Consider the following 72,089-nt stretch of genomic DNA (forward strand, 5'->3'; position numbering starts at 1 on the left):
TTTCCAATACTCCTAATAATTCACCATCTATTCCTTTTCTGATTTCCTCTGACCATAATCCTCCTTGCAACTCTCCTCATAATGCCGTGTCTGCCCGTCTCATTTTCTTTTTCTTTTTCTCTCTCTGTCTCATTTCCCTACTTCCCTACTCCATTTCTTCCTTCCCTCTTTTCTTATAATGTTCTTCCTAATTTTTTCACTTGCCTCTGTGCCCTCCACTGCTCCATCCAATTCTCTCTACTCTTCTCATTTCTCCTCTACCTGTTCCTCTTTTCTCTCCAGTTCCTCCAGAATCTGTCAAAATCATCTTTTTGAGTGACCAATCAGTCAGTCAGTCACTAGGTCTTTATTTCGATTATCATATCATTAAAGACATCGTACATCAGCTAAAAATCTATAAATTCATAATATAAACCATTCAATACTATCATACATGTTTTTTTTGTAAAAACTGTAGCAAACCGAATCACAAACATTAAACACTTCACATAAGTTGATTTACATTAATCCACTAAAATAACTCGTGGGAAATATTTCACAATTTAACACAGGACAACACCTGCTCTGTAAGGGGAGATGACATTTGTGTGCATAGACAGGAATTAAAAACAACAAAAAACTTCATGGGTACTAAAATTGTTAATAAAAATTGTCGCAGCTAAAGTGTCCTAGTCGTTTTTGCTCGAATGGCCCACATCCATCCCAGAAATTTAGCGACAGCAATCGCTATGGGCTTACATGTATCAGACTTTAAGATCCTTAGTGCCTCAGTGCCCGACCTTGTACCGAGATTTATACAGACTGGTTTAAGCCATCTGTTTCTGGGGGGCTTGTAAGTGGGGCAAACAAACAGAACATTTGCTATAGTTTCCTTCTGAGTTGGGCAAACAACACATTTATCATCGTTCAGGGGGTGCCATTTGAAAGTAAAGGATTTGATAGGGAGAGAACCCACTCTAAACTGGTGGTACAGTTTCCTATCGATGGGTACTGTAATAAAATCCCAATAGCGCTCATACAAGTACTCATGTCTATTCTCCAGAAAATCCCTTGTGAGGGTAGGCCTCTTTAAGGATACAAATCGCTTAGTCATAATCATGTTCCAGTATGCTACCTTGAACTCTTTTTTTGAGGGAAAGTGGTTACCTGCGGGATTCTCCCATAGACTACACATCCCCATATCACTCAAGGTTTGTTTTATCCTTCTTAACCAGGAGATCTTGCAAGAGCTGTCAGCCCGCCTGGTTTCAAGACGAGCTTGGGTGTACAGAGACAGTTCGGGGTGACCCAAAGCCTTCTCCAGTATGCCACCGGTCTGAATTGGGCTATTTCATCGATTTCTTTTTACAGCCCAGATCTAGATATAGAGACGTTAGTGGAGTTGATTGTGGGAGGCATGATAGGGCTCTCACAAATTTGTTTTGGGCTGCAATCAAGGGTTCTAAATCTTGAAAGCCCCATAGCTCCACCCCATATAACACTGAGGTATTGATTTTAGTATTATAAATCTTTATGACAGGAGCCACTGGGTTTGTATGGTAAAGTCTCTGTTCCTTCATAAGGACTCCTGTCAATTGAGCGTGTTTGAGAGCCAGCATATCGATCTGGGGTTTCCAGTTTAGTTTCCTTCCCAAGGTAATTCCCAGAAATGTAAAAACGTAGGTCTGCTCAAGTTGCACACGGTTCATAAAAACACTCCCTTTGATGTCCTTGCGGTTAAGGAGAACCACAAACTTAGTCTTATCCACATTTACCACAAGGTCGTGATGGTGGCAGAACTCTTCGAACCTGGTGAGGGCGGTCTGCAACCCTTTCTGGGTTTTGGATATTATCAGAGTATCGGTCGCGAACATTAGCAGGGGTAGCTTCATGCCTGCTAAGGTGGGGGCATCTGTGGGGTGGTCAGAGAAGTACCGCATGACTCCGTTGATAAATAGGGAGAACAGGGTTGGTGCGAGAACGCATCCCTGGCGAACCCCCTTAGAAATCGTAAACTTGTTTGTGACTTCCCCATTTATGCCCCAGCGGACCAGGGCAAAATTGGAATTGTGTAACGAAATTAAAATTGCTAGTATTTCAAGAGGCATCCCCATATCCATGAAAGCTCTCCACATTTTAATGCGGGGCACGAGACCAAAAGCCGATTTTAGATCGATAAAGGCTGCAAATAAAGTACCCCCTCACAAAATAACCACCCTCCAGTATATGATCATGAATCTAAAAACTGAGGTATTAATTTTAGTATTATAAATCTTTATGACAGGAGCCACTGGCTTTGTATGGGAAAGTCTCTGTTCCTTCATAAGGACTCCTGTCAATTGAGCGTGTTTGAGAGCCAGCATATCGATCTGGGGTTTCCAGTTTAGTTTCCTTCCCAAGGTAATTCCCAGAAATGTAAAAACGTAGGTCTGCTCAAGTTGCACACTGTTCATAAAAACACTCCCTTTGATGGCCTTGCGGTTAAGGAGAACCATAAACTTAGTCTTATCCACATTTACCACAAGGTCGTGATGGCGGCAGAACTCTTCAAACCTGGTGAGGGCGGTCTGCAGCCCTTTCTGGGTTTTGGATATTATCAGAGTATCGTTCGCGAACATTAGCAGGGGTAGCTTCATGCCTGCTAAGGTGGGGGCATCTGTGGGGTGGTCAGAGAAGTACCGCATGGCTCTGTTGATAAATAGGGAGAACAGGGTTGGTGCGAGAACGCATCCCTGGCGAACCCCCTTAGAAATCGTAAACTTGTTTGTGACTTCCCCATTTATGCCCCAGCGGACCTGGGCAAAATTGGAATTGTGTAACGAAATTAAAATTGCCAGTATTTCAAGAGGCATCCCCATATCCATGAAAGCTCTCCACATTTAATGCGGGGCACGAGACCAAAAGCCGATTTGAGATCGATAAAGGCTGCAAATAAAGTACCCCCTCCCAAAATAACTACCCTCCAGTATATGATCATGAATCTAAAAACCTGTTCTATAGTGCCAGTGTGTGGCTGGAACCCTGCCTGCAATGGTGACAAAATATCTGTTTCGTCCATCCACGTCTGGATTCTACATAGTACCAGCCTGGCAATGATTTTTTGGATACAATCGATAAGGCTTATTGGCCTATAATTGCCAGGTTTAGATCGATCCCCCTTTTTGAAGATCGGGATGATCTCTGCTCCAGACCATGTTTCCGGGATGGGAGCGCCACTGGCTATAGCATTAGCAAGTAGCTGGATATAGGTCACCCAATTATCACCGTCATGCATAAACAGGTCCGCAGGAATACAATCTAGGCCAGGTGCCCTACCTTTTGGAATTAGTTTGTGGGCATTTTGAACCTCTTGCCTAGAAAAGTGCATGGTGGTGGTGGGGTTCGGCAAATTAAATTGATCTATGCTATCATTAGTGGCAGCAAACTGGGCCTCAAAATGAGAGGTCCACATCTCGGGAGCTATGTGGTTGACAGGGACTGGATTCAAAGTGCCACTACCCCATTTGACGAGATGCCAAAAGTTGGCCATGTTTTTATTCTTACTGGCTCTAAGCAGGTCTTGCCAATGGTTTTCATCCCACTCTCTTTTGGCTCACGATAGGGCCTCCTTATACCCAGCCCTTGCCTTTTTTATGCATCCATGTGTTTTAATCTGATGGCTCTTGTTAGAGTCCTATATGCCTCTCTACATGATTTGTTATACCATGCAGCTGCCTTTGGACGAGATTCTTTCCTTGCTTTTTTTGACTTTTTAGTAAAAAAGGTTTTGAGATTAGAGAACAGGTCGTTATGGACCTGCAGAATAATAAGATTTATATCCTCCTGGGTGTCGCAATTTAAAAGGGTGGCTAACGAATGCACAACCAGCTCCTTCATCTGTTCTAAGTACCCTTCGTTGGTAATGACCTTAGCCCATTTGACTCTCCTGGAGTCATTGGTAAGCTCAACTTCTACAGTAGTCTTCGCTGTATCCTGACAATCCTGAATGCAAAGACCAGGAACCTGCAGCGATAACACTATGGGGTTGTGATCGCTTTCAAGCCGGTCCAGTACTACCATGTCCTGTAGGGAGTACCAGAATTCAATATTCAGAAAAATATAATCAGTACGGCTGCTTCCCTCACGTTTCTAAAGGTGTGGGCACCCCCCCTGTCTGACATGGACCTCCCATTCACTGCCTTTAATCCCCGTTCTAGACTCAGCCCTTTCAGTTGTAATACAGACTCAGTCCATCTCTTAATAGGTGGGAGGTCAAGGGACGGAATGTCCCATTGAACATCCTCCTCAGCACTGAGTTTGCCATCCTCATGATCAACGGTTTCGAAGGTACAGTTGAAATCCCCTGCAATTATCATGTTGCTGCGTCCCCTATACTGATCTAAAAACCCCTCTAAAAGCGCAATTGTGCTAGAACCTCTACCCCCTGGGGTGCCTCTTGCGTAGACACTAATGACCAATATATCCTGAACATTTCCTATCGGAGTCTGACGGCAATAATATCTCTACTATCAACCTGGACTTCCTCCACTGTATAGCCTGCTTGCTGTCTGACCCAAAGTATGACTCCCCCTATGGGTCTACCCCTCTGTCCCCCCAGGGCTGGTTTGTAAAAATTTAGGAAGCCTGGGTGATAAATTTGTTCAACTGCCCAGGTTTCCTGAAATGCCCATATATCATGGTTATCAATAAATGAGGACCATTCGGTTGAGGAGGTTTTTGTAGATCGACCAGCAATGTTCCAGCAGACTAGCGATAGGTTAGCTTTTATGGGCCCTTGGATAAGAGTATTGGAGATGACCGGGGGGTTAGGAATGATATTGTTATCCGTAACCACCTGTTTAGAACCATTATTGGACGTGGGAGGCCCTGCAAAAATGGGAAGGGTTAAATGCTCCTCCTTCGCTACACTGCTCATGACAGTCCCATATAGACCAGTGTCCACCGAATCGTGGATACCTCGCACAGATCCTTCCTCTACCAATTTCGAAAGCCTATTTGTAAAAGGTTCCATAATACACAATGGATTGAGATCTGAACCATTTTTACAACTTCCCATGAAATCATGTGAGCCTGAGAATGATAGATCAATATCAGATCCAAGTCAATCAATATCATCTAAGGACGCAAAAATGTCAAAGCGATAATGTACAGGGACTGGATAGTAGTGTGTGCCCCGGGCTGGTGGTGCTGCCCCCCGATTGGTGCCCCTGTTGTCTCTAGATGGTTGGTAAAAAAAAACAGGGGGAGGATATTAATATGTTCCGTCATGAGTTGTCTGTTACCTGCCCTGTCCAAAATATGTTGAACCAACCCAGGGGACCCAAAGCTTATAACCACACAGTCCCCAGATAGGGACTTATGTGATTTACCGATCCAGGGAATTCTTCGGATCATTTTAAAATCAGGGAAGAGATCATACTTAATGCCTGTCCTGACGGTCAGCAGATGTAATGCCCTATTCCTCAGTGAAGACCAGTGTTCCTGCGCTGCAGGTGGTAGCGCTGGAACATTGGCCAAAACAACTGTATAGGGTGTAGCCTCCGGAGGAAGGTTTAGGGACGTGTGGGTATGGGAGTTGTTTGAATCACATTGTTGGGGAACCTGGATGCGGGAATCTCCTGCCGTCGAGGCTAATATGGGAGCTATGCCGGTATGAATGGGATGCACGGATTGATTGGCCATGAGCGCTACAAGGGCTGGAGGTGGAAGGCAGGGTGCAATATTTATAGGAGCCCTGGAGTGTATTCTGCTCGGCCACTGGGAGGCCGATCCTTCGCCCTGACACATGTTGGAATTGGTTAGCAACGTACTTGAAATAGACTGCTCAATTTTAGCCAACCTTCCTTCTATCAGGGTCAGCTTGTCTAGGAGCGGATTTATCAGGGCAAGGAGTTTATTCTCTATCCGTGTGAAGAGTACACCCTCAGACGGGCCAAATGCTGTATCAGTAATTGCATTGGAGTTAGTTATACAGGCGTTGTTTGACGAAGTATTGATCTTAGAACTGCCTTCACACCCATTTACACCCACCTTACATTTAGTTACTCTAGGTACCTGCTGGTTGGGTTTTATTGGGCCCGAGCTTTCCTTTTTTTTTAGGGGGGTTCCCCACCGCGAGCCTGTCTCAATGTTTGGCTCCTGGTGTGAACCTTGGGGGTCACGGTGTTGTTGGCTATGTTCCCCAGATCTGGGGATGAAGGGTTTAGTGGTGATGGTGAAGTCTGATTAGTCAGTGAGGTTGGATCAGTAGTGACGATACACTCCGGGAGTAACGTCGATACTATACTGGTCAGAGGTAAAGAGGGCTCCAGCGACAATTTGCGTTCTGTGAGCTGGATCTCATGAATCAATGCTGATTGGGCCCTTGAAAGGAACACGTCTAATGTCCCCAACACTCCGGAACCCACACACCCCTTACATGTGTTCATTTTAGTCGTAATCTTAAAATCAGCAAATACAGGAGCTAGAGTATACAATGCTTACAAGATAGACATTAGGGGGGTGGCCCAGCCCAGTCACTGCCAGTCTCTGATGGGCTCAGATGGGCCCGCCCTTGGTCCATGGGCGTCGCAGGTGTAGAGGCCGGGCTTTAAGCGCGGTCACCAAGCCTCCCCCTCACTCGCGGCAGTTGTGCTGTTAATGGTGAACCCTAGGTGTTGTAAGCTTCTTCCAGGATAATGGGGCAATTCACAGCTTAAATGTCAGCAATGGAGCGACTTGCACAGCCACCTACCAGCGGGGCAAAGGGTCCGATGAAAGAGAGCTCCCAACGATGAAAACAAGCAAGGTCACTCCAAAAAGGTAAATCTCCCTCAGCCCGCAAGACCGGCAGAAAATTGGAACCAGCGGTTCAGTGTCACTCGCGGTGGCCACAGGGAGGCCGCAGCTCCACGCACCTTCCTCCTGTCATGGACTACTCAACTGGGCAACGCAGTCAGTCGCTGTCTAGGGTGCCTGTAGTCCTCGCCTCTTCCTGCAGTCCGCAGTGTCCCGTCTCAGGCAGCCTCCAGCTACGCCCACGTTATCATCAGATCAACTGGGCTGCCGCGAATCAGGCAGAGCGGCAGGCCCCCTCAGGGACAGGCGGGATAGCTACCAGCCTCCAGCGTCGCGGCAGGTGCAACTCCACAATGAAGGGCAGGTTCGATGTGCGCACAGCCCGCGATAAGCTCTTCTGGGTGATATTACGCGAGAGATCAATCCCTCGTGCATCGCAGTCCTCATGCACGGCCATGCGAGGGAGTCATCCTCTGGACATATTGAGCCCCAGAAACATCAGAGAAAGCAGATCCCGCCTCAGCACATCACCTCTTGAGAATGCCCAGGGGAGAAGCTACAGGTGAGGGATGGCTGACCAAACTCAGGTTTCAGGTCTCAGGTCTTGGTACTTCCCGGCCCCAATGCCTGCACATCTCTCCGCTTGACACCTGTGTCTTGATGGATGTGTCCAGAGAGGATAGGGGCAAGTAAAGGTGTTCTCCTTCGACTGGAGCCACTCAATTCCCCTGCAGCCCCCCCGTGACACCGCTCGGCTCCACATGGCTCCCCATGGCTCCCTGCAATGGTTCCTGGTTCCTGGTGTGGCTCGCGGTTCTCAATTTGTGGTCCGCGGTTCCTGGCTCCCCGCGGCTCCGCTTTGGTCCGCTGCCGCTGTTGCTGCTTTTCGCGCTCTCTCTAGGTCACTCACAAGACTTGGACCAATCAGTATAATGCAACTAAATATAGCCTGATACCAGTCTTAATTTCCCTGGTCTTTCAATGGCTCTGGTCTGCTACTGAATCCCTGTTTCACCTCTTCTAACATATTAAAGAATCATGTTATTTGCTAAAATTAGCCGAACACCTCGTTCTGTGGCTCAAGGAAAGTTTTGCTCATACAGATGTCGCTCGCTATAATTGTATGCTGTCCCACATTTTCGCAGTGGTGGGAGTTTTTATATGCTGTAGCCTTCTTTACCATCTGAAATGAGTTTAGACCTAAACCCTGCTTTCTATTAATGTATTGCTTTCATTTGCAGCGGATTCCGCTGAAACCTTTGCACGGCAGGCACTTTGCCATAATACACGGAATACTGAGGAGATGCACTTGAATACATTGACTTGACGCAGATCCTTGTTCATTGATTTGACATTCCAGAAGTGCTGTATTCATGAGCAGTTGTCATGGAAAAGAAGCATGTGTCTGTAACAAACAAGGGAACCCAAAGGTATATAAGGGACCATGGGTACAAGTATTAAAAAGGAACAGTTGGTCCGTTATCGTAGGATAGCACAAAACATAATGCATAGAAATATAATAAAGTCTATGCAAAAAATCTCAATGTATTTAAATGTATTTATTCAAACACATAACAAAATGAAAGAAGTTCAAGGGTCCCACATTTTGTTGTGACTGTAGAAAGAATAAACAAATGATGTCACATATCATAGAATGTACCAATGCTCACATCATTTACATAACAATTTAGGAAGTCATGCTACTGTTTGTCGATGAGGCTTCGATCCCTCCATAAAATATGGGAACAATAATCAGGACATAATGGATTATGTCTGAGACAAAAAGGCTTGTGGGGAGATGAAAAAAGAGAAGGAGAAAGTAGAACAAGTGCAGAGGGACCAGCAACAAAAAGGGAAAAATAAGATTGTTGGGAATGATTATATCAAGCAATGAGAGCACTCAGCCGATCCATGCACATAAGTGAACAGGTGTCAACCAAATGTGAAACACACTTAGGAGCATATTCGTAATGACTGTGAAGAAACATGCTAGTGAGGGTGATGTGACCCTTAATAATGGGATTGATTTAGATATTAATTGCAGAGAAAGGAGTGTCTAACCTATGGAAGAACACTCAATTGGGTAGTTCGGTTCCAAGAAAGGGCGGGGAGCCCTCTCTGTGGCGCCCCAGCGCAATGGATCTTCTAAAAATGAGAATTGATTATATTATAGTTCTCCATTTAGTGAGGGAGATCAGTGTATAACAAGCATTTGCCATGCAAATTGGTCTTGCATTTGTTAAAGTTATTGGTGTTGTAAATGAAAAATGTTCCCATGTGCTTTGGATAGGAGTGGAGTGGATGTATTTGGTGTGGAGTACAATTATGTGGGTTGGATTGGAATTGTTTGCTGTGGAATTGTGTCTGGTGCAGTGGATTTGTGTAGAGAAATTGCGTGGCATGGTGTGCAGTGGAAATATGTGGATAGTAATTATGTGGTATTAAGTGTACTGGAATTATGTGGAGTTGGGTTGTGTGTCACACAGTGTAATTATGGGGACTGACATTTTTTGTGTTCTGGAGTGGTATGTTCTGAAGTTTAATTATGTGGTATGCTGTTCAAATTTGTGGCATGATGTGGAATTCCTTGTGGATTGGATGTATTTGGTGTTTAGTACAATTATGTTGTTGACTTGAAAAATGTGGTTTGTTGTCAAATTATATGGTGTGGAATGGAAATGTGTAGAGTTGGAAGTATGTGGCGAAGAGTGAAATTATGCTGTTTGGAATTATGTGGCACGGTGTGGAGTGTATTTGTGTGGATTGTGTTACCAAAGAAAAGGCATGAAGCAATGAAAGGGTGCAGTACTGTAGACTGTTACTAGGTGTCCCAGAGGAGTTATAAAGGCACATCTATTAGCATTATAAAGGAATTGCACCATTAATGCAATTATATAAGGAAAGATTGCATTAAGGCTGCAGTACCTTATGTAGCTAATAGAGTTGCCTTTACAACTCCACAGGGCCACTGAAGAAAACCGTGAAATAGTACTGGCTCCAACTGATGTTGAAGCAGCGGACACTTCGGGACGTTGTAAAATGGTTTACTGCAAAGCAAGGGTGCTGGGAAGCACGAGGACAAAAGAAATTCTGGAGACTAAAAACGTAATGGATACTATTTCAAAGAGGTGTTTTATGACCACAAAGGAGCAATACTGTAAAAAAAAAAAAAGGAGTAAAGCTTGTTGAGTTTGTGTGTGTTTTATTGTGGTTGTGGCAGAAGATTAACGAAAGGATGAGTTAGTGGATTGATGAATGGATGCATGAGTGCAAAGATGAGTGGCAGTGGGCATGTTTGATGACTTTTTGAGTCGTTTGAGGATGGTCACAACATAAATAAACTAGGGCTTTTTCTTTCCAGCTATTCCATCTCTTACAGCCACCACCACTAAAGAGTTCAGTGCTGCTTCAGGCAGAGTGCCCCTGTGCCTCCAACAACTCCCACTCTCTGAACTGTGTGTGCTGGAGGAATAAAATAAATTTCGCATCATATAAGCAACACTGGGACTACTAACACTTCAGGGTGTTACGACAGCATGTTAATCACACTACAGACAGTAGGATAAGCCCTTGACTGCCACTCAACAAAGCACAACATTCAGGTGGACCTCACAATCACTCCTTGGCACTTTTTGTATTTAGCATCAATACAAAATTGGAACAGTTAAACATGCTTATAATCAGTGTACATTCAGGACATAACAACAGCTATGCATGCTGCCCCTGCGCGCTTATTGTAGACAAATTGAGTGCTCTACCACAGTCTCTAAACACCGGAATGATTGAATAAAAAACAAATGGTTCACATGGGAACTCGCCAGTATATATAAATCTCCATCAATTACTGGAATTACTGGAAACAGTCCTATGGAAGAAGTAGGAATCCCAGCTCAGTCACAGAATAAATAGACGTCTGCTGGGGTAGAGGTACATTCATTAGCAGAATGTACAAATCTGTGGCCCAGAACATTACAGTACGTTTGGAAATCCATCAACAGAAAACAAGTAAAACTTGTTTGTATACGAGTGAGCTTAATTGCACTGGCCCAGACAAAGACAAAAAGGGCATGTATGGGAGTGAGATTATTAGAACAAGGTTTGACTCCCCCCAGAAGTTCACTGGACAAGCTCATTAACATGTTAAGACCAGTTCAGAAAGATCTACAGCTCTGTTGGATCGTATCAAACTGCCTACCAGCGTGGTCTCAAAGACTCGTAACTCCTGCTCCATATCTTCACTATGGGGCAGATGAAATGCATTTAATTATTCAGTATGGGAAGTTGTCGATGACTCGGCAGCAGACATCAAAGAGTATTGCAGTACAGTACTTAAAACATCAAGTAACCGGAAAATGCCCCAGAAATCAAAAAGAGCCCATAAGAGACAGCATTTAAAGAAGGAAACACAAACTTATGGTTCACTCTTTGGTGATGAAGAAATCCTTGTTGAAGGTGTTACCTATTATGAACAAGAAAGTTACAAAGCTGTACAAGCAAACGCATACCGAAAAAAAACGCACCTGCTGATTCAATCGTGACAAAGTAAGAGCAAAACACTTACTTATGCCCACAAATCCCTCTGGGCTCCACGCACAGTGCAACGGGCATGGTGACCGTCAGACATGCGGCTCCTCGGAAGAAGAAGAGAAGACATGGAAGGACAGCCTCGCATCCAGCCTTCCCGTCTGGCTGCCCCTTAGAGCATATCTGATTCTGACCTGGTATCGGAGTCCATCAGGGGCTGCAGCGCTAGATCACCGGAGAGAGCGGCCGGGCCAGCAAGGACCTCCGCTGCTTCCAGAGAGCAGGGCAGCTTACAGGAGCGTGGTGACTCAACCCATGAGGCTTCATATTTGAGCTCACCCTGTCGCCTGCTGCAGCTGTTGTCGGAACTGTACTCCTCTACGCCGGACACCAAATCCTGGAGCTGGGAAAGAGGGGCCACTTTGTCTTCAGAGGCCCTGCACTCGCCGGGTCTCCAGTAGCAGCAGAAGCAGAAAAACACGGAGCGCCGACCGGTGACTGGCCTGGCCGTCCGCCACTTCGCTGCTTGTGCTGTCTCTGCCTCCCACAGTGATTTGTAAAAACGCCACTGTTTTGTCATGCATGCGTACGATGTAAGGCATCGCATGCATGTGAGACAAAGAGTGCAAATACAGCCTCCAATCACAAACCAAACAAACATTGAAAATGCAATAGGACTCATATTTACGTGAGCCCTATTGCATTTTAAACGGAATTGCGGGCATTAAAGAAGGCACGAGTGGGAGGGGGTGGGGAGGTGTTTGTGGTAAAAAAAATACGGACTGTGGGAGGGAACGAGGAGAGGCAGGGGAACAAAACTGTTTTTCTAGTAAAGGGGCCTATAGCCTCGTAAGGATAAAAATGACGACATGGACGTCAGGAGGTGGGATTAACAAGCCAAGAACCAATCAGAATGCAGAAATTATGATTCAAGCCAATCAAAAATCAGGCTGGAAAGTGGGCGGAGCTCCCACCACTATACTGTATACAGCATCTCTCGACGAGACAGCGCATGCGCTGCCTAGTCGAGACCTACAAAGGGGAGGGGATCGCACCTGAAAATGAGGTGAGTATCAAGTTGACTCGAAGTGAATGGTAATAAGGCTGCAATTAGGTAAATTACTGGTAATACCAATCTAAAATTAAGCAAAAGGCAAAATGAAGGGCATTAAGATTCCAAGTGAAGTTGCTTGTGGAAGCAAAATATGTGGAGACAAGTATGGACTTACTGTAAGACGTAATGAAGAATGGCAACAATCCCCGAGGGAAAGAGACGGACACAAAGAGTGCAAGGTTTCAATTGAGGAATATTTTAATTAACTTTGTCTGGCTCGCAACGTTTTCCACCTTGATGGTAACTATTTCCAACAAATCAAAGGGACATCAATGGGAGCGTTTTTTGCCCCTAATTTTGCTATTATTTTCTAGGACTTTCTTGAAACCAATACTGTTTTGTCCCATAATAGTCCATTTCACCCCCAGATTAGTAATTGGAGACGTTATATAGATGACATATTCATGATTTGGCATGGCGATGAAAACACCCTCAAAGACTTTGCCAATTGGCTTAACACTCACTGTAGTGCTCTGAATTTTTCACTTACATACAGTAGATCTGAAATTGCATTTTTGCATCTGCCAATGAAAACATCTGAGGATGGACTCTTTACACCTCTGTTCCGCAAACCCATGGAGAGGGAAACCCTCCTTGTCTACACAAGTCATCACCCAAGAGCCTTGAGGGATTCCTAACCATTTTTGCAGAAGGATCGAAACGTCGTCAACAAACAGTACCATGACTACCTAAATTGTTATGTAAATGGTGTGAGCATTGGTACTTAAGATGATTTGTGACATCATTTGCATATTATTTCTACAGTCACAACAAAATGTGTGACCCTAGAACTTCTTTCCTTTTGGTTGTTGATCTCCACTTCATTTAATGTGTTATATGAATAAATACATTAAAATCTATTGAGATTTTTGATGCAGACTTTATTATATGTCTGTCGGTTATGTTTTGTGCTATCCTACGGTAAGGGAGCAACTGTTGCTTCGTTATAATGGAAAAGAAGCACAGCAGTGCAGGGAAGTCTTCAGTGTTTAATAATACACGTATTTAGCAAAAGTGAGAAATCCCACTTCAAGGACTGTCTTCTAAACAAGTGGTGATGTCATACAGACCATTTTAAGTATGAAAGATTAACAGCTCTGAAGCACAGTTCAGATTTACAGCAACGCCATGATGTTACACCAGTCTAGGGGGAGTGGGGACGGATTCTAAGTGGAATGTAGTTGACATTGGAAACAAAGGTCTTACAACATGGAAAATGCAGCACAGTTTCTGCATGACCATGTGCCCTATCTCTGCCTCTACTCCGGAGACCGTCTTTGACCATGTTTACCTTTTCATTTGTTCTCAACTACCTTTTGCCCATCATTGGAACTCTCCTGGAGGAAAAAAGGCATCTGGTTATGCTGTGACATGCCCTAATCAGACAAGCAATCATGAATATACCAATGGGTTGGTGAGAGTGATATCTGTACACTGCTAAGATATTAAGGTGTCTGAGGAGCATGGTGTCTTTAATCGTTTGATGAAGACTAGCAGGATGGGTTGTTTTTAAGATTTGTTGTGAAACTACTCCGAGACAAAAGCAAGAATAATTAACTTCTTATGTAAGGTTTTTTGGAAGTGAGGCAAATGATGAGAGGGCTTGGTGCTAAAGCCAGATTTGAGTTCTGATTATGGCAACAGACAGGGGCACTGGTGCATTGTGGCTTTAACTTGTAACCAGTGCTTAAATTGTGGGGGATTTGTGATGTCTCTTCTCAGCATGAGTGATGACCATGGATGGTAACAGTGTTTTGTGATAGTGCTTGGATAATAGAAGTAAACAGGTGGTTTGAAACCAGTGCTTACAAATATCACCAATTCTTTCACTCTGCGGGCCTATTTTGCCTTCTCTGAGTGAGCAGAACGGTTATCCTAACACACACTTTAAAAAAAATAAAGGTTAAGCAGCTAACTCAAGATCTAATAACGATATAAGCATAACAAAACTCAGAATTTATTATATTTATATATGTCTTTGTATCATTCCTTTCTACTCTTTAAGAAAACATATTGAGTAATGGAAGGCTACAAAACATGAATTAAATTTTGTTTATATAAATGTTATTTAGTTAAAATTAAGAAATCCGCATAAAGATGTGTGACAACTCAGAAGACTGAGGGCCTGATGTAGAGTTTGGTGGATGGGTACTTGTTAGAAATTGGGATTCTGGTTGGCACCCCATCCAAGCAAAAGCCGCGATCCTAGTCAGGCCAAGCTAGATACACACTAAGAGAAGGCCTGTGCTCATCCTTTGTTAGCTTGGCAAAGAGCAGTCAGGCTTATCTAAAGAGGCAATGTGTAAAGTATTTGTGCAAAACACAAACACACAGTAACACAATACATACACAGCAAAAATACTCCACACTGGTGTAGAAAAGTAGGTTATTATATTCTGCACAAAACAAAACCAAAACAACAAAAATCCAATGTATAGAAGTTAAGATTTTGAATTTTTAAAAGACTAAATGCAACAAAGCAATTAGAAGCAAGTAGCGCTGAAAAGGTTACTTTAGGTTGCGCTGGACCAGGTTAAAGTGAAAGTTCAGGCCAATCACGAAAAATTGTCCGCCGGATACAGGACCCATGCAGGCCCCAGTGGATAAAGTACCTTTCTTCGTGGCAAACAACGAGATGTGTCAATCTTCTCCACGCAGTTAAGGTGATGCTTCAGTTTCAAAGATGGGGGCCGGAGTCGAGAGGCATCAAGCGATGCGCTAGATCCTACTACGCAGTTGAGCGGATGAGTCAATCTCACAAGGCTCCAGTAGCAGCGATTTGCTGCCCGATGCGTTGACCTTTGGAGACAAAGCCCTGGTTCTGATGTGATATGCCAATTTCACTTCGCAACCAGGTCAATGCACCGGTTCTGTTACACACAGACAGGAGCTGTGGCAAAATCCATGTGGCAAATATCAGGCCCATTTCTAGTTAGCCAGGCACAGGAGCAAGGGTAGAGACTTTGATATCCCTGAGTCTCAAACAACAGGAGACAAGCCAATAAGCCCTTGGAGATCACTTGGAGTTAAGGCAGCACCCAGCTCTTCTCCAACAGAGTCAGATGAGAGCAGGTAGCAGTGTAACAAACATAAAAGTAGGCCCTCTAGAGCAGCAGTCCAGTTGAGTCCTTTAAGCAATACAGCAGTTCTTCAGGCAGAGCTTCAGTTACTAGTCAAGAAGTATCTGATTTTAGGGGGTTAGAGACACAGGACTTATACCCAACAGGTGCTTTGATGTGGGGCTGACTTCAAAGCAGCTTTCTGAAGTGCACAAGTATCTCTTTCAACCCAGTCCTGTCTGCCAGGCAACCTGTGGGGGGTCATCAGTCCTTTGTGTGGGTATTCAAGTGGGTACAGCCTATTCAAGTGAAGTGTCAGGCCCTTCCTTCCATCCTGCCCAGGGAAGGCCATCGGAATGCAGCAATATGTAGATGGATACTCAGACCTATTGTTCCTTCCTGTGTTTCAGCTGTCACCCAGCCTAGACGTGTATTGGAGACAGGTTGCAAAGCATATAAAGCTATAAGCACAGAGAAATGTCCACTTTCTAAAAATGGCATTTCTAAAACAGGGATATTATTTAAATCCAACTTCACCAGTAAGGAGGATTTGTCATTACCATTCCAAACATATGAAACATGGAAAAGCTGCTCCTCTCTGATCAGGAATTATAGCTTCAAAGTGTATTTAGGAATTCCCAATGCTAGCCTATGAGAGGGGTAGGCCTCACTGTAGTGAAAAACACATTTAGCTGTTTGCCACTACCAGGACATGCAAAACATACCAGTACATGTCCTATCCTTCATTTACACTGCACCCTGCCCTTAGGGATACCTAAGGAGTACATTAGTAGTGACCTATGTGTAAGAAAAGGGGACCGTTAAGTTAAGCAAGTAGTTTTAAATGCCAAGTTAAAGTGGCAGTAAACTGCACACACAGGTTCTGCAGTGGCAGGCCTGAGGCAGGTGTGAAAGGCTACTTCTGTGGGTGGCACAATTAGTGCTGCAGGCCCACTAGTAGCATTTAATTTACAGTCCCTAAGTATATCCTATATCACTTTACAAGGGACTTACAGGTAAATCAATAGGCCAAACTGGTGTAAACCAATTATACCATATTTAGAGGAGAGAGCACATATACTTTAGCACAGGTCAAAGTGGTAAGTCCCTAGAGTCCTAAAGCCAACAAAAAGAAGGTCAGAAAAAGTGGAGGAAGGCAAAACGTTTGGGTTGACACTTCAAAAAGGGCATTTTCCAACAGTACACCATCACAAACATGACGGAAAACGTATCTGCCTTATTGGAAGTGTCTTAGCATATAACACACTTGTAATAAGGCAGACAGGACATCTGTCACATTTGTGACGAGTAACCGCACACCAAACTCTAAATCAGGCCCTTAGTTATTGAAGTGCCTTTATCAATTTATTGCAGGTGTGCTAAATTTAATAAATGGTACAGCCATACATAACTAATTTAAGGGTACTCGTTTGGTCATTTATTGACAGAGGAGCTTCTGAATTTGCCTCTTAAACAAAAGATTGGATGTTCCCATTCAGAACTACTTGAGAGGGTATTCCATAAATTTACTGTGACTTTTCTTCTAATAATGTTGATCTAAATTAGGAGCACATGGTTAAATGTGCGTGGAGGAATGGAGTACTGAGCTGGAAAATTAATTTTTGTGGGCACCATCACTTATGTAACAAAAACCCAGCTGCAAAGCATAGGATAATGTGAGTGTAGAAGGATTGTGCCGAGGCCAGGAGAGCAGATTGTGTGGAGGGGGATGCCCGAGAAAGAGTGTAACAATAGGGGGGATGTCCGAGAAAGAGTGTACCAATAGGGTTATGTGGGAGAGAGTGGGGCTGGCATCGGGGTGGAAAATAAAATATATGAGAGCGAACCAGAAACCAACTAATTACACTGTAACAAGTTGTTGGTTAACTTTACAAGCCTCCCTCTGCTTGAAGAAATGGAGAATAAGTGGAGACTGACAGATCTGGCTTCTCTTGCAATAACAATTTACATTCCAAGAAAAGCCTGGCACCATGTTTTCTCTTTCCTATATTCCCGGATTTCCCATCTGGGCAGTTACTTGTGCATGCTCCAATATACCACTGAATCAAACGTGACAGAATGGAATGCTTTCTAGGCAGTACAACTGGTTTTGAATACAATTTGAATATGCATCGATCCTAGTGACTTTATGGGTGGTCGATGTGCATATGTACTACATGCAGTGGCTTTGGTGAGGGGGCTCGCATAGTCCAGTGTGATCAGGGAGAGTTTAAGGACACTGGTCAGCTAACGTTTGAGTATTGGGAGGTGGAAAAAAGACTGTGGCCTCAATCAGTGGCATAGGTAGAGTGCAATGAGCCCAACACAATTAGGGAAAGACTCAACTCATGCCGCAGGTGGGTAGCCAGAATTGGGGTGTTGCGAGGGCCTCTCGGACTCCCGGCTATAGTGCCACACAACATTCTGCACTAATGACAATTACACCTTTGCTCTGAGCATTGTACACTTTGAGCTTGTCTGCACTATCTTTATTCCAATTTTGCTTTTATTAGAAGGTTAAGGCAAGAGGTTTGCTGGCCAGTCGAGGCTTGGTAAGAGAGATTTCAGCAAAAAGATAGGAGAGAGGTGGCATAGAACAAGGGAGGTCGGAATGTAAATAACAACACCCGGCTGTGTTTTTCATATCTACCAGCCTTGGGCAATGTCAGAAACTGCCGAGCGCAGAAGACATCAAATATTGTCACACTGAAACAATAGGGTTCGCTCATTTAATGCAATATTGGTGACACATTGTAACCATTAGTAGCTCCAAATGTTACTCATTATGGATAGATTTTTCCGAGTGGCATATTTGATAGGAGGCCGTATTTCACATAGAAGATGTCATAGGCAAGTAGGAGTCACTAAAAATTCCACAATTCGGGTATAATTCAGGAATAAAATCTCTGCCTGTTCTATCAAACATGGTGTTCTGGGAGTAGATAAAGGCCAAATTCGTTTTTACTGTTTTTAGAACCCTTCCAATCTATGGGTGTGATTGTAGCCATTCAGTGGTGGTCCCATGGATTATCCAGAAGATTTAATCCCAGGCCTCAAATCACTGAGAAAATTCGTGGGAGTTGTATTGCTGTTGATGTAAAATTGAGGAAACAATACTTCAATTCTCACTTAAGGAGTATATGGAAAGGGGTGGCATTTCACAGAAAAACGTGTACTATGAAAAGAAAAAGGCATACAACACTTTAAATGATCTTTAATTTCCTAGCGCTAGGAATTAGTAACCTAGGACCAGATGTACGACGTGATTTTGCATGTGCAAACGGGTTTGCGAACCCGTTTGCACATGCAAAATCACTGCTGGCATGTACAATTCCTAAATAGCGAGTCGCAATTTATTTGCGACTCGCTATTTAGGAATTGCAAGTCGCAATTAGGAAGGGGCGTTTCCTTCCTAATTGCGTCTGCAATTCAATGTACAAATGTTTTGTGACCGCAATTGCAGTTGCAAAACACCCGCAAATTACCACCCTCTTCAAGAGCGTGGTAATGGGATCCAAAAAGGGAAGGGGTCCCCAATATTTTTAAGCTTACTGCCTGCCCTTAAAAAATGAAACGAAAACGTTTCATTTTTTTCTTTTTTAAATGCATCCCGTTTTCCTTTAAGGAAAACGGGCTGCATTGAAAAAAAAAGAAAAGCTTTACTTAAAAGCAGTCCCAGACATGGTGGTCTGCTGAGCCCAGCAGGCCACCATACCTGGGAGGGCCAGCCATTCCCAATGGGGTCGCAAATTGCGAGAAGCTCATTAATATTCATGAGCCTCTCTATTTGCGACCCTATTGGGAATCGCAAAACAGCGTCATAACACTGATGTACATGTATAACAGCGCTTCGCAATTTGCGAGTCGCAAAACTCGCAATTAGCGAAGTGCTATTTTGCGCGTCGTACATCTGGCCCAATGTAAATATGGTGAAAGTACTATCAGTGTCAGCTTCTGTGATGTGATGTCTCTAACTTCCAAAATATCTGCAATGGAATCAATAGCTTAAATGCACAATGAATTGCAATGATCTTTATAATATTTCTATTGCCATTATTTTAATTAATTCACAGGGCTTCCCCGAAAACATATTAGGTTTGTCTCAAATGTGGTTAACCCACGCAAACACCATTCCTGTACATGAGTTTGCACGTGCTACCGCATTTAAGTCAGAAGTATTGGCTTCGATAACACTTGTTGCAAATGTCTCTTAGCCTGAGCTATAATGTATGTGCACTCTCATGCAGGGCAAGCAGCAACATAATTGGTCGTTTTTGTTACATTTCAAAGAGAGTTGTGGGTGCACCCGTTTTTATTATATCAAGCCAAAACTAGTTAATTCTTACAGTCTGTTCTTAAAAACAATTTACATTACAAAACAGGTTAGGCGTATAATATATTTGCAACAATTAGCTAGGTTTGAAAACGTCTCGCTGGGCATTTTTAAATTGGAGTCCACTAAGTAGAGTGTCTATAATTCTTACATGATACTTAGCAGTGGAGAAAGCCTCACTGTGAATGTTGGGAAACATCCTGCGGTTGTGGTAATTTCTTCCAGCGGCGGACAAATCGTAAAAGATGATTGCAGATAATGAATACATGACAGATGCTGCTCGAAAAGGGCCACGCAATGCTACAAAGTGGACCAAAATCCTGTCCTATAATGAAACAGGAAATCCCAGTGGCATCCTACTGTTCATGAATATAAATCTTTCAGGGAATCAGCACTGAAAACAACAATAAAGCCCAGATTTACTAAGGCTTTGTGCAAATTGATGCACAGTTGCACAACGCATCACATTAGGACTTTGCACTGGAAAGGTGCCCTTTTCTTCGAGCGAAAAGCACTTTGCGCTGCTTTGTGTAGCTTGGCCTCAATGGTCTTGACTGGGGCGTTACTTAGGTGGAACAGTGCATACAACCACTGGTTTTGATGCAAAGCCCAATATACAAAGACAGTTAAACCATCCCATGCATTGGGTACTGGGCAGACACCTGCTTCTGGTGGTGGCCAAACACAAAGTGAAGAACTTAGGCTTCCTGGTTGAGAATGAGCTATCACTAACTTTTCAAGTCAACCAGGTTACCTCGGCCTGCTTCTCCGGAAGATACTCCCTTTTATTCCTTTTTCCTTAAGAAAAACGGTAGTGGTGGCCTTAGTCCTATCCCGCATAGACTATTGCAATGCGCTATATTCTGGGATTGGCGAACGACAGCTTTCGAAGCTCCAGTCCTTACAAAACGCGGCAGTAAGAGTACTGCTAGATCTCCCGAAACATCATCCTACTTCATCAAACATGAGGAGACTTCATTGGCTTCCTGTGCGAAGTAGGATACAATTTAAGACCTTATGCCTTGTACATAAAGCTGTACATGGAGGAGGTGCAGATGACATGAAGTCTCTTTTTCCTTGTTACATTCCGACTCATACACTGAGATCCACTAGTATGGGACTAGTTTGCCTATCAAAATTCAAGAGGGCCCGGTGGGGTGGTAAGGCCTTTTCAGTTCAGGCAGCAAGACTATGGAACACCCTACCAACAGAACTACGATTAGGAACAAACAAGATCCTGTTCAGAAAGGCCTTGAAAACCTGGCTCTTTACCAAATCTTAGACTTTCTCCGCACACCTCCTTCTATCACAGCGCCAAGACGCCTCGGCATAAGTGCACTTAATAAATATCTCAGTCAGTCAGTCAGTCATGCATTGCATGTGTGATGTGATGCACAACACACATGCAATGTGTGGGAGCCTTCTAAGTTTGTTAAGACAGCACACACTCACATCTCCCCCATGGTGAAAGGCTGCGAGTCATGCCATAAAACCTTATATGAGCCCCAGTAAAGGGTATGACAACAGCAGCAGCAGGTCAATCTTACAAGATGTGGCTCTGTGCTGCGTATTTCGTTTCACACAATGCGGCTCAGTAAATTATTATTGTCACGAAAGGGATGATGATGAGGTGCAGAAACCTCCATGACATCATAATAATCACATTCAACAATATGAAGTCTGTATCAGGAATGGTAAAAAATAACAGCCTTATTATGAGTTTTGGCAGTCTTAGAGCGGGCGGCATGCCACCACTCAACTCCAGGACTGCCGAAACTCACCGCTGCCCGATTACAATTAGTTTTGTGGTCTGGCGGGTGGGTTTTGTGGCAGTCCCACAGGGGTGCTGTTTAAGGGCTCACTGTGAGCCTTAAACAGCATCTTCACTGGACCACCAGTGCACGTTCCTGCATGGGAAGAAATGCACTGTGTAATTACACGGGGGCACAACAGGTGTCCCCCTGCATGCACCCCCATGCACAGAGGCACAGGCCCCTTTGTTGCCTCACCTCCAACCATTTCATGGTGGTGCGACTGCCATGAAATGATGGTGGTGCGACTGCCATCAAAAGGGTGGTGGTTAGGCAACTCAAAATATGATTGACTGTGCCGCTGCATGACCATCAGCAGATTTTGGACTCGAAACACTGCCAGACCGCCGTAGGATCCTTGACCTGTGGCAGTAGCAGCGGTTCAGTAGTATTCTGACTGCCACACTTATAATACTGCGGGCAGTCCCGTGGTGTGGCGGTGATCAGACCGCCACCACGACTACGGGGGTAGTCGTAATAAGGCCATAAGTAAACTAAAATAACTAAAATATGACCTTAATCCCTCAAAAAGATAATATCACAGAGGTTTCTGTGCATCATCTTAATCCCTTTCATGACATTAATAATAATAATGTTTAAAGGAGATGCTGATAGGAATTTCGTCAAAGGTGACTACTTCCGAGTATATTTAAAAGACATTAAATTGTGAATATAGTTGTAATTGCATTTATATAGCACTTACTACTCCTGACGAGATGTCAAAGTGCTTTTCGATGAGTAGCACGCTACTCGAGAACCTAAAAGGATTAGAACAAATGTTATGGTTAGAACTTATCCCATTCCTTCAAGATATATATGACAGTTTAGAGTTGATTTCACAACTTGAAGAAATTTGATGATAACCTATTGCAATAAATATACCAGCTATTTCCCTTTTTGAGGAACATGTTTTTTTTAGGAACATTTTTTGACTCCTTCACTAAGATAAGATATTGTGAAATCAAAGTGGGCATTAGGTAAAAAATGTGTCATTAATTTTCCCCCAACCATTTCCCCAGAATAGTTTAGTAGAAGTACATTAAACTATCACATGTTTTAATATTCCAAGAAATTCAAAACAAAGACAGCAAGAGTCTGGGAAAGACTTATAGAATTTAAAAAAAACGTACTACAGAGAAAAATAGGTTTTAAGTAATATTTGCAGCACAAGATGTAGAAACAATCTTAGACCAAATCATTTTTCAAGTATAGTTGAAAATGTTTCCAATCTTTTTCACATTTACATTTTTGTTCAATGGGAATTTACTTAATTAAAAATGCATATAATTTCGTAATTCTATTAAGCAGCAGTACTTACTGGAATACAGTATGTAAAGTATCATGACAGACTTTTTAAACTTATTATATTGACTAAAGGGCTTTTACGAGTTTTGAGGGTCTGACCTCCTGAAGACCGTGTCCGTGCTCAAAAGCAGGCCACAGCACTGGCAGTCTTCAGACCGCCATATTATGAGTTGACCACATTGCTGGTGTTGTGGCTGTGGAGATCTTGCAGCAGTGGTGATAATATTTCCATATGTTTCGATGACTGTGTGAGCATTTCGACTGCATATGTGTTGAATGCACATATATGCATGATACATGTAGAAAAATATCACCTACCCATTGTCAGAGTCCGGCCCATAAGTTGGCAGTCCAGGCAATGGCTATATGGTACAAAAAGGATTCACCTGTACATTGCAGCAAACAGGGTCGTATTCTTCGGGTGAAGATGCTGCTGTGAAGGGGAGACATTCACGGTGCCTGCCACATGGTGCAGGGATTTTCAAGGGGCACCAGAGGGTCAGGGGGAAGGGGGGCCCTGCTAAAGGCCCCCAAAGTCCCTTTCGAACAGCCTTTCCATGTCGTAAAGCCCGACATGGAAAGGCTGTCGGAATCTGACATCAAGATCCCGACGATGGAAACACTGTCAGTGATGGATTATCAGCAGTTTCCGACTCACCGACGGGCTCCTTGAGCCCGTCAGAATAAAGTCGGTTTCATCAGCCGGTTTACACTCCAAGCACCGACATTGTAATTCACCGGTCAGTATGTAAACCTTCCATGTCGGACCAACATCAAAATAAGGCCCTTAGTAGGTAGTATTGACAACAAGGACTTGATAGCACACAGCCAAAAAAGAAAACAAAAATGTTGGCACTGTGATTGGCATTCTACAAACACTAAAAGCACTATTGGGCTCAACATTTAGTCCACTCATAATGAAAAGCATTTCGAGTTATTGATCTTCCTAGGTAAGGTGAAGTTATAGGTTGGATGTACTGAATGGGATCACTAATAGAAAAGAGTTGTAGAAACACCTTTGGGGGGTAAAATAGATATTGCGCTTACAAAAATGAACTTGAAGTGGCTAGTGGGAGGTTTTTACATCATGCTAGAATAATATTTTTTAACTCACAACTCAAATCCTGTACATGAAAATAGGCAACACCAAAGAAAACCCAAATTGTTCACCTATAACTGGTGCTGAGTTTAATCCCTAACAATGACACCCTGAGTCACCAACTTACCAGACATGTTTGCGGTCACAACACTTTCATGGCCCTTTTAACTGAGGCATCACATCCAATGTAAGTCTGGAAGGATGACTTGGGTGCGTTTGTCATAGTATGACTGTAAATGGGGAACAATGGGTTGGCATTTGGGTCTAAGTACACTCCCGCCAATCCAAATTCATATTATTAGCATATGTGAACAGAGATCTAGTGGAATTCAGAAATACCTATATAATCCTGGAGGGGTATGGGAAATGGCTCGTTGCATGCACCCCAGGATAACAGAGAACATACTTATGAAATAACGGATCTGTGCATGATGTTTCACACCACATATAGGTACTACACATTGTTTACTCTCTTGTATTTAGAGTATACAGTCTCACTCTTATATACAGAATGTCCATTGTTTACTACTCCTACAATGTCTAAATGTGAATTTGTGGTTGGGACACTTTCAAAGCCTTCCCTGCTAAAGTTATTTGTGGCTCTGGAGGAAGATTTGCTGCTGAACCATGTATGCTTCGAAATGAATATTAACCGTTGTAGGACTTTGGTAAAATGGACAAGCTTGAAATCAGTAAAATATACTGATTTTTTATGAGATGTGAGGAATGGGCTTATCAGGGGGTTACATTTTCAAGCAGCAGCTGAAAGGACAAAAAATTATGGGCTTGGTATCAGGATATTGTAACCAAAATATTGTTATGAAAATATTGAGTCCTAAATATAATTTACCAAAATATTGTCCCTTTTTAGTTTGTAATAGAAAAATCAACCTACAGGGATGATATTTTTGTAAACAATACTTAGAATACAATATTTCTATCAGATTATATTTATGTTGCTAGAGCTCTTTTGTACAACCTAAGCCAGTAGTTGTATCCAGTTCACCTTAGAGAGAGACATCAAAGAGTACTGCAATTAAATTATTAAGATCCAGAGCAATATTAAAATGAATTGAATGCTTCATAAAGCACAAAGCACAACCAGATCGCTTGGATGAAACAGTTTCGTCACCTAAACTAGACCTGGATGTTGGTGATCTTTTCAACCTTCTAATACCAGAGGCATAAAATCAAAGTAGGATTGTATATAATTCCAAGAGGAAAGACCTGTGGGAATGGCAGTTTAACATTGACATTCTACACAAATTCTAAGTCCACAATTGAAATCCCGCTTCAAAAAGTGTTTCAGTAACTGGAACCGAAAATATCATATATACTGCAGTTTAACTGGTTATTAATGGCATTTACATATCAGCTTGGTAGGAACTTCATTAAACACACCTAGTACAGCCCAGTCTTTGCTATGTCTATTGTGGGGCCTTGTCTCCGAGCCTTTACATATAGAGATGGATACATGTGAAGGTTACATTATTTCCACACCCCTTGTTATCACTGCTTTAAAGTCTCTTTCCATTACATTATGAATCAGCAAGTAGTTTTTGACAATTTGCTCTGCAGCAGGAGAGGAAATTACAAATGTACACATTTAAAACCAGACCTCTTTAGTCCCCCCTCAACTAGAAATCAGCATAAGAAATTCTGTCAGTGTGAAGTATGTATAGCCTCTTCCTGTGGTGTTTGTCACATACATCACAATGTAAAATGTATTCCAATTGGTCACAGAAACACCCCTCAACTAGATATCAGCATAAGAAATTCTGTCAGTGTGAAGTATGTATAGCCTCTTCCTGTGGTGTTTGTCACATACATCACAATGTAAAACGTATTCCAATTGGATTGGTCACAGAAATGACAATAAAAAAGAAACCTCCTATTATATTTTCCGTACCCTCATAGTTTAAAACCTAGTCTTATTGCATTTGGCCGAGAGTTCGTAACATAAAAACCTTTCTATTGTATTTGTCATAATGTCACAATGTTAAACCTCTGTACTGATTCTAGCATGTTGTTATACCAGAGAAAGACCCTTTCTTCTATATTTGACACAAATTAGGAGCATAAGGACTCCTTCGTAGGCAGGTTAACATAACTGCTGCTCAATCCAAAAAAGAAGAAAATCAACAAAAGAGGAAAGACAAATTCTAAATCAATAAAATGCCTTTTAATCCATTTTTTATGATTACATGAGCTCCATCATCCAGCTTGACTTTAGACAGGCCTAAAAATAGGAAGAACCAGTTCTCATTGGATGTGCAGGTATTTTGTAATAAGCACAAGATGTCAATGATCAGGGGCACTGAAAATGAGGTGGAGAGGAGAATGAGCACTAGCAATGGCAAAGCCAATAGGTTTCTCTTATGTGAGATCTATTGGCTTTTTCAATGTTTTTTTGACATGCTGCACAGTAGTGAGCGCTGCTGTGCAACATGGCTTTAAGTAAAGGAAAAAAAACGCTATAAAGTGATGAGGGATGACCATATCATAGTGATTTTTTTTCCTTTACTTAAAGTCATTGTGAGCTGCTGTACAAAAAGTCTTAAATTAAAGAAAAAAGCTCTATGACGCAGCCAGCATTGACTTGGAACCAAGGCTGCTGTGTAATGTCTAAAAAAGAGTGGGGTCATGAAACACAAGGGAGGTGCAGGGGAGGATGGAGGACACAGCAGCAACAACCGAATAGACAGTGGAAGGATGGCAGGGGAGAGCAACACAAGGGAGGAGCAGGGACAAGTGAGAAAGCAGCAACAATAAAGCATTAGGGAAGGGCGAGGAGAGAAGAAACACAAGCAGAGGCAAGAGGGGGACACGGATTGCAGACACATGCATGACAGGTGCATGCTGTAGGTGGAAGGACACTGGCCACTGACAGGAAGCTGTAGTAGGGCCATGCTCCATGGTAGAGGCAAACACTGAAGCCCCAGGAGGAAGCTGGAGGTGAGAAAGAGGTGCTGACTAAGAAGAAGCAAGGAAACAAGAGTTACGTCAAAACCAACCAATAGCAAGTCATGGTAAGTAATGGGCAGGCTCAAAGCCCATTTTACATTTATTTTTTGGGTAACAAAATATTTCCCAAAATCGCATGCGTCTAAGGCAAAACCTATAAATGGCTAATGTCCCCATGTGCAGGATGATGACAAAGAAATTTAGGGTTTTTCTTCATGGAATGAAGCTTCACACATTTATTCGGAATTGATTCTAACAAGTTTTTCGTATATTCTCTAACTATTTTTGTCATTCAGATATGTAGCTGTTAAACTGGACGTTTATTCCAAAAATCTGTGCTAGAGTACAATTTTTCATGCATTTTCAAGTGTGCAAAACCACAAATAACCCTTATAAAAAGGTATTAGGATAAATGTTGTAATAATGTTATAACACTTCTTTCAAAGATAGATTACTGGACCCATACAATATGCCTCAGATGTTGCTCCTGTGAATTAGATAATACCAGCTGAGACTTCAACAAACCCCTAGTCAGATCATTGTTACTCCTATCCATAGCCCCATGAAACATTACATTCTATATGCTAAGAAAGGCAGCAACGCTGACTTAAATACACAATGAACTAGTGTGTGCTATTTCTCCGCATCTTAGATGGTGCATGGGAGGAGGTTTGTCTGACATCCTAGCCATTGCCTGCTCAGTACCCTGTAATCCCTCACCCATGTGCAGGCTTTTCTTTATAGCTTGAGTTATGCCATCCTCATCCACTAGTCTACCAATGGCATCCGAGGTACACAGCTTCTGCTTTTGAACCTGCAACATGGATATTTCAAATGCACAGAATTGTTGTTGCGGTTACGCTTCTCCCCTGAGAGCTTAGTACACTGGAAGTGGCCATTTTAGTTCAACTTTATAGCTAGGTTCCAGTGCCTGTTGTTTTTCTCCTAGCTGACCTTTGAGTTACAAGACACAGGCATGCTTCTGGTGGAGTGACTGCATCCTCTACTGATTCTTTCGCTTGAGAATGCTCATGTTCTGGGGTTTCTGCTCGGATATTAATGACAGGATCTATTGGTATTGAGTTTCAGGCACTGCAATAATAATTGTAGTTAAGCCCGAACACTTTACCATGACAGCGTGGGTAAGTGAGACTCTGGTATTTTCCTATTTGAAATGCACAACGGTAACTTAGGAAATTGTGTATTTCTTCTTTCCTCTTCGCCTTTATTAGAACCCTGTGACACAAGTGCTCGCCATTGACTTGTACTGCTACCACTAACCTATAGAAAATAATTTGTCCTCGTATGTGTCTTGTCTGTTTTCATGCATGACATAAGTGCTCGCCAGTTGCCCTAAATGTACACCGGTTCTGCTATCTCTAACGAATGTAAAGTATTCTGTTTTCACATGTTTGTTTTCTCCCAATGAGTTTCCACGCTTTTATTAGACAGATGCCAACCAATAGGGCTCAGTTGAAAAACTACCTCGCTAGGCATAGCAGTCAGAGACGGACACTATCAAATAATTGATTATACATGTGTAGATATGATGTTTGCCATATCTAATGGTCTACTCAAAATGCTATGTTCATCTTTATGTGTGCTACTGATGATGACTTATGTTAAATCTATGATATTTTCTTTTGCATCCTTTATGATTCCCTCTACCTTTGCTTTCCCTCATCCCCTTCTCTACTGATTTGTTATTTACAATATATACTATTGTCCCCTTTCCTGTCCTGGTGAATCTGCACCCGCACCCTTGCACCATACTAACTATGCTGGGATGCACCTCACCATATACCCGACCCAGACACCCTCCTGTTATTCTTCTAATGCCTATTCGATGGATTTTGTTTAGACCTGGTCCCTGCACACTCCTACCCTTTTTTCCTCTCATGGGCCTCCTCACTCTCTTTCTACATGCTCTTACCTGTCTTCCTATGTCTGTTCACTCATTCCTATCAGCCTTGAAGAAGCGCTGGCCAGCAGGCCACCGGGTGAAACACGTGTCTGACAATCCATTTCAAGTCGCCTTGGTATCAACTCAACCTTTGGGATTAAACCAACCTCAAGATCGAAGTAAACCGTGAAGATACCAAACCCTTTCTGCAAGTACTTGTCTCGTTCCAGGTGGTCCTTGGGTGTAACCACCAGTTAGGGTTGTGTCACGAGCTAAAATTTGGGTCCTGTCAATTTGAACGAGAACCTTGGTGGCACCCACCTACCCTTTTCATGAACTCATTGTTTCTACCTGATAGATTTTGGAAAATGTATCAGGAAAAAAGCCAAGGAAAAATGCAAAACGTGGAATTCTGTGCATTAAATACAGATTTTGCATATTATGCCTAGTTTCCAAGTGAATATTGTGAAATAAGACACAGTTACTGTGTATGATAAATGACATTACCTCAGTAAGATGCAATGCACCTGGTGTGGTAATCAACTCCCTCCCAACCAGCCCACTAGTAATCAGGGTCCAAGATGCTTTTCCATTATTCATGTGCATAGAGAGTGTTTGGATCACTGTTGGTTAGGATTGAATTTGTGTGTGACTGCATCATTGCATTATCTGTAATATGTGCTTTCATTTTGCAACTGTTCCAGAAGGCAATTATCTAATGCCATCATGGTTATAATTTATCCTTACATGTACAGTTATAATTTAGACAGATGTTAAAGTACATGTATCAACCAGTTACTTTGCAGTAACTTTCATATACGTCGTTTAATGAGATAAAGTGCACTCACCTCCTAAGTACAGTTGTTTTTTGCACAGAGTATACAGCAGATGTAACAAGTCTAAGGGTATCCTGAGTATCCGGGAGTAAAAAAGAGTCACCCGAAGGCTAAATGAATAATAACATTTTCAGCTTTCATTACAAAATATTAATACAAAATCCATTATACAATTGTTCATAAGTTCCAAGTACAAATTAGAGTTGGTGCAACTTGAGCCTGCAGTGTTTTGTATGGCTCATCAGAGTAGAGGTGGCACTTGCAGTCAGGGCCCACGACTGCTACTTTACCCTTTAAGTATATTGCTTTCAAGTTTCACTCTGTTTTTGTCATCTGATGTTGTACCCGTCGGCTTTGTAGTTCCTGTAAGGGCCATTAAGTCGTTTTGGAACTTTTCTAGAGACACACTCTGATGGGTCTTTAAAGCAGTATGAAAGTGTGAAGGGGAGAAAATGATCAATGCACAATCAATTAAAAAACACCACTTCCTGATACATAATAACCAAAGTACAATTTAGAAAGGTTAGTTTAATTTATTACAAAGCCAAAAATAAATGAACATAAACACACCTAAATACGAGGGTATAGAAGTACAAAGGAAACAGTATAAAGCCAAATCTGCGCCCCCAATCCAGACGGTGCAACATGAGCAAAACTATTTACTCGAGAAGGAGGATAAAGACAAACAAGAACCAAGAGTCTAAATTTCCCTGCATTAAGGGTTGGTGGATGAAGGGCATTTAATGATATCCCTACTCTTTCTCTAAGATGGCATCCCTACGTCAATGAGTAAGCATTTTGAATCAAGAGGAAAGGTTTCAGTTGTGGAGTCTTCCTAAGAAGTCTCTCTATCATTGTGATGGGTCACGCAGCATAAGGCCACCATCACAAGTGAAAGAGCTCTTTCTGAGATGCTCCCTCTCCAAAGGCAAGGAAGATGTGAGCATTATCCCAAATTCCAACAACCAGCTATCCACAAGTAGATTTCCCATAGTGCACCTCTCACACGTATTCCACAATGGGTACAGTCATGAGTGTACTTATCCACTGTGTTTTCCATATACATCCTTTGCAACTAATCGTCCTTGGTTCTCGTGCCTTCTCCCATGTGAAACCAACTTCTTTCCTTTAACTCATCCTAGTTATATGATTGTAACTTCTTCTCTCCTTGCCTAGCTACTAAAACAAAGACATTATTTTGCCTAAAGAATGCGTCTCAACCTGCAATTCCAAACATCAGAAAGAACAGCTTCCACATGGTACATAAAATTCAGAGCATTAATTCAATAGAAAAGGTTTATCAGGGGTTGCAATTTGGGACTACAGCTTTAGCTAACATAAGAATATATCATTCAAAGATTACGAGTTGCATAAATATCTTTCATCTCGACTTACACATTCACCAAATTATAGAAAATATTATCATTAAACACATTTAGTATATGAGCATTGTCAAACTTCACAGCACAGCTTCTCCATGTTAGCGTTTTATGCTAGTTACATTCATTTCCCATGTTAACTCCTCATACTGCTTGTCAGTAAACTAAAATGTGTGACGTATATACGTTAACATGGTTCACAATTTGAACAATTATCTCTACACAAGACTCGATTGTATGTGGGTGCTCTCTACACGTGGTTATGATCCACCCCTACAAATTGGCAAATTGCAATACGAAATCCCTAAGCTATCATGTCTATTCACCTTGAACTGTTTGATCCTAATGAAACTCAGTTTCATTTTGTATTCTTTCCCAGATTGCTATTTTGGTCCTTTTTAGAACAAATGCAGTGTTTTTGCCAAAAGTTGGCAACAAATCGTCATGGACTATCTTTTTGCACTTTCTGCTGGAATTTGCATTCTCAGTATTCGCTCATGTGAATTGCTTTGCATTCAGTTTTTGAGTCTGAGAACCTGTAAGTGTGGCTTAGGTATCCCGGCTGCTGTGAGGTCCTCAATGCCAGATGTGTGATTGATTTTATTGATTGGTTTGCAGTTGCATTTGATTGGCAAACACAAATGCGGGAGAAGCATTTTTGTGAATGCCATATCGCAGTCACATTGTCATGCCTGGATAGGATTCACTAAAATATCCTTGTGGATATTTTCTCCTGTACATCAGGCACAGTGTGCAGTCTCACTAGAATTATACCTGGTGAAGTGCCTTGCCAAACAAAGTTTATGTGGCTTATACCTTAGCTGTACTCTCCCACTGTGTACATAGCCTAATAATATTTAACCAATACCCAAACAATCTTTCCTTAATAACAGTTCCAACCTGTCGTTAATCATTTGTTACACCTTGAAACCTTCAAATGGAATGGGCATTTGGCCAAGACGTTCAAATGCAGGCAACCAATATGACCTTGTAAAGACTCCTTCCTCATACTATAGTAATTACAATGCTGTTCGTGAAGGGTATATATGATGTGAAGCAAAGCTATGTCATGTTTGAGACTTCTCACGCATTATCCCAAGTCTTTCTTTCCTTGGAGGTTAAAAGTAGATCTGCAAGAAAACGTACTCGCCAAGGTTGTATTTTATGCATAGGGAAACATATAGCACTAAATAATCTGACCATAGGCCTGGTTCACAAAGTGCTTTCGTAGTGCGTGAAGCAGTACACTAGTACTGATCATGTACTATGAAATGTTATTCGCCAACCGAAGTGCAGAGACCTCCACCTCAACCACTGTGTGGAGATTGAACTCTGCACATGTAGGTGTACTTTTGGGTAGTAAATGTGGGTAGGACCTGGGGGAGTGTTGAGAAAAGGAAAACACTTACTCCCTACTCCCAAACACCCACACTCCCACAAAAGAGTGAGCCCATTGCTGTTCACAAACTATACTTCTACAGTTACTACAACCAAAAATGTCCCACAAAATAGTAAATGTAATCCAGCTGTGCCTTGGACTAAGTCTAGTACCACACATGGCATCCAGCGTGTTCTGCAACATGTTCTCAGGGAAATTAATAGAGGTAGGGCTTTAAAAATACTCCACATTAAATAATGTTACATAAATCAAATTATTTCATCTTTTAAAATATCTATATCTTTAAAATATATAATTATAGTAAATTTTAAAATACATATTAATAATAAAATGCATAACATTTAGCAACATTTAATACATAATTTTTTTTTTTAATTACAGACAGAAGGAATTAAACACATATATTTTAATTAATGATTTAATTTATAATTACTAAAATGGGCTAATGTGTCGTGGCATTTTATTTAAATAGTTCTAACTATCACTTGTTTTAGTTTTTTTAATTCATATTTTATTTTAACATTTTTTTAAAGAATAATAAACTTTAATATTTTCACCTATACTTAAAAATTGGAAAATCTCCACGCTGGTGGTGGAGATCTCCACCTATGTGTGTAAAATTACTAGTAGTAACTTTACACTGGTAAATTTTGTTGTAGGTGCCTCCACTATGGGGGGAGTCATGTAGGTCAAATTCTCTGAGTAAATTGACTTGGAAACTGTGACTAGCAAAAAAGTATACATTTACAATGAGTTGCACTAGTAGATTTACATGTAAGTAAACCTACACATATCGATTTAACTTTATGAATCAGACCCTATATGACTAACCTTTAGTAGTAGAATTGCATGTATTTTTTCATGATTGTGACCATTATTTTGATGATACTTGCCTTGCCCTTTATGCTATTTTGATGATACTTGCCTTGCCCTTAATGCAAATCTCTAAATTCTGGAACCCGCTATGAGCAGTTTTGGTAGACAACAACTCTAAAAGAAACAAATGAGGGCCTTAGTATACAGACATTAAGGTTAACATTTTAAATCTTTTATCATAATAGTAGTGGCATATGAACATTATACATAATACAAATATTAACAGTAGCGTTAAAAAAGAAGGTAAAAAATAACATATTACCAATAGAGACAACGTTATAGCATTTTTACTTTGCATTGAGGCTATACTGGGGTGGTGAGGCTGTGCACAATTCAGGGATATTATAACAGTTAGCAACACTCATAGGGGATGGAATTGGCAACAGGCATAGGTGCTGGAAGTAGAGGTGCGGGGGCTGCTGCAGCACCGCCAGAAATAACTGTGCTGGAGTTGAGAAGGTGAATGCTTATAAAGATGCCTCTAAATTATCTCTTTACCTTGCCTTGTTTGCTGTGTATTTAAAGGCTGAGGTCAAATGCAAGGCTACGTCTCTAACAAATGCTGCTTATACGTTTCACATGGAGATTGTTGGTTAGTTTTCAGTCTTTCATTACAAATTGAGAGGAGTTTGTAAAGAGAACTATTTGACAATCTTGCTGGAGTACAGGGAGTGTGGAAGGAAAGGTTGTTGGATATAATATATTCTAACAGAACAAAATGTAAATACTTGTAAATTCACTGTACATATATTTCAAAATATATTAGTAGTTAAGAAAGTATAAATGAAATACTTTTTTGTAACCCTGAAGTCTGATGAAAACAAGCATTTGTAATAGGATCAAAACAAATCAAAAAATCAAAACACTTCACTTAGGAAAATTATAATTATTCACTGAAATCCGATTTCCATACATTGTTGCTTGTGCTCTATATAGTTAAAACTGTGTCTGTGCTAATTTAGTGCCCATTACAATGAAACATGTAGTGTCTGTATATGACGGTGCACTACCATAATATATTTGTGATAGTGTACTTGCAAATGCACCACCGGCTACATTCCACATCGTTATCACTCTCCTGTTGAATGGTCAGGGCTCATTTGCTACACCTATTCATTGATGCTTGTATTTTTCACAATCCCTATGACTTGGGTGATGTAACAGTAATGGCAGTGCCCCACTCTGAAAATGTGTCTAACAATTGTACTGTTTTAATGAAATTCAAAAAAGAAAAACACCACCACTGGCAACAAGAATCATCTGGATCAACTATTTTATTTAGTCAAAGCAGATGTATTGCAGAGCCTTGCCACACTCAAAGTATAAATGGCAGATAATACTTACATTGGAGAGCTGTAGGTGTTCTGGTGTCCTTTCACACTTTCTGGAAGGCAAGCTGAGTAAAAGTCTCTAACTCTGCCACTAAAGAGCTCTAAAATGTACTTCAATAGTTCTTGTAACTGAGAGCTAGTTTTTTTAATGTAAAGTATGATTTTTTATTACAATACCTAAAAACCCCAACCCCCGAAACGTTTCAATAAGGAGCTGAGGTGGAGGAACTTTTTTCATCAAATAGTGCCGAAGTTATTAGCACACCAAAAACCTATTTCTTATGGAAACCTGGTCCTAACTATAACTACACAGTACATACATAGATATATCCACTCTTCCCACTCACACATATTCAATGAGAAAAATGTACTCCAAAGCTTGCTTGTGATGGTCAATTTATTTTAACAGTGCTGAGGTTTTCAGGTGTCTATGTGTTATAGTTGAACTAGCCTTGTTCACAAAAGCAGCCGCTCTTTTTTTGGTTTACTTTATATACACCATGGTGAACATAAAACATATAATTCACCTGGTTATATATTGGGTTCCATCTTGTAATGTCAATCAATCTCTTTAGCTGCAATAATATTATTCAAAATAATAATCATATCTGTGTGGCTTGTTTAACAATGAAATTAAATCAATACAAAATTACTGTTTAACATTTCCTACTAGCTGTATATAATATTATTACTACATTATTCTGCCTCAGTAGGCCCTCCAACTCAAAACCCTGTTAAATAACTTCTCAACACCCACAAGAGTGATAAGTGATGCTGACATGCTTCTGGTATCTCGTGCCCAGCCTTTTGATTCATACGTTTAACTTTTCCATTCTCTCTGTTAGTTTTGCATCATTATCAGTGCTAGATCCATGAACTAATACTATTTGAATACTATTTGAATGTCCATGACCTAAGCATGAACTCTAGCCTGGACGATCACTGCATTATGGAAATCTACCAAGGAGAATATGCAGCCCTGATGGTCATAAAGGACCATGACTGACTGCAAAGCCATACCCTGCCCCAAGGTTCTCACCCACAAAGACAATTGTTCAACAAGTAGCAACAATCTTCATGAATTCTTTTCACACAACCTGCTTCACATACTTCTCAGCCAAACATTGTGAATTCCTCAACATAGATAAGTTCCCCCACAGTCTCCTTGTCATTCATGCTAATTAACAGATGCCCCCACATATCACTGCCATTAGGCCAGCCTTCCATCACTCAATCACAGATATCACACTATCACGCATAATCCTATATATCTGGGCGAACCCCAACACATGGTTTTGATAAATCCAAAATATTTCATGCCTGATCACTCCTTTTAAACTTAGATGAATCTAATTTATGCTACACCAACCAGTCTCCAGCATCTTCCACTCAGCCAGACAGATACTTCATCTCCGAGGAATTTATCGCCATAACAGGCTACCCCATCTCACGTTGCATGGCCACTATCCTATCAATATTCTCACCACACTAACAAAGCCAACCACCTTGAAAGTCAATGTTAATACAATTCAGTTACTACTCGCAAATTCCATCCCAAGCAACATGATGTTAGTGCAGCAGTTTAATCACTGTCTAATTTCTGCTTATTCTCAGGACACATGAACATTATCTGATGTGGACATCTAAAGGTCCAAAGGCAATAAAAGTTGATAACAGAGTCCTCAAATTATTAAGGACAAAACAGTACAAAAATGACATTTGTTTTCTCTAATTTCACTGTTGATTAGACGTAGCTATCATCAAGAAATTGAACGGACTGCAAGACACAACTCTAAAAAAAATCATCAACCAATTCTGGAAAGAAAATTGTCTCTGTACTTGCATCTTCCATTCCCAGGGCCACACAAAAAGCATGTAATATACTTCACTATTCTAGACTCCTCACTCCACTTCTACAAACTTTGACAACATGGTCCAACTGGATTCAGTCCTGGCAATGCAGTGGAATTCTCTTGCATTTGATCCTATGATATCACTACAAAGAAATCCACATAATCACCCTTCCTTTGTCTCATCGCTTTTCCTCTTAAGCACAGATATTCCTGATGCCTACAACATTTTAAATCTTTCATTCAAAACGTATTTCACACTCATTCCTGACATCAAATATCATCCTAGAATGGCAATATTCCTTTGAGGAGGACTTCTTTGCCCTAGGTTCTTAACTCATATCAATGAACAAATGGATATTGTGCAACCACGGAAACCTCACCTAAACAGAGGTCATAACATGCAAAATCTTGTCTCTGAACTGGTCCTCTTCCCTTTGGCCCCAGAACTAGTAACTATATTATCCGCTTCCAGAAAACTGAGCATCCTAAAAGAGATCATAGACTTGATCCTCTTTCTTCTTCCACGGCTAACTCTGGTTACCAAATTCTCCTCCTTTACCTGCCCTTTCCCTAGACCTTGTCTTGCTCCAGAGAGTCCCGGACACAATTTCCTTGTTCTCTTTTTTCTAAAGTATCCTAATGAGATATTCCTAGAGCTGCCTGTCTTTCCCATCTGGAGACTTGGCATATCCAGAATGTGACAGCTTCTATACTCCAACAGTCATTATCACATAAACATCATTCAAAATCTTTACAAGTTCCCAGGGGCATAATATATATCGTTCAAGGGACTTGGCATCATTCATTGGGTCATCAATAGAATGGCTATACCTTCCAACAACACAAGCTCTGCACATAACACCCATCATCCAAAGATTATCTTCAGGTCTAGAATGGTCTCTTCTGGACATCACCAGGTTCAAAAAGTCTGTGTTGATAGGACAAACTTTGCAATACAGTCCTCACTTTTGCACTATCTCTACCCAAATATAAATAACATCATAAGCATCTGGAGTTTTAAATGACTGTTAAAAACCATTTTGAGCCAAACTATCTGAGCCTGAGTCCAAACCAAGATTAACCACAATATAGACACATCCTTAAAGTTCCCAGCAAACTCTGCGAATATTGAGATCAGTGGGAGATTGTATGTAACAACAGGTGCAACTCTGCCTTAAACCCTATGCACCACTGACAACAGAAACACAACACTGCACTAAAATCGTCATATCTCTTTGTCACCCATACTCTACCCAAACCACTTACTACAATGGTATGTATGTATGTAGGTAACACTACAAAGATACACTCTCCCAACTGTACATAGAATGCTGGATAGCTCTTTCCTGGACATCCAGGAAGATGCTTTGGTACCACATTCGTGGTCTGAATCACTACGAACATGTTATAATGCATTCAGTGCGTAATTTGAGCCAGTGGTTTTTGGTGCTTTGCACCAGCACTTAATTGTCAACACCGGGACTCGTGACAGTCTGCCACAAGGTGGGGCTGTCTGGCTAATTTAGAGATGGCCACAATAACAGTTAATTACTGCCGCCCCAGCCATTTTTATAGCATGGGGACTCTAAAATAGTCTGAATTATCCCATCTGTAAGAGTGTGACGGTTAGTAGTTGTGTTGTTACTATCACTGGTAGCATAACAGGGTCAATGTGTGATGCAAGCTGCAGTGGTCCCGTGACTAGAGCCCTAGAACTTATTTTTTTACGAAGTAAGCACTGCATGTATTGCAATACAATACCCCAACTGGGATATTTCTTACAGTTACTTTCCAAATGCAGAAAAGGGCAAAGATGTATTTGCATGTCTACAACAACCAGCTGTAGCTTGATGTGGAGATGTTCCAAAGAAAGCCGGTGGAGGAGAACTCACACAGGGTCCTGTATCTCTAACACTCTCAACAAGTCAACAAGTGCATATTCACATGCTAGTGCTGATTGGTGATGAAGAAAAGGTCTGAGGATCTTTGTTATCAGAGTTTTGAAGACGGCCCTAGGACAAAAATAAAATTGCCCCCTTTTCAGTTTGCTGCTTTACTCTCAACTGAAGGATGTGAAGCAGCGATCTACATGGGGAAACACTAGTTGTGGTGAACAATGCGCATTGTGGTGAAAATTTATTTTTATTCACCCACGAGTTCAACATTTTCCTACTCACCGCCCAGATAAATACAGGGATGTAAGCACACACTCTCTATGTTTGCTCCTCACACAGAGCCTGAGTTTGATCAAAACTGACCAGTCTGAGCTTTCTCTACACGGATCCCTCGCACACACCGAGTGAGAGTCAGAGAAAAAACCCTGTTACCTCATCCTGTCCTAGACATATAAACACACACAAAGTACTAAGATGTATATATAATACTTACAGTACAAAACTGCTTCCCTATATGCGTTGAGAGTACCTTACCTACTGGCTACTATGAAAATATATAAAGATATTTAAGGGGTGTCTCACCCACAATGTCTCATGGAATGCTTTATCATCAGAGACCCCCCCCACACTGAAGTAAGATGGTATGACACCAGTGGACAGAACCAAACACAGGGAGTTCTTCAATATTGTTTTTAGGGCAATAGCAAAAGGTACAGAGAGTTAATTAAAAATACCTAAGGGTATACTCCAAGAACATATCTTTATGATGGGGTATCCTTGATTTAATTTAAATGCAAGTGGTGAGAAAGTGAAAATAATGTTTGACTTAACCATAAAGAGTCGCTGACATGTTTTGACTGATTTTAATGCCAAAACATTGTTCAGCGATCGACATCAGGGCCACAGAACTCCCTACCTAGACTTTGAGTTTTAGGCATAAGGCTCTCGTACCTGTTTGATGCAGCTCAGCAAGCAATAAGCCTTGTAGGAAGTTGTGTAAAACAATGCTAAAGTTTGTTGGAAATCGAAAAAGAAATAAAAATACAATCGAAATCTCATAATTAATCTTTCAAACATCATTTATCAAAAGCGTCTTTCCCAGTACTATTCTATGCCACTCTCAGCATACTCGCACCACTCATGAGCACTGCAAACGTTTGCAGCATGTGAGTGTTCCCTGTATCTCAAGAGATACTGTAAGATAAATGCACTATATATTTACATGCATGTGAAAATATTGTTAGTCATTACCATGGTTTAGAGTGGGGGGGGGGCACCTCCCATGTAGTCACAATGTACATCCTCTCTCTTCTTTCGAAAATAGAAGAATTCTTGAAATGGAAGAGGAAATCCTAGAAAATCCTAAGAAAGATGCGAACTAAGGGGCATATCAACAACAACCGGTGATAATTATCGCTAAGCGCTCTTAGCGCTAGCATAATTATCGCCGGCTATCGTGGATTTTTGTCACTGAGATAGCGTGCTATTAGCAACGCTTATCTCAAAAGCGATAAAAATCCTAGCGCTAACTGCCAAACGTGAGATTATTGCTGGAAACCCAGCGATAATCTCACAAAGTTGGGCGTTAGCTTGATGATAGGGACTCACAAACTTAGCCATGATATCCACCTTCCATAGGATATCATGGCTAAGTCAGTCCTGAAGCAGGTGTAAGGAAAGTAGCGATAACAGGGGTTATCACTACTTTTCTTGCCGCTATGCTTCATAGCGTGAGCTTGATGATAGGAGAAATGTTGCTTAGCGACATTTCTCCCGTTATCCTGGGGAGGGACGTCCACTTTGCATCTCATTAGAGATGCAAAGCTGGGCGTTAAGATTTTGTGCGCTAAAGCAAGGTTTCACGTGTTAGCGTGACCTTGCTAATTAGGCGATAAAATTATCGCCGCTTTTCGGCCGAAAACGGCCGCAAAAGCGGCGATAATTTTCTATCGCCTCGTTGTTGATATGCCCCTAAGATAATTGTATGTCACTATTTGTGTGGCATTATCAGAAAATGCTAGTGTTATGTTATGTTATGTAATGTTATTGAATTTTGTAAAGCGCGGAAATTACCCGGAGGTGTCCTGGCGCTGTCTTGAAAAACCAGAGAGTCCTAAGTCGAGAAAAAGAGTGAGTGGATAAGCGGGATTACTCATTGCAGAACAACCAGGTCTTAAGTTGCCTCCTGAATGACAGGAGATCCGTCACAGTCCTAAGATAAGGAGGAAGTTCGTTCCATGCTTTAGCGGCCCCGTAGATAAAGCTCCTGCCTCCCCAGCGAGCTTTCCTAATACGTGGGACCTGAGCCAGGTTGGCTACTTTTGACCGAAGGTTTCTCCCGGGCACATACCAATGTAGTCTGTCCTTTAGAAATTCTGAGCCTAAACCGTGCAGAGCCTTGAAGGTCATGGTCAAAGCTTTAAACCGAATTCGGCTCATGACCGGGAGCCAGTGCAAGGTTTTTCTTCCCTGGGATGCAGAGGCAAATCTGGAATTGCTCATAAGAAGGCGTACTGCGGCGTTCTGCAGAATCTGAAGTTTACTCAGTGCCCTACATTGAGCATTTAAATAAAGTCCATTGCAATAATCCAGTCTAGCAAGTACCAATCCCCTGACCACAATGTGTCTGCTGTCCTGAGGCAGGAGGGGTAGCACTTTCCTCAGCATCCTAATGGTGTACATGGTTTTGGATGTCACCTCCTTGATGTGGAAATCCAAGGTTAGTCTATCATCCAGGATTATGCCGAGGTTTTTTGCTTTTACGACCGGAACTGGTAGTGTGCCCAGAAAATCAGGCCAACAGGCTGGTGCCCAGAAATTAGAGATATTTCCGAAGAGAATGACCTCTGTTTTGTCTGTATTCAATTTGAGGCAATTCTTGGCCATCCAGCTCCCAACTGCTAACATACACTCCCGCAGATGCTCTTCCGTGTCAGTCTCCCCCCCTGGAGTCAGAGAGACCACGATTTGAGTGTCATCTGCGTATGAAGTGATACCGAAACCATAGGCACTGATAACAGGAGCCAATGCGCTCACATACATATTAAAAAGGGTGGGGCTAAGTGAAGACCCCTGAGGGACACCACAGGGTGTGGAGAAAGGCTTGGACTGAAATTCCCCTAAGGTAACCACCTGTTTCCTATCTGTGAGAAATGATCTAATAAGGTCCCATGCTTTTCCGCCAATACCACACGTTTTTAGGCGGTTCAGAAGTAAAGAGTGGTGGACCGTATCGAAAGCTGCCGATAGGTCAAGCAGGATCAGCGCTGCTTTCCCTCCCTGATCCACTGCCTCTCTGATTTCTTCCGTGGCCTTAAACAAGGCGGACTCCGTGCTGTGACCTGTCCTGAAACCGTATTGCGTGGGGTCAAGTGCTTGGGAATCGGCCAAAAAGAGACTAAGTTGCCTATTCATGAATTTTTCGACCAACTTGGCCGGAAGGGGAAGTCTGGCGACCGGGCGAAGGCTATTGAGATCGTTAGTTGGCAGATTGGATTTTTTTAGAAGTGGTAGGATCGAGGCGAGTTTCCATTGTCTAGGGAAAAGGCCAGATTCGAACATAAGATTGAATATGCTCGTGAGCCTAGTTCCTAATGGCCCAGACGCCAGTTTAGCCACCCTGCAAGGACAGGGATCAAAAGGGGAGCCTGAGTTAACTTCCATCAGGCCCCTTTGTGTGTCTGAGATAGAAATAGACTGAAATTGATCAAAGGTAAGGCCAGTGGCATCCTCTGTCCTAGGGCCTTACCTCCACACATCTACAGCACCTGTACATCCCTTACTAAAGACCTAAAAAATGTGTTCTACCTTGGTCAAGAAGAAATTGGCCAGATCTTCACATAGCTGTTGACTTGGTTGAACCGGACTTGGCTTCGGCGATGGCAACAATGCAACTGTCTTAAACAGTTCTTTTGCCGTGTTTTTCGATTCTAAAATCTGGGCTGCAAAATATGTTTGTTTTGCTAACGCAATTACATGTTTATAAATTTGTAAGCTAGCTTTATAGGCTATACGCTCGGCCTCATTGTAATTGCTCCTCCAAGCACGTTCAAGTTTCTTACAATAGGTCTTTTGAGTTCTAAGTTCCTCCGAGTACCAAGGGGCGGATGGTTGTGCTCTCTTAGGTCATAGTAGTTTAGTCGGAGCTAGATTGTCACAAGCCCGCTGCAGCCAACTCGTATATTGTTGACAAGCGTTTTCCGCATTATCCACAATATCATCTGTTGGAGAGGATAGCATCCTGTTAAGGGAGACTTCCTCCACCCTATTCCATGCTCGGATTTTTATATTGTTCATTCTGCTGGCACTTTCCTTGGCAAGAGTGTCAAGCCGTATCTTGAACTGAACTGCCTCATGATCGGACCAGGCTAATGGGAGAAGGCCATGGAAAAGGAGATTACTAAGGTTCGAAAAAATCCCATCCAGGGTATGCCCTCCCCTGTGCGTAGGCCCTTCAACCCGTTGCCTGAGATCTGCTGACATCATAAGATCGTGCAGAGCAATGGTGTCCCCATCTTCTCTTGCTTCGAGGTGGAAATTAAAATCTCCCAAGACTGTGAAGGCTCGGGAGAGCAACCCCTCCTCCAGTAAAGTCCCGACAGATGCCAGGAACGAATTCCGGATCCCCGGAGGTCTATACACTAGGCAACCCTTAAAAGATTGGTGATGGGTAAGCGTGAAGTTAAAAAATAATGCTTCACAGGTATCAATAGGGATAGGTTGGAATGATGCTTTGATGGAATGATGATATATCACCGCCAGACCTCCGCCTCTCCTAAGAGGCCTGTCCATATTATAGGAGAGGAAGTCCGGGGGGGTGGCCTTCACCATATCTGGCCCTACAGATGGATCCGTTCAGGATTCCGTTATGAAGGCTACTTTAATCTCCAGATCTTCCAGAAGTCTAGCACACTCAAGGCTGTGTTTGACTAATGACCTAGCATTTAGCAACACGCAAGCTAGAGAACTATCCTTCTTCGTCGCAGCCTCACCCATCAACCCTTTATTAGTGTGAATGGGAGAGTTAAAGATCTCCGGAATATGAGTGGCACAGCCTGAGCAGTAATTAGGGGGAGATAGGGGCAGTTCCTTTAGTGCCAGACAAAGGCACGTTGGGGTAGTCCCCTTTCTCAGGATCAGTAAAGTGTGGGCATCATATCTGAGGATTGACTGACAGCCCCGGTCAAAATTGACAGGGTTCCTGGCGCTGGGCGCTGAGCTGGCGCGGACGGGCGCAGACGGGCTTGCCTTAGGCGCGCCCGCTGCGCGCGTCCGCTGCGCGTTCGCACCAGGGCGTCTCTTTATACGCAGTCAGGGGACTAGCCCGCTGGCATGCGTACGCCTAAGATGGCGGCTACTATCGGGAGGACCGCCTCGTAATTCAGACGTGTCCCCTAAGTACTAAAACCACAAGGAATCCACATCAATTAACACAGTTAAAATAATAGCAGCAGTTATCTGGATCAAATATGTAGTAGGTCGAAAATGTGCAAAAAATGCAAATTACTCACGAGTCTCAGAGTGAAACTCCCGGCTCAAGCCTCAGGAGTTCTTTTGGGGGTTCTTTATTCAATGGCAATTATTTAGAAGTAGGTCAGGAGTGTGCTTCTGCATTTTGTGCCATCTTATTTTGATGAAATAGTAATTAAAATGTAAAGCTAATGCCTTCATTGTCAAAAATAGCAACACTTCCTCCGACAGTCTTGCTAAGCTCTGGTAGCTCAGCTTTGTTAGTGTTGAAAGCTGCAACTTGCCTAACGTAAGGGAAACAACATTTCAAATCAAGATGGACATTTTTCAAATGAACATTGTGTGGAGAATCTGGATTTTTCGGGTGAAATGTTTGAGTAACTATAAAGATGGATCAGAGTGGGTAGGGGGGATTCTTGATAACCGCTCTTGTAAGAGGGTGGCTCGAGCAGTCTTCCATATTAGACCAGATCAAACATGGAGAACCCCAGAGCTCTTTCTATCCAAGGGAAAAAGTTCCATTATTTGAAAGAGTTGAGTTGCATATGGTGAACTGCTCTCTTTCGAAGCTTTATGAGAGCTTTATGAGAGGTGAAAACACAGTCCATTAGGTTTGCTTTATCCAAATTCACTGATTGTCCTTTCACAGCTGATATCTTTTTCAAACAAGACAATTTAGATAACAAGGACTGATTTCGTTTCTGAAAAGGGCTTAATATTTCATTAAAAAATTTCAGCACGTTTAGGGACCTAGAAGCAAATGACTGGGCAGATTTACCATTCTTTCATGCAAAACAATTCAACAAGGCAACTTGCCTCGCTGTGAGAAATGGAGAGGGCAGAAATGCTCAATATTTACAAAGATATGAAGCATTTCTGCGATGTTTGCACTGGTGCACTTTGTACTACGTGCACCAAGACAGGCACCCTTGCACTTCAGTACAAGTGTGTCTGCATTATGAGCAGGATTGCTTTAGAGCAGAAAGGAACAACTACCTGCAAGAAAACAATCCGTAGAGGAATATTCCTCTTTCCACATGGAAAGAGGAGGTACTGAGAAGAACTAAAGATATTGCCCCAGACCCCCCTTGTCTTCGTTCCATTCCTCACTAATGTGATTCCACCTCACAAGACAGAAAACTAGAACAAGAACAATGCTAGAAGTATATGCCCTTTCCATAAGGCTGGTGCCTATAAAGGAAATTCTTACCCAGCGTTCCTCCTGTTCTGTGCCTGCCTCAAGTACAGACAGGATCGAGAAGAAGGTGTACACTGTAGGGCTTGGCCCACTGACAAGCGTTCAGTGTCCTCCCTTCCTTTTCCAGCTCGGCAGAATAGGAAGAGAGTTGGACGCCTCTCCTAGTCTCCAGAGCCTATAGGTAGAGGCTCAAGATGCGGAAGACTGCTGCTACGGGGAGCCTGGTGTCCCCTGCATGTCTTTTTTTACGGACACAGGTGAGCCAACTTGGTGATCCTTCTGGGGTCGTTAGGTGGCTCATGCACGATCTCAGGAGATTTGCGCTTGCGAAGAAGGATGACCATCATTCTCCCAGTGTCGGAAGGGAGTTTAAATGATGGTGGATGCAGGTAGGTCCACATAGTGGTGTCCTTCTTTGATGGTGTTTCCTTGGTGATACTTGGACAGCAGCATGGGCAAGCATTCCCGTAAGAGGAAGCATGTGGGCTCCTCTTTATCTGACTCTTCTTGTCCCTCACCTCCATAGAAACGGTGTGCTGGGTGTTCGAAGGATCAATTAAAGTGCTGCATTAGAGAAACCCAGCTGGAATTAAACCATGTAAAAAAAGTATGACAGGATTCTCACAGATCTCATTTCTCTGTTTCCGCTGGATCTGAGGAGCAGATTCAGAGGCTGAGGAGCAAAGGGGCAGATACTTGGAAAGGATATTTTGCCTGAGATATTGGGGCATGTGAAAGATAATATAGAAAGAGGTGGTGCCAGAGACCTTATCTTCTGGGTTATTGCAGCAATTTCTGAGTGCATCAGATATGGATTACCTGTGCATCCCTTCATATTTGAGGTAATTTAGAGGGGATGGAAGGACCAGGATAAAAGCATTTCCGTCTGGGTTTATGGCAAAATGATATCCTCTTAAGGACATGCATGTGAATCTGCCTTTTTTCTTTTTTTTGCATATTTATATAGCACGAACTCGACCCGAAGGTATTGAAGCGCTTTACATGAGCACCGTATTTACATTACACATTCAGGCATGGGGAGATTAAGTGATTTGCCCAGAATCGCAGGATGTGGACGCGACCTCGAGGCTCGAAAGTCGGCAGTTTAAGCCGACGGGCCACATCCTCTCCCCCTACCTGATTTATTTTCAATTGACTCTTTTGTTTCCAGCCCGGTGGGCAGGGTCTCATTAACTGAGGATTACATTATCAAGTATATGACTTACAAAAAGGTGGACTCTGATCTTAGAAAGGTTTATTATGGTTTACATTTGCCGTTGAGTGCTGGCATCTATAACTCCTATGTTTCCCAGTCTTTGCTTTCAGACATTAATAATTTGGTCAGTGTGATGTAGAGTTCCTCTGAATGTTTCTCTCTGTTAGCCCAAATTGAACAGCAGGTTGAATTCATGTCTGTCATTGTCTTTGATTTGGTTCTGGCCTCGGCTTTGACTGTTGAGGCCTTTATTGCTGCAAGGCGTAATCTCAGTTTGAAGGATGGATTCACTGATGCAGCACAAAAGTCATCAGTAGTGCAGTTACCTTTCCAGGGTTCTCAGCTGTTTGGCTCAGAATTGGAGGAAAAGCTCTATAAGTTATTCAAGTTAAAGAAGCGCTCATCTTCATTGAAACAGTCTGTGTCAGATAAGCCAGAGGTACAAAAGTGGTCCTTTTTTCACCAGCCCTCTCATCAACAGCAACAACAACGTACCCCTGAAAGAAAAATTTATCATAAGAGAGGGAGACAGATGAAGGCAAAGTAACCCATGAAGCCTTGTTCCTGACTATATGGACAATCTGTCAAAGCTTGAGGTTGGAGGCAGAATTCTCCATTTTCTCATCTACTTCTGATAAGTGGGTTCTGCACACCATCAAGGAGGGCTAGAGGATTGCGTTTGTGACTCCCCCAAGGTTTTCTTGGTTCTTGATGGTAGAGATAAAATTATCTGGTTTGCTTATGTAAATAACCTCCTGACTGTAATGGATAAAAGCATCTCCTTGGATGCTCCAGCAAGTATTTTGTATTATAATAAAAAAAAGAGTTGAAGATGCTCCTTATGGGCTATAGGGAAGCTACAATGGATTCCAAGGAGATTGTTAAGACATCAGTGCAGAAATATACTAGAGGCAATCTGTGTAATGACACATCAAGATACTTACTACTTGTAACTAATACACAGGAAAGGTTTTATCATACAAGGCTTCGGTTGGGTATTTTACATTTTGTATTAGCGTTTCCAAGAATGGGTGTGTGGAAGAAGAATTTACCTAAATGTCCATGAACTGGTACATCTGCACAATCAACTAGGCATTTTGTTTTATTTTGCAAGTTTTATCCGGACATTAGGAATCGATTTTAAAAACCAGTATTTATAGCACCAGATTAGGTATGCACGTTAACTATGGTAGAATTCTGCTTTGCAGTATCTATATTTGTTTCTTATGTCATTAGGCAAAGGAAAATGTCTCCGTATTTAGAAACATTGCACTATGAGCCAGACTAATAACTCTATGCCTTTTTGCACATTATACTGTTTTGAAGTGGAATATTAAACCTCTTTGAGCATTATATGATTTTCCTGTTATACTGCTGTAACATTGATGCATTTGTATATTACTTTAGGCTATTAAGAATTTTCATTTCAATTTTTTTTATATTTTATGTATAGGACTGTGTTTCATGTGCGTATCTTTTATGGAAATATTTCCAAATAAATATTATTTCAATTGTACTCACTCCCCTAAGGGATACCAGGGAGTGGCCGATTCCATGGCCTCGGCAGAAGGAGAAATGCCTCACTCTGGTTCAGTGGGTGGAATCTATTCTGCAGATGAATGCAATAGTGTAGGTACCTCATTCCAAGAAGGGACAGGTGTAATATTCAATTGTCTTTCTGGTGGAGAAATCAATTGCCTGTTTTCGGTTGATTCTGAAAATAAAGTCTCTGAGCAAGTCTGTTTAAACACTTGCCTTCCAAATGGAGATCTTGCAGTGAGTGATTCCTCTGGTAATCAAAGTTCATTTAATGTGTACTCTAGATCTCAAAGACTCTTATTAACATGTGTACTGATTCATCTGCTCAACCAGAGGTTCCTGCGAATTTGAATATTCAGGACCAGTATTTTCAATTTTGAGTACTACCGTTTGACCTCAAAACAGGCTGTGAGTGTTCATGAAAATGGTGGTTCCCTTGATTGCATTGTTCCATCTATAGGGGATTCGCATCTATCCCTCTTTGGGTGACTGGCACTACCATGCCCCATCTCGGTCCCAGCTATGTCACAAGCTCAGAATGGTTTGTGATTTTGTCCAGAACCATAGCTTCCACCTCAGTGTAGAAAATGCAAAATGGTACTATCACAGGACTTGACTTTCATAGGGGCCAGGTTTTACACCCATTTGAACAATTTGTTGGTTCCTGGCATTCCAGCTGTTCAATGGCCAGTCCCTTCTTGTGAGATGTTGGTTGAAGATTCTGGGGAAAATGTCAGCAGCTGCATTCACAGTTCCTTGTGCCACGTTCCATCTTTGGCCCTTCTGAAATCATCTGCGTGCCTGGTGACGTCTATCTTCAGGGGACATTTATGTATAGGTCCAAGTAACTACAGTCATTCAGCAAGAGCTTCTGTGATGGATAGATCCTTCCGGTCTTTACAAACTGGTATTTCCTTAACCAGAGCCCCAAACGTTCTGACAATGGACACCAGCTCTATTGTTTGGGGGGCCACTCTGGAGGGTCAGTCACTTCAGGCCAGATGGTCTCTTCCCAGCAGCTCATCCAACTGGAGGGAACTCATGGCTGTGTTCTGGGCACTTTTGAGTTTCCAGCAGGTGCTAGAGTTTTGCAATTTGGTTCTACGGACAGACAATATGGTGGAGGTTGCATACTTTAACAACCAGGGTGGCTCGGAATCTAGTCTCTAATTGTTCCTTTGGATGGAGTGTCACCTGGTGTCCCCTTTGGTGGTGCATATCAGGGGGTGGGCAATGTGGCGCAAATTCCCTCAATCAATCAGTCATTTATAAAGCACAGCAAATCACCTGTGATAGTCTTGAGGTGCTGGTTGTTTTCCTCTTTCAAGCAGATGTCTCTGACCAGGAATGTGTTTTTCCAGATCTGTGTCTGTATTGAGAAACTGGGTCTGAATATGTCTGCTACCCGCCACAATTCTCAGGCTCTCCACTTTTGTCTCAGAGTTCCTCAGAAAGGGCCTGGGGGCTTGATGCCTTATTGATCCCTAGGATGGTGTCTCTTCTAGATGCTTTACCCCAAAACCTTCAATTCCCAAACTCTTGGCCACGATGTTGAGGGAGCGCAGGGAGTTGATCTTAGTGGTGCTGTTCTTGCCACAATGGTCGTGGTTTACTCTTCTGAAGTCCCTTGCTGTTCACGATCCATGGTTTCTGTCTGTCTTCCCTTCTCCTCTGAGGGAGTCTCAGGTTCTCTCACTCCAAATACTTCATCTCTCGGTGTGGAGGTTAAGAGGAGAGGGTTCAGAACAAGGGATTACATAGGCACTTAGCTATTGCCATTCGGTAGACTAGAAAGCCATCCACCTTAAAATCTTATAGTTGTCACTGGGGCAGTTTTCAGAGGTGGTGAGCCCCCTTGAGCCTTTCTCTTTAAGACTGTCCTTTTAATCATATTCTTAAGTTCTTTTGGGATAGTTTTAAGAAAAATGTATTGGCTTCTACCGTGTGGGCTCAGTGGGCTGCCATTAGGGCTTTTCAAGCCCCTTGGGGGTAATCTTTCTGATTCTGAGGATTTGGTGACTCATCTCTTGAAGAGTGTTTCCATCTCCATACCTTTTGATTGGCCTTTGTACCCATTCATGGACCTGCCGATGGTCTTGAAGACTCTGATATCTCATCCTTTTGAGCCTCTGGAGACTGTCAATGTTAAATTCCTGACCCTGAAAGTTGTTCTTCTTGTAGCCATCACTTCAGTTAGGCGTCTTGGGGATTTGGGTGCTCTGGTGGTTAGGGAATCCTTTCTTTCCTTCTGTGAAGATGGAGTTTTGCTCCTTTTGGACCCCTCTTTTTTGCTTAAAGTCTCTTCCCAATTTCACAGGGACTAAGACATCATTTTGCCTGCCTTGGTTGGGGAGAATGATTATTTGGGGGAGTTTCAGTGGTATTTCTTGGATGTTAAGAGGGCACTTTGGGTTTATGTGAATAGATCTAAAATCTTCTGTTGTTCTGATTCTTTGTTTGGGTTCGCCAACAAAGGGCAAAGGGTTTCCTTGTTATCTGTTAGTCAATGGATTAAGTAGGTGATTTCCTTGGCTTACTGTTTCTCAGGATCTCTTCCTCCTGAGAGGGTGCAGGGGCATCTGGTTTTACACTGTGGACGAGGGATTCTGCTCGTCGGTATCGTTACTTTCCAGAACTACTGACATCTATACTTGCCCTGTATATTGAGCAAAATTGCGAGGGACTGCCTACCGAAAATTCGGTTCTTTCTAAATATCGGAGAGAAACCTATACCATTCGCCAATCGAATTCTATTGACTAATACATATATGTCAACTGGACTTTCTTTTGAATATTTGAGCCCTGACGAAGTTCCTTGAGAACGAAACGCGTTGGCTGATGATTACTTTTAACACTACAGAGCAATAAAGGTCATATTCTTGAATTGATTTGAAGCTTTCTGACTTTTTTTGCTGCACCTTCCTTTCTTGTATGCATTTCACCAGGGGGATGTCGGCCTCGTGGGGTGAGATTCAGGGTGTGTCTATTGCTGAATTTTGATGGCACCACCTGGGCGACACCAAACACTTTTGTGTGCCATTATGCAAATGAGCACATTGAAATTTAAGGCAAGGCAAGAGAGTACCAATATTGGTATGAGTGTACTGCAGCCTGTCTTGCCTTGAATTTCACTACTATTTAAATAGATCACTGTTGGGTGTTGCAATCAATAGTGATCATTTTCTATGATGGTTGCCTCGGCTTGAAGGCCAGCTTGGCCCTGCTTTGGTATTCCTCATTAGTGAGGAATGGGACGAGGACAAGGGGGACTTGTAGGTAATGAAGATTACCAGTAAGTAGTGTGACATTTCTCCTCACTGCGCCACTGTCAGGTAGGCACACCATTTGGTACAAACACAGGCTTACAAGTCGTTTTAAACCGGGGTTTGCGTCAAAATACATGGGTGGATGCACGGGAATGCCCATGCTCCACCCATCTAACACCTTCAGGATGCAAATTAATGCAAGGCAGCGCTATGTTCTGTGTTGCATATACTTTGGGCCTTATGTAGGTGGCCTGGCATTTACCACTTCATAAATACCGAATCATACCGATTCGGTATTTATGAAGTGGTAAATGCTATGTAGGAATTCATTCGGTAAAAATTACCGAATCGTAGAAATTTGGTAATTACCGAATCGGTATTTACCGATTCGGTAATGAGGCATACCTTCCCATTGATTGAATCAATGGGAAGGTATGCCTCATTACCGAATCGGTAAATACCGAATCGGTAATGGGGGGAGCACAATCAAGGGTGGCAGGGTGTCACATTGACACCCTGTTGCACCCCTGATTCCTGCATGTGTGCATATGTGGCACACATACATGCCCTAAGGGCATGTATGTCTGCCACATTGCACACTTCTAAGCGCTTGAAAATGCTTTTACAGAGCCATTCTTCATTTACCACCAACTATTAGTTGGTGGTAAATACCGACTCCACACGACACCCACACACTCCCCCTACATATCATTACAGGATTCGGTATTTACCGAATCGGTAAAATTACCGATTCGGTAAATTACCGAATCCTGTAATGTGCCCCCTACATTGCAAAAGCCTAAATACCGGTCGGTAACGGTATAATTACCGAAAATCGGCCGTTACCGACCGGTATTGGGCTACCTACATGAGGCCCAATTTGTATTTACTAAACCAGTGAATCGCAAATAAGGACTTGTATCGCCTTGGGACAACATTGTGACTCGCAAGGACAATGCAAGTTCTTAGTAAATCTGCTCTGATGTTTCCGCTGTAGAGCAGCAGTCATAGAGTCAAAAAAAGAAAAAGAAATAGTAGAAAAAAATACCTACGCACACGCTCTCAGAGAGCACTGTGATTTTCAAAAGTGGAACTGATGACTGACAGGTTTCATTTGTTTAACCATGCACCATTTAACAATTTCAATTGTGTTACTTTGTGCTACATTAAAACAAATCATATTCATCAGACATTTACTGCATATTAAATCCATAGATAGCCTCCGTGTGGTTTGAAGGCCATGCTTCATTAAATGCATCATTGTTATCTTTAGGCAATAACCCGAGTCTAGATTTGTTGACCTTTTTCTGCCTTCACTGAAACAACTTTTATCTCTCTTTGAATCAGCTGCTATTTGGGTTTCTCTGAAAGAAGAGCACTGTGCCCAGCTCATCATTAAATGACACACAGGGAGGTTTGTCCTAAACAACTACCCGATCTATGAACAATGTCATAATAAATATGAGCGGTTGGAAACATGTCCTCAATCGTGTGGCTAGTATAGGTTTTAAATATGGTATCTATTATAAAGGAGCTGTCTGCTCTGCACATGTTCCAACGTGTTATCATTTCTGGGTGTTCCTTCACCATCAAAGGCTAATAAAACAATTCAAAGAAACACACAAAAATAAAGAAATATTCAGTGGTATAAAACCTTTGAGTAGAGCTCTGATGTGGGACTAGGCATGAGGAAAAGTAAAGGCACGCTCTAAACTCGACCATCTCTACTGGGCAATTGCTAAATAGAGAAGCGGAGGTAGTAAAGATTATTTTTCGTCCTCCTCGACTATGTGTCTGTTTTATGTGATTCTGCTGAAAATCAGTGAATCTGGGTCCGATTCACAAAGTATTAATGCATAGGTAAGTGTTACCTATATTCGCAAAAAGAAAATAATTATAGCACATTTCTAGGGTCAGAATTTGTGGAATTTTGCTATGGTGTACTGCAGTTACAATGGTGGAAAATGTGCTAGGATGGCAAATGTAACACTATCCTAAAGCTTGGATTAGGTATCAGAAAGATAGTGTTCTAGGAATGTGGGCATTCACAAACCTGTTTCAAGTATTTTCCCATAGTGGCATAGCACACAAATATGCCCCTGTCAAAGCCAGGGTACAGTTCTATCCACAAAGAAAAGCAAAGGAGACACCACAGTTCAGGGGAGGGTGTAGGAGTCTCTTAACAGTGAAGGAATTTTCTTTTTGGACAAAAGTAAATTGCTAAAGGGGCTACCTCAAATTTCTAATCGCTTTACTGCTAAAGACTTTCCACTCAATGGAACATTTGCATTATCAACGTTTGCAAAGTAGGTTTTCTTTTAGAAATGTAGCAATCATGATTCTTGTGGCTCGTATAAAAGTCAAAAATGTACTCTACATTAAGTGGTAAAGATAAAACTATAGTTACAAGCGAGAGATATTACACATTGTCTTGCAATGATTTCACAATACTTTTCCAATGTGTTTTTCTCTGTTGCACAACTCATATTGGCCTTGAACTAACTCCTATTAAGCCAGCATTAAATATGGTTAAAAACAAAATGTACAACATTTCTTGTACCACGAAAAGCATGTAATCTGTCACTAGCAATCCTCAAAGATTGTGCCTAAAGTAAAACACTTAGGGCATATTTACAAGGATCTATCGGTGAGTTAACGCTGAGTTAACGGCACTTTATCGCAGCCAAAGTTGTGATAAACTTATCGCCCAAGTCACAAGCTGGTGTTAACTGCCCACAGCACTAGTTTACCTGCGATAGCAGCCGCAAAAAACATCGCCACAGATGACCCCCGCAACTATCGCTAAGAGTTACAGAGTAGGCGTTCCCGTGCGAAAAGCCGCGACAACACCACACCTCAAAATTCTCAACAACCAGCCAGATCGGCGATAAGAACACAAAACAGGTGATAATGCGCATTAGCACCCGGAAACTAACACCTGCTCAGACCTGGTGCAAAGTCGGACGACAGCCTGCACCACAAAAGGGAGCCCAGTCCAGAGCTACATCGGAAGGGCAACAGATGCCATGGAGCCACTGGTCATGTGGCCCGGACACCCAAAAGGGCCACAACACCCACCGCCACCACCCCAGGACCCCAAACCCCACCCAGAACCCCCCCCTGCGGACCACCACAGAGAGTACAGGCTCAAAAGGACAACCATCCTACGCATCATGGCCATCATCGCCCAACAGGCTGACAGCTCGAACACAGAGGACAACCAAAATCCCACCCCACACAAAGCTGCTGGCTGTGATGCACCTGTTGGCCCCTGGTACCCCCCAACCAACACCCGCCAGAGTCAGAGGAGTCTCACATCCAGCCACATCCAAGTCCCTCACACCTGTCCTGGACATCACCACCAGCCTGGTACCCCAATCCCTATACATCCAACACAATGCGCAGGATCCGCTTGAGACCAAGAAAGGACCATACGCCATAGCTGGATGCACGCATGTGTTGGGGGCAATCCACAGCACACATGTCCTACCTGTGCCCCCTGGTGACACAGCACACAATCAGCGCAACAGAAAGCACACGTCTCACATTAATGTGCAGACAACATCTGAACACCGTGAAACCTCCACCAATGTCGCCTCCAAATACCGAGCCAGTGTTCATGATTCCTTCATCCTCCAACAGTCCATCATCAACCAGCGTACCCAGGATGGCACCAAAGGAAATACACAGCCCCTTGGCAAGTTCCAAATGAACACCCCACTCACCTCAACTCCACAACCATGCAACTCACAACTCTGGCAGTGCACATGTCACAAAATCACAACCAACATGCAATACAACATGCCCACCTACCAGACACAAAAGAACAACTCACAATGGTACCTGGGCAATCCGTGAACATGGCACCTCAGCCACACAACAGCGGAATGTGAGGAAAAATGGGAACCAGGCATGTGTGACGGAGGCAGGTGAACCATGATGGGGAAAGTATACAATGCCAAGAGTGGCGGAAATGTGCTGGACAGACCGCAGTATGCAGAACACACCCATATCCAAGGCAACATACACCTCTGGTGTATGGAGTGTGGTGGACAGTGGACGCAACCATGTCACCCCAGCCATTGGGGGAGTTCGCGGAAATGTTGCTTGTCACGTCCCCCCTGTAAGCGTGAACAGAGTGGGATGGACCGGCATACGCCAGGGCAGCGTAGGGGTGTGAATAAAAAGCACGTAGCCCTGGACATGGTCCTCTTCCGGAAAGCCCAACGTCTCTGCCAGGGCCGTGCCTCTCACCCCACCATGAGGCCGATGCCGTCCTAATGAGCGGAGTTGCCTGCGATCCTGTGCGCCTGCCGTACCCCAGCCCGCTGGACCCCGAACCTGTCTGGCCCGCCCCTGTGCAACCGGGCCACACTGATCACCTGCTGACACCGGTGTATGCCATGGAGGGCCCACCATGTGCCGGCGCAAGCTCCAAGCTCGAGGCCCGTGACCCTGGCAGCCTCCTCAGACCATCACGGCCTCCACGACACAGGCCCACTTTAGTCCTTTCTTGTTGACATACTCTACTGCCCCTCCGGCCTACACCACGGTCAAGTAGGTCACACATTTGGAACTGCGTCTTGATTACACAATGGCAGAATACATATGTTCATTGCAGATGTTATATCAGTGTGCTCCCTTCGATATGGTGCCACCAACTCTGTGCATGGCATTCTTATGACACATGTCTGTTGTCCCCTGCTGACCACTGCCTTCGGCCTACACTAAGGACAAGTAGGTCACACATTTGAAACTGAGTCTCGATCATACATTGTCTGTGTATGCACAATAATGAAGATTCTACTTCACTGTACTCCCTTCGATCAGGTGGCAGCAACCATGTGCATAGCATCCCAACGACACGTGGCTGTGGGCCCACGCGGACTACTGCTCCCGGCCTACGCTGCACTCGAGTAGGCCACAGAATTGGAATTGAACAGCAATCATTCAAGGGCAGAGTAAGAATCATTGCATGCAAGGAGAGGCATAAGAGGAAGACGCGGTTCAGGCAGGAGGAAAAAAAGGATAATCGTTACGGAAGTGATCGAACACTACCGACAACTGCCCTGGTGTCACTAACTCTTGCATCGCAAGACAACGACACGTGGCTGTGAGCCCTCGATGACCTCTGAAGCGATGGCCTTGGGGTCATCAATGCCATGTGTCTGTGGCTCTGCGCTGTCCTCAGCCTCCGGCCTCATCTGTGGCCCACCAGCGCTCACACATCAAATCGAGTCATGACCGGCCTGGACGTCTCATCACCGCAGGAGGCACACACCACCACCGCCAGGACCGACTCAAACCGCAAAATGCCTGTGTCGAAATGGACGAACTGGCAGACTGACGGAGTTGCTTCCACATGTTGTGGATGCCATCTTCTGCATGGTCCCCTGCTCAGCATTCCAGGTGTCACTGACTCAGTGCACCACGAATCATCGTCCATTACTGTCTTGGTTATGTACTGTGGTGAGTTCACGCAGCAAGGTCACCTCAGGCGTTCTGGGAGACCTGGGACGACGATGAGGAAGATGATGCAGGTGCAACACCCCCCCCCCCACACTGCAGCTGCATCTTGTAGGTACCGAAAGGACAGAATCCTAGACAATCTCTTCACATGAGCGTGCTCAGCTCTGGTGCCCCAGACTCAGCGCGCTGCAACTCACGGACACTTCTGTTTGCTCATTGTGTGCCCTCTGGACTTGCTCAGGCTACCTCAATGATGCTCTGCAGTTGTCCCTGTAATGCTGGTGTTGTCTGTTTCTGTATTCATTGTGTTCACGGTTGTATTTGTTGACAGCACCAGAAACTCCCTGAGGGCTGGCTTGCACCCACCCCACACACATCCAGCACAGGCATCACTGTACATTTGGCCCTGCCAATAAAGGGGCCAGGCGCACTTGCCCGTAGCCAATTCTACATAATATCTGTGTGTGTCCCTGTGGTCTTGTATGCATGAGGGCCCTGGGCCCTACGACATTACATTGTGCTGTGTACAGCGGACGCAGACATATCACGGCAGGCAGCAGGTTAGAGATTGGACATGTAGCTTTGTCGTCACCCACTCAATTCATAACGGAAGTGGACTGGGCCATTGTATGCAGAGCCAACATGGTGGTGTGACTGATATGTGCGTGCCCCTGGTCATGGTTCTGTACTGGGAATGTGCATCTGCATATTTTCTCTATGGCAGTGGGGGTCTCCTTTGTGGGGTGAAGGGTGATGGACACCCACGTATGTGTTCTGTTTCACATTCCATGGGTTCAGACCACACCCGCACCTGTTGGGCCACCTCCATTTGGCGTCCTGACACCTGGCATTGGTGTGCCATATGTGGGTCGGTGAAGTGTTGTGTGCCAGCCGTGCTTGTGGGTGCTTCATGCTGTGTGGTCTGTTGCAGGGGCTGGGTTCTCCTCTAAGTAGCTTGTCTGCCCTAGTCCTGGTGGTGGGTTGCGTGAGATGTTCATGGGCTGTTGTAGGGCGTCGGTGTCGAAGGTGTGGTGGTCGTCTCCAGCATCACTGATGGGTTGTCTGGTGTGACCTACTGGAGGTGTTGCTTGCCCCTCTGCATTGTGAAGGGGAGATGCATGTTGACATTTATGTTGGCGCATTGTTCTTGTAGACATGCAGACTGTGTAGCAATGTACATTATGACTGTTTGGGCGTTGCTGGCAATTTGAGTTGGGACAGTGGACATCTGGACTACATGACTGATGTGAGGTTATACCCGTACATATGCATCTCACAGTTTCCTGCTCTGTCCAATGTGATTGTCCTGTTTCTGCGCATGGGCGGACCCAGTTGTGTCCCCTGTTCTGCAGTGTTGGTGTTGCAGTTTGTGCCACATTGTCATGGGATGTGCTGTGATTGCTATGTGTGTGTGCTGCAGTGTGCCACGGGGATGTGGGACATGTCCTTGGGTATTTGTGGTTGTGCAGTGTGCTACACATCGTTGCACATGTGTGCCATTGTGCCCATCTCCATCCGTCCCCCCAGTCCCTTTTGTATCCTCACCCTGTTGTTGTCGTGTCAGGTCCTATCGAGCTATGTCTGGACTCCCAATTCCTTGCACCGTCTCCACACTGATGACTGGCCTCCATTTGCTCCAGCTCCTCCTGTGGCGCAGGACTCCCTCCTCCTGTCGCCGTTGCTGCCTTCCTGTTGGCAGTGGGTTTGGCCCTTGTTTAGGTTTCAACGTCATGCCAGTGCCTCTTGGCCTCCTCCATTGGCCTCCTCGACACTTTGTCTGCATTCAAGATAGTCTGATTGTGGGTCCGTTGCTGGTAGTGTTCTGTCATCTCCGTGACGCTGGTCTTGTTTTCCTGAGGTCTGCACCACGTCTTCCTCTCCCTCTTCTCCTTGGCCTTCCCCGACCCCGTTGTTCCTTGCCGGTGGTCTGTGGGGCTTGTGAGGTTCATGTTGGCCTCTGCGCTGGGTCAGGGTGCATCCATGTTGTTACGCACTTTGGATTCTTTCTGGTGTGTTGTTTTTGTTGCTTTTATAGTGCATTTTCCCGCCAGACGCATGGGATTTGCTGGCCTTCGGCTGGTTTTCGTGGCTTTTTGTATCGCGATTGGCCTCATCACAGCTTTTTTGGCTTTCGTGTTTAGCATTTTTGCGGCGTGGCGTTGATTTTTGCACGGCCATTTGACGCATTATGTGGTGGCTATCGCATGGTACCGCTGCGTTGTGAATACTTGGCTGACACGGCGTAATTTTCCCGCAATAGGCTGCGATGTTGAGAGTTGGTTTAACCCCTTCAGTGCCCATGACGAGCTGGACTCGTCATGGGCTGCGGTGCCGCTGTGCCCATGACGAGTCCAGCTCGTCATGAACCCCACCCACTAATGCAAAGCGCGGCACAGGGCGGGGAAAGGGGCGGGCATGCAAGGGGTTAAGCTACTCTTGCGGTAGTTATCACATGTTCTTGAGAATATACCCCTTAACCTTGCTGTGCTACTACCAATGCTACAGTTTTGTACTATTAATGAAGCTTGAAAGGCATTTTTCCAGTAAACCAAAGGTAAAAACAAGCTACTATGCCTATCTGCCAGTGTTCTCTCTATCAGTGCAAAGCAACAAGATTAATTTAGCCACTTGTAAATTGAATGGTGGAGTAATTAACTTCCACTATCTTGCAATTTATTTTATTCACGTGTAGTCCTCTGTCAAAAAAAATTGACAATCTAATGGAAAATACGCGGGTTACCCAACGAGAGAGGTCAAATCTATAGACATGATCTAATTATCAGTATTGAACCTAGGGCATTGGCATGTTCGCTGTTCAGTAATTTTGGGTATGTTGACAGAAATATCATATGTATGATGAATTGTAGGGGAAAACTGGAAAAGTAATGTAACACTGGTAAACATAGACAAATTGATGGGATGGCTATAGCCTAATGCTCTGGCTCAAAAAAAAAGGACTTTGTTACTCCACTCTGCCTCAATGCGTCATATTTTGTCCAGGATGTTAGGAGGAGGACTTGTGTGCACTTATTGCTTAAGACCTGATTTCAACATCAGTGGTCCATCTCCTGGACTGGTGATGCTGCAGTCAGGAGAACACTGCAAAGCCTGCTCTGTCCCAACTGCCATATTACAAGTGGACCACCAGGCTGGCGGTCCGAAGTCGGCAGTTCCACTGCGGCGGCATGGCTCAGCCATTGAGAAGGGCAACAGCAGATGCCTCCATCGTGCAGCACCTTCTGCACATCCAAGCACTGTGTGTCATGCACCATGTTGTGCATGGCACACAGTGCACACACAAAAATGCATGGAGAGGGGTGCACAACATGTACCCCCTTGCACTCTCCCAGGGTGAAATCACTCGGGTGCCCTGTTTGGTGGCTCCTCCTTCCCTTTCCGCCATCCTTTCCATGACGGGGTTCCTGCCATAAAAAGGCTGCGGAAAAGGGAAGTCATTATCCCAACTGCGGTGCCTGCCTTGGCACCGCCACCATTCACAGCTGCATTTACCTACGCTGCACAGTCGGGATCCAAGATCCTGGTGATGTCGGCGGTGTTGTATTGGGATGGGGGCGGTCTGACCACCAAACTTGTAATCAGGTGGTCGGACCGCCTAGGTTGCGGTGGGCAGACAACTACCACAGGTATGGTGGTCTCAAGACCTCTGTACTCATATTAAGGCCATTAGTCTGGTCCCCAGTTCTGCTGGTGTTCATTTTGGGTGGTGTGGTGGTGGTGTTGTGTCTTGTCCTTCCAATCCCTATCTATGTTGTAGCCCATTTCTTCTTTTTGTGCGCACGTCTTTGGGAGGTTGTTTTGGCCTCAAAACGTTTTTATTCAGAGACACAAAAGTAGAAAGGGAAGAAGGATTTTTCCTACACATAATGTCTCTAGGTTAATAATAGAAAACCCTGCTGCTGCAATGTAGTACTACAAATATACCGAAGATTACATTTATGGTGTTTATTTCTTCCCAATATAAGATGGTGAAAGAGATTGTAAAAAGCAAGGAATGTGCATCCTACTTATGCCACAATGCTCGGGGGTACTTCATTTTTGCCGAGTTCGACATCCCTTACACTCCAACTTACATTAAGGGCAACTTACATTAAGGGATTTGACAATTTTGAAGACGTTGATTTGGAAAATAGGGCATGAAAAAGATTCAGAAGTGTTTTTTCCTGTGCTCATTTGCTACTTCTTCAAAAACAGACTATCAGATTCCAGTCAGATTCTTCTGAGAAATGGCTACTATGCTTTTTTAACATGGAGATTTCTGTATACTTTTCCTTTTTTTGGTCACAATTTTGCAGCAGTTTAGTGACTCACATCCTCTGTTACAGGAGGAGAGTGTAAAGTTAGGCAGCTACAGTATGTTCAAAGCTAACACGCATGTGCATTAAAAAACGGATTGCTTTCCAAAATAAACTTTACACGTATTTCAAATATAGCAGTAACACAGGAAGTAAAAATGAGCCATGCTTGTATTAATCATGAAGTGTGATGAGAGTAAATATTTTCGCTGGGTGGAAAGTAACCAATAAAAATATATGTAATTTTTCGACTCATACAAGTTCATAACCGATTTGACGTTTTTTCTCTCTTTTAGATTTTAGTTTCTGATTGCCGGAGGGCATTCCCAAAATCACTGTACTTTCCTGAAATAACAGAAAAGCCCAATGTTTTAGATGTATATAATACTATTTATCTTCCTTATATATTGACAATTATTTAAATGGCTGTGCAAGCAGTGAATACGAAGGGAACCCGGTTTTCCACAGCAAGCCAGAAAACTGTTGCAAATGCACAAGAAACATGTATCTTCAGAGTACCTTTGACGTAGTGCGCTCTTAATACAATGAACGAGACATCTACTACTTTTTGGTAGATGTCCTGCATCCTCCTAACTCTAAATATGGCCCAATTTGATTCAGGAGTTGAATTGGACATGCCTCCCAGCGATGACAGCCTCTATCCTCTTGAATCTATATTATGCAAGCTCATTTTCCAACTGCTTCTCGTGGCTAGGCTAATGAATGCACAAAAATGAAGGGGCCCCAAAAAGCCTACTCTTTCTATTTGGTGCAATAAAGTATGGCATCTCTAAGCAGTGGAACAAGCAACTGTACCTGATAAGTTGATGCATTTCGAAAAGATATGGACTCCTTTCCTAATATTTATAAAGCATCAAGATGCAACACATAGGGTCATATTGACTCCCAGTCTATAGAACACTGCTTGCCTGTTGGCCTCACTATGACTGTCTTTCTTTTTGTATTTATGGTTATAGATCTTGGGTGACTGTGATCCTGTAATCCTTATGCCATGTACGCTAAATACAAATTGAATGGTGGGCTATTGTAGGACTTCAATATTTTGAGTTAAATGTCTCATTTGCATATTATGGTGCAGCTCATCAATATTGATTCTGTACATTGTGCGTGTCTCCTTTTGGTCACTTATGTTTGTTACAGAAAATAAATATGTTAAAAAAATATTGTAAAGGCAAAACTATTGTGGGACAGAATAAAGAAGGCAAAAATATCATTGTTTTAGGCACATGATATATATTTCTTTTAATTCACTGTATGTGCTATTGTTTTTTAAATATATTTTTTATAAAATATTGTTTTTGAATACATTTAATAAATGGCAATTATTGTATCATCTTAAAGTATTAGTATTATAATATTATTTGCATTACGTTCTTTTAGTAAAGCTTGTAATATTCAATGTAAAATTTTATTTTTTTAAATTAAACTAGAATTTCCTAAGTTATTTGTGGGTTCTTGAGTTTGTAGGGAAAAAGGGTGGGAAGTTCCTCAAAATGTAAATAATTTTTTTTAGCTCATAATTACATTGTTATGTACTATAATTGATTGATTAATCATGAATTATATAAACTTATAAATTTGTGTTTTAATTATTTGCTGTTTCTTAATTACTTTTCCAAGTAATTGGCAGATCAGTGTGTTTAGTGATTAGTTCGAGTAAAAACATTTTTATGTATTCATTGTTATAATTGTAATTATTATATGTACTTATTAATTTTAAATTATTAATGTTTACTTTTTATATTTTTAAAATAAAGTGTATATGTTTTGGGGTATTGTTTTTTGGGGTCAGTAACAAGGGAGGTGTATTTTTAAAATATTTATAATTGTATCTATGTTTTATTTTGTGTGTATACTACATTTTGTATTGTTAGAGAGGTATGTGATTTGATTTCAATTTAACAGCCATTTTATATTTTATTAATCGAGTACACCCATTTTATATGTATTAGTTGTTTTAATTGTAATTGTTCTATTTAACATTATTAATGTTTAAATTTTTATCAAATGAAAGAGTTTTATATGTTGTGTTTATTGTTTTTGGCAGTAGATAGGAGGTGTATTTTTTCCATATTTATAATTGTATCTATGTTAATTTTGTTTGTAAATGAAATTTATATTGTTAGACATTTTTTGATTTGATTTCCATTTAACAAGCATGTTGTCTATTGTAAAAATGTTTACATTTATTTAATTTTGTACAATATTTGAATTTTCATAAGAAAATTGAATAATAAATGTAACTCCACCAAGATCTACAACTTTCCCTACTTCTGCATACGTTGGGCATGCGATAGTAAATATAACCCTCCAAACTTCAACACTTTCCCAGCTTTTGCTTACGTTGCAGTGGTAATAGTAAATTTGATGCCTCAAAAGTACAACACTATTGCTACAGTGGCTCAGATTGCAGTGAGAATAGTAAATCTAAATCCTGAAAAATTCAACACTTTCCGTACTGTTGCTTAGAGTGGAGGGGGAATAGTACATCTAATCCAATGAAACTTGAACACTTTCCATACTGTTTACATTGGAGTGGAAATACTAACTCTAACCTCTCCAAAGTCCAACACTTTCCCAGCATTTGCCTACATTGGTGAATAGTAAATGTGACGCTTCCAAAGCCTAACACTTTGCCTGCTGTTGCTCGGATTGGAGTGGGATTAGTAAATTAGACCCCTCCAAAGTTCCATTCTTTCCCTGCTGTTGCATAGATTGGGGTAGAATAGTAAATCAAAACCCTCCAATGTACAACAATTTCCTTACTTTTTTTATGATGCAGAGGAAATAGCAAATCAAACCCCTCCAAAGTCCAACATGTTCCCCACTTTTGCTTGAGTTGGAGGGGGAATATGAAATGGAACCACTCAAAAGTCTAACACTTTCCCTGCTTTTTTAAAATTACAGTGAGAGCTGTAAATTTGACACCGCCAATGTCCATCACTTTACCTACTGCAGCTTATGTTATAGTGGAAACAATCAATCTGACTCCTTCAAAGTCCAAAGCTTTCCAGACTATTGCTTAATTAGGATTATTAATAGGCAATTTTTTTTTGTTTTAGGTATTTATATTTTAATTTTGTGTGTTGTGTACTAGTTTTATTTAATATACTTTTATATACGTTTTTGTTATACATGTTTGTTACTTTTAATTTGTATTATTATTACTAAAAACTATAATGTTGTTCGCTTTTTATTTGTATTATTTGTATTATTAGTAGTAATTTTAGTTTAATTTATTTTTTAATGTTCAAATGTTGTTTACCTTTTTAACTTATATATAGTTTTCTTTCAAAATAATTATGTGTAGTACTTTTATTTTTACTTATATTATTATTCTAAACTTTAGTACTTAAAATATATTAAACATAATGCTAAATATAGAGAGATATTTCCATTAACATATCTAATTTTTGACAATATTTGGGTCCACAATATTTTCTTTTCAACATTATTGTAGTTGGTAAAGTTGGTAAACTTGATATTTTGTTTTCCAATATTTTGTCTTAGAAACATTCTATTGAACTGTAGTACTCATGGGAAATGATTGTTATGATGCACACTGTACTTCTGGTAGAAGTACTATTCAGGCACAATGGGTAATATTTATTATTATTTTTATTTTACAATAAAACTGAATTTTTGATGAATGTTGCATCTCCTGACACAATACTTCTGCTGTGACTCAGCGTTTTTCTAAATGAGGCATTTTCTGAAATATCAAAATTTCTGCACAACATTATTCTAATGGGTCACCAATTGTTACGGGGGTTAAAGAAGATAACAGCAGCCAGATAACATTTGTAAAATGTGATGTAGTAGATGATTTGTTAGAGTCACCTAGGCTTTCAGAACTTTGTCTCTGCACTGGTGAGGAAAAAGAAAAGGAGGTATGGGAACTATTTACAACTCTGCTTACAAAATGATACAAATCCTGTTCTCCCAATGGAGTGGCAATCACAAATTACCTCAATATTCTTTGCTGCACTTTCTTTAATTCAAAGCCTGAAGAATGGATGAATTTCTATACAGCAGAGGGAGAACAGAAATTCCTATGAACATTTCAGTAATGCCTAGCTAGCAGAAGAAACTCATTTTTACATGTTCCAAAATGGCAAGAAGGTTTATGATGAGGTGTGTCATGACTTCCACTCCCCATGTGTCTAATGAGCTGCTTGGGGGTTGAAGGGGTAGGATAGAACCTGTTCTTCTGTTATGTTATATGATATGTTATAACTAAATTGTATAGCGCACGTACACCAGGGTGCCAATTCCGATCCGGTAAAAAAATTCCCCGTCCGACTCGTATCCGGATTTTTTTCCGTCCGAATCGTCAAAGTAGCGTACAAACTGCCAAGTACGATTCGAACGGAAAAAAGTCCATACGAATCGCATTGGGAAGATTTCCCCACACGTCCTCGGGTCGGGAAAAGTCACCGACACGTCCCCGGGCGAGAAACCCACCGTGCGGAAAAATAAAGTCCGACTGCGCAAGTACGATCCCTCCCGTCCTCCCCATTTCACAACCGTACGCAAAAAACACCGTCCGAACCGAACTCCCATAGCAACCATGGAGACATGTGCCCGCATACGCGCCGAACACCCCACCACCCCCCGCCCGCGTATGTACGCCCCGAACCCCCACCCGTGTATGTACGCACCGAACCACCAGCCGTGTATGTACGCACCAAACCCCCCCCCCAGCCCTGTATGTACGCACCGAACCACCAGCCGTGTATGTACGCCCCCGAACCCCCCCCAGCCGTGTATGTACGGACCGAACCACCAGCCGTGTATGTACGCACCAAACACCCACCCGTGTATGTACGCCCCCGAACCCCCCCCAGCCGTGTATGTACGCACCGAACCACCAGCCGTGTATGTACGCACCAAACACCCACCCGTGTATGTACGCCCCCGAACCCCCCCCCAGCCGTGTATGTACGCACCGAACCACCAGCCGTGTATGTACGCCCCCGAACCCCCCCCCAGCCGTGTATGTACGCACCGAACCACCAGCCGTGTATGTACGCACCAAACCCCCACCCCAGCCGTGTATGTACGCACCGAACCACCAGCCGTGTATGTACGCACCAAACACCCACCCATGTATGTACGCCCCCGAACCCCCCCCCAGCCGTGTATGTACGCACCGAACCACCAGCCGTGTATGTACGCCCCCGAACCCCCCCCCAGCCGTGTATGTACGCACCGAACCACCAGCCGTGTATGTACGCACCAAACACCCACCCGTGTATGTACGCCCCCGAACCCCCCCCCAGCCGTGTATGTACGCACCGAACCACCAGCCGTGTATGTACGCACCAAACACCCACCCGTGTATGTACGCCCCCGAACCCCCCCCCAGCCGTGTATGTACGCACCGAACCACCAGCCGTGTATGTACGCACCGAACCACCAGCCGTGTATGTACGCCCCCGAACCCCCCCCAGCCGTGTATGTACGCACCGAACCACCAGCCGTGTATGTACGCACCAAACCCCCACCCCAGCCGTGTATGTACGCACCGAACCACCAGCCGTGTATGTACGCACCAAACACCCACCCATGTATGTACGCCCCCGAACCCCCCCCCCAGCCGTGTATGTACGCACCGAACCACCAGCCGTGTATGTACGCCCCCGAACCCCCCCCCAGCCGTGTATGTACGCACCGAACCACCAGCCGTGTATGTACGCACCAAACACCCACCCGTGTATGTACGCCCCCGAACCCCCCCCCAGCCGTGTATGTACGCACCGAACCACCAGCCGTGTATGTACGCCCCCGAACCCCCCCCAGCCGTGTATGTACGCACCGAACCACCAGCCGTGTATGTACGCACCAAACCCCCACCCCAGCCGTGTATGTACGCACCGAACCACCAGCCGTGTATGTACGCACCAAACACCCACCCGTGTATGTACGCCCCCGAACCCCCCCCAGCCGTGTATGTACGCACCGAACCACCAGCCGTGTATGTACGCCCCCGAACCCCCCCCCAGCCGTGTATGTACGCACCAAACACCCACCCATGTATGTACGCCCCCGAACCCCCCCCCCAGCCGTGTATGTACGCACCGAACCACCAGCCGTGTATGTACGCCCCCGAACCCCCCCCCAGCCGTGTATGTACGCACCGAACCACCAGCCGTGTATGTACGCACCAAACACCCACCCGTGTATGTACGCCCCCGAACCCCCCCCAGCCGTGTATGTACGCACCGAACCACCAGCCGTGTATGTACGCACCAAACACCCACCCGTGTATGTACGCCCCCGAACCCCCCCCCAGCCGTGTATGTACGCACCGAACCACCAGCCGTGTATGTACGCACCGAACCACCAGCCGTGTATGTACGCCCCCGAACCCCCCCAGCCGTGTATGTACGCACCGAACCACCAGCCGTGTATGTACGCCCCCGAACCCCCCCCAGCCGTGTATGTACGCACCGAACCACCAGCCGTGTATGTACGCACCAAACCCCCACCCCAGCCGTGTATGTACGCACCGAACCACCACCCCACCAGGGAATGTACGGACCGCACCCCCACCAGTGCATGTACGGACCGTACTGACGCCAAAAAAACACGTACTGAACCCGGACAAACCATATTTACACAAGGAGAGTCAAGTAGAGTTTCCCCACACCACCAAACAGGCCCAACAACCCCACAAACATCACATACACTCACCTGCAACTGCCAAACTGCCAAACAGAGGCCCAAAACTCAATCACTCCTCATAACACACCCACACAAATTTCAAACACAGCCACACCCACAAATGGACCAATAAAAATGGACCACACACACAAACCATGAGCCTTTGCAACAGACCCACTGCTGCCAGAGCCCACAGACGACCCACACCACCATACTTGAACCTCACACTTGCATACCTTCACACAACCACCTACACAAACACCCCCTCATCACATTCACACACACACCTCCACTACCACACCCACACACCCACAGCCATCCACACCCACACCCCCACAACCACACCCCACGCCATGTCCACCACCAAGAATCCAAAGTTCACAAAGGAGGAGCTGGAGATCCTTGTCGACGAAATCCTCAGAGTCGAGCCACAGCTCTTTGGGACATTGGTCAGACAGACCAGCATATCCGAAAAAACCGCCATGTGGCAGAGGATCGTCGATTCTGTGAATGCTGTTGGGACAACCAGAAGGACCAGGCACGAGTGCCAATCCAGGTGGTACGATCTGCGGAGGACGGTCAAGAGGAAGATGACTGACAATCACAACCAGGGGAACATCACTGGAGGAGGGCCGCCCCCCAGACCGGTACAATACCATCCCTGGGAGGAGAAGGTGATGTCCACGCTGGCGGTGGAGGGACTACACGGACTGCCAGGACTCCCAGACCCTGGTGAGTACACAAACAACTCACCTCACATGGGGGGGATGCCATACACAATCAATCATGCATGCCACCCCCCCCAAGCCACCACCGGACACAACAACACTCCACAAACACACACATGCCACTGGCACCTCCATGCCCCATGCATCAATCAGGGCCATGCCAAGTCACAGGCCACACAATACACCAACACAACACAGGATGTGGTCGATGCTGGGAGTGGGGGCAGCAAAACTAACATTGAGCAACTCACAAGCACACAACAATGCCCTCAGCCCATATGGCCCAGGGCACAGCCATACAAACTGTGTGTACCCACACAGTACTGTCTTGCCTGCAAATGATGGCTGCCATGCAGGATGCCATGGGTCTGAAGGCACAATTTGCACATAACAGCAGACAATGAAGATGCATCGCTCTGATAGAGTCTCAGCACACACCGCCACAGCAGCAGCCTACACTCAGACACACTGCCCAATGGGTGCCCGGAGAACAGGGACTAACTCACATGAACAAGCCAATGGCCATTCAAAGACCGGCTAACTGTGTGTGCCCAGGAAGCTGGCCTGAGGTGACAGAGAGTGACAAAGAGAGGGAGGGAGAGGGGGAATGAGAGGGAAGGAGACAGAGGGGGGACACAGGGAGACAGACAGAGGGAGGGAGTAGGGTGACAGAGGGAGACCGACAGAGGGAGGGAGGAGGGTGACAGAGGGAGGGAGGAAGGGAGACACAGGGAGACTAAATCACCCTTGGGTGGTGTGGCCATGTCCACTCGTCAGCCGGTGGACTGTGTGCATGCAGACCAGGTCTGGCAGTGCCTCAACCCCCCCTTCCGTAGATGAAGACCGGTCCATGTGTCAATCTGTGCACGAGTCCATCCGTGCTGCAGGCACAGACCTAACCACACACCCAGTATACCCACCCACCGTGTCGGTAAGAACCCTGTCACAAATGCTTCAGTCCCCTACCTGCAACATCAAATTGCCTTGCCAAAACACCATTTGGCCACGTACAGTGCAACACGTAAGGCGCCTCTGCATGGCTCGCTACGCCCGCACACCACACTGCTGACTGTGTACCCAAATAGATGCATCAACTAAGATTGTGTCTCACACATGCGTAAAGCCCTGACAGCTGTGGCCAAGGGACATAGCCATGCACAAGTGCACTGTGAGAGGAATGCAGGACAGATCCAACTACCCAGAGGAAGAGTGCCAAATCAGAAATGCATGCAACATGGATGCCACATGTGACACTGTCAACATTGTCTCTCTCACACACAGGTCAACGTCGACGAACACCCCCCAACACTGGGGGGGAAGTCACACAGGACCAGGCTCCGCGGGATGATGACCCCACCGCCAGCGATGACTCTCACCACTCCGTGGATGACCCAGACCAACCTGGCCCCTCTGGTGTCCAACCACCTGCAGCACCTGCGTCAGGTACAACTGTGCCAACCACCACCCCCATTCCTGCCACATCCCAGGAGACGTCCAGGAGCCCTGCCCGCACACGACCACCCAGCCAGTCTGCCCAGGAGGGACACGGTCCTCCGGGCACCCAGGAGGAGGCAGGCGGCAACGCAGATGCCATCCCTCAGGGGTCCCGGAGACCCGATGCACCCACAACGGCAGGCCAGGTGCACGTGGGCAGGGGTGGCGGGAGTGGAGGACGGCGGAGGCGCGAACCTGACCAGGCAGCTCAGGACCCGGTAGTGTCCCAGGTCAGCAACATCCTGGATACATACCGGCGTGACACCAGGGGCATGGACCAGATTGCGTCCACCCTCAATGACATCAAGGGGACCCTCCAGGAGATGAAGACCCTGCAGTCCCAGCAACATGCCTGTCAACTGCAACACCAAGGAAGGATGGAGGATAGACAGGCTGAGCTCGTGGCGGTGCAAACCCAAATGACCGGTGTACTCCGTCGGATTGCCGACAACATGGGCAACCCTCCCTGTGGCACCAGGCGAAGGCCATTACCAGACACAGGGAGGGATCAGGAGGAGGAGGATTCATCCGACGGAGCGTCACAGACATCGTCACGGACTGCTTCCGAGGGTCCCCGCAGGAAGGTGGGTCGTCCACGAAAAAGACTGTGAGAGTCAGCAGAACATCACCATCTCCCAGGTCACCTGGCCTGGCACCTGGCCCTCTGGCCCAATAGCAGCACATGACATTGTCTGCCACATGGACTTGCTGGTCACTGTCTGACCTATGTTGACGAAGACTGTGGCATGGACTCTGACATTTTGCTACGACAAGGATACCAACTCCCCCAGTGAACTTTGGATTCTACACTCCCGCTGTGCACCTCTTGTCATCCCCACAAACCCGTACCCCACCACAAATAAATTAATCACACTTACAAGATGATGCCGTGATTCTACATTATTACAATACATGTGTGTGTCGTACAGTCAAAGCATGCCTGATCTCAGAATTAACTCCAACCATCCAAACCGTGGGGTCGCAGTCTTGCCCAGGACACACATGGGTCCCAATGTCTCATCTGATACAGACATGGAGTACCAAACTCACCTGTGCTGGGCCCAACCAGCTGAGTGGTTCCCGCACAACTGTGGCTACAGACACATTCAGGGGAGCAACAGTCATGCGCAGAGGTCAGGGATCATGTGGAGTGACCTGGCTTGCCGCTCCCAGGTATGTCTAGACATGTGTCCCTACAATGTGCAGCATGCTTGCGTCAGGCGGATGTTGAGAATGGTGGCTAGGCCAAGGTTGGATGCATGGAGATGCCAGAATGCAGTTTAGGATCACTGTGCCACATGGTTGTGTTGGGGTTGTGGGCTGCATCATGAGTGTGGGCGTGGATCTAGAAGGTCATCCTGCAGCTGGCTGTGAAACATTCCCCCCATCCCGTTAGGACGTTGATGTGGCCTGGTTGCCCGACGCAGTAGCAGAGCTGTGCAGATGCACTCCGGATATGGACAAGTACCATGGGAGTCGTGAGGCACATGTCCGTAGACTGCAGGGTAGGATTCTACACAGATGTTGTAGTTTCCCTGGGGGATGGTCTCTCTTGCCTTGAGGTGGATGGAACTGTGCATCTTGTGCATAATACAGTTCCCACTCCCTGACAAACCCCTAGCATCTTGTCACTCTACACATAGACACATATGCACCACCTATGAAAACTATGCCAGACCTGCGGCACGCACAGTGGCAACAGGGCACCATTGACAGGGAAGAGGCACCTTGGAGACAGAGGGACAAATTTATTAGTCATGTGTGTTGGAATGACAATGATACTCTGTCAACACATACACAGGTCATGTGGATGTACATGTGGGAGCAACACTGGCACCCCCCATTGCAACACAGATGCTGGCATCCCATTGACCTGGCACACAAGTGACGGATAACAGCTAAACACCCCCTGCTGCCACGGAGAGGCCGCTATACACCATTGAGGCCCTGATGGGGCAATCACACACCATGTCAACCCGGTGCAACCTGTATGTTTCCGAGGCCAGTGTTACACACAATGATGGCCTCATCACAATCCCCAATCCCCTGCCACATGACAGTCACCAAGTCTGAGCATGGCTCCAGGTGAAGCCTGCCCCATGTCATGTTCCCCATGTAGGATCACCATGTATGCAAATGGAACACACATGAACCGGAGAAGTGCACACAGACTACAAACAATTCACACACCCAAAACGACGTGAGGCATCCCTTACCCTGAGGAGATTTCAACACTTGCCCGTGCATGTGACGCTGAATCAGCACATGTCGCT

Source organism: Triturus cristatus, chromosome 7, assembly GCF_964204655.1.
Source record: "Triturus cristatus chromosome 7, aTriCri1.1, whole genome shotgun sequence".
Classification (NCBI taxonomy): Eukaryota; Metazoa; Chordata; class Amphibia; order Caudata; family Salamandridae; genus Triturus; species Triturus cristatus.